General features: G+C 38.5%; 2 protein-coding genes and 2 long non-coding RNA genes across 23 annotated transcripts; 3 read left to right on the plus strand and 1 right to left on the minus strand.

Moving 5' to 3' along the window:
* Nucleotides 1-2270: 2270 nt before the first annotated feature.
* On the plus strand, nucleotides 2271-4071 carry LOC110933903. Its single transcript, XM_022177104.1, has 3 exons — nucleotides 2271-2767; nucleotides 2902-3925; nucleotides 4042-4071. Exons 1-3 carry the CDS (start codon nucleotides 2271-2273, stop codon nucleotides 4069-4071), a joined length of 1551 nt encoding a protein of 516 aa, XP_022032796.1.
* Nucleotides 4072-7641: 3570 nt separating this feature from the next.
* On the plus strand, nucleotides 7642-11304 carry LOC110937267. 6 transcript variants are annotated; one of them, XR_004890482.1, is made up of 10 exons: nucleotides 7642-8008; nucleotides 8080-8181; nucleotides 8295-8337; nucleotides 8858-8965; nucleotides 9111-9176; nucleotides 9292-9413; nucleotides 9799-9882; nucleotides 10351-10420; nucleotides 10532-10641; nucleotides 10746-11304. It is a non-coding gene; the product is annotated as an uncharacterized LOC110937267 (long non-coding RNA). The 6 variants fall into 6 exon arrangements; XR_004890478.1 differs by having other exon boundaries at nucleotides 7645-8008; nucleotides 9279-9413; XR_004890481.1 differs by lacking the exon at nucleotides 9799-9882 and having other exon boundaries at nucleotides 7645-8008.
* LOC118491130 lies at nucleotides 10354-36457 on the minus strand. 15 transcript variants are annotated; one of them, XR_004890493.1, is made up of 10 exons: nucleotides 36424-36457; nucleotides 36220-36275; nucleotides 34145-36068; nucleotides 33082-34034; nucleotides 32878-32933; nucleotides 30799-32726; nucleotides 29373-30688; nucleotides 29212-29310; nucleotides 26689-26692; nucleotides 10354-10364 (listed from the first exon to the last, which is right to left on the minus strand). It is a non-coding gene; the product is annotated as an uncharacterized LOC118491130 (long non-coding RNA). The 15 variants fall into 15 exon arrangements; XR_004890490.1 differs by lacking the exons at nucleotides 10354-10364; nucleotides 26689-26692 and adding exons at nucleotides 13139-13245; nucleotides 14502-14573; XR_004890489.1 differs by lacking the exons at nucleotides 10354-10364; nucleotides 26689-26692 and adding an exon at nucleotides 28340-29059 and having other exon boundaries at nucleotides 34145-35530; nucleotides 35973-36068.
* Nucleotides 36458-38924: 2467 nt separating this feature from the next.
* On the plus strand, nucleotides 38925-39430 carry LOC118491129 (ATP synthase subunit alpha, mitochondrial-like). The gene has a single exon (XM_035988600.1). The coding sequence runs from the start codon at nucleotides 38940-38942 to the stop codon at nucleotides 39387-39389; it is 450 nt and encodes a 149-aa protein (XP_035844493.1). The 5' UTR covers nucleotides 38925-38939; the 3' UTR covers nucleotides 39390-39430.
* Nucleotides 39431-72089: the final 32659 nt, after the last annotated feature.

A 72089-nucleotide genomic window follows, 5' to 3' on the forward strand; every position in this document is an offset into this window, starting at 1 on the left:
TTACAGCAGTAATCTTCTAGAAGGAATACGATCGTGCACCACTCAGACGGTTATAACCGTCTGGACACGTGTCATTATCACAAACGTCCTGAAATCACAACGATAGCATGTAATTGGAGAATGATCTCCATTTAAACTACTTTCCACGTGGCAATTCCCCAACCATAGATCAAGTCACGATCCGTGTGCATTCACATCAGGATCAAAGCAACTTAACAAGGATTAAAAGGACTTAACGGAAGGAAAAAATAACCGCTACGGCGTTAGCATCTTCCGTCATCTTTTCAATAACAGATTTTCCCTCCTAAACTCCCGGTTATAAATAGGAGAACTCTTCAGGTATAAACTCAGAACACATTTTCACTACTCAAATACTTATCTTCTCCGTTACCAATACTTATTCTCAAACCGGAGTCGGGTCAAGGAGAGAACCCTCTTCTCCCCTTGACGAGGCTAACGGTGCTCTGTTTTGCAGAATCACCGGAGAAGGAACTCGGCTGCAACTGAATCAATTGAGAGAGAACTAACCTTTTATGCGGATTCAAACCCCCTAGATATCTCGGTTCCGACCATTTATCTAGTGTTTCTTCATTGGCGCCCACCGTTTTCTCAGTTTTTCTAGTTTCTATCTCGCTTCGATTCAGTTTCATCTCATTTTTCTGTTTTTGCACATGGCAGAAAATTCATCTTCTCACCGACAGCCTGGTCCTCGACCAAACGTCGGAAATAATTTCCAAATAAAAGGATTCCCAGAACATGGTGTTAGCAGATGCCAAACTACTTTAAACGCAATCATGAGATCTGACTCCCAAAACATCAGATCTGGAGAAAGAATCAACACTACAGAATTGGACCTAGTAGCCCCACCTTGGGGAAACGTCCAATCCAGCCAGTACAAAGATAGCAGTCATCAGAAACAAATACACATGGTTCAAGGAGGACCGTCACGAAGATCAAATAACTGAAGCTATGATCAACACTGGAGAGAACAGCAAGTCGTGTTCCCTGTTGTTCCTGGGGGCCCTCAGGAAGAACGACCAGTGATTATCACTGGTATTTTTGGTCATTACCGAACGGACTATATGTTCATAGATCCAGGTAGCTCGATGGACATCATATATGAACAGTGCTTTAAGCAGCTTGATCCGGAAGATAAAGCACGTTTAGAACCGGTCGATTTTCCCCTCACCGGATTCTGTAATGAAGTTGTTTTCCCGTTAGGGCAAATCGTTTTCCCGGTGACCTTATCAGATGGCAAACACTCACGAACAGTTACAGTAAATTTCATGGTCATACCAGCAACATCACGACATGACATTTTACTCGGGAGAAGGTCACAAAGAGAATTCAGCATGATCACTTCCATTCCACACGCAGCTTGTGGATTTCCGACAGAAACCGGAGTCGCAATTCTCTATTCAAGCAAAGAAGTCATGTCCGTAGATGATGAACCACCAGCAAAGGCAGTCAAAACTTCAGCACCAAACGAACCAGAGAAATGGGTTCTGAATGACGAATACCCAGAGCAAACCATTCTGCTAGGACAAGCCATGTCACCAACAATACGAATACAGCTGAAAAGGTTGTTGTCTAACAACAAAGATATATTCGCCTGGTGTCCAGCAGACATGACAGGAGTTCCACGCGACATCGCGCAACATTGTTTAAACATCAAACCATCAGTCGACCCGGTTGTTCAGGGGAGGCGCAGCTTCAGTGAAGAAAAAGCAAAAGCGATGGACGAGCAAGTAACAGAGTTACTCAATGCGGGGATCTTGCGCAAAGTAAAATACCATACATGGGTTGCCAATCCAGACATGGTACAAAAACATAACGGCAGGTGGAGAATGTGTGTCGACTTCAAAGACCTCAACAAAGCATGCCCTAGAGACTGCTACGTGCTCCCAGAGATAGACAAGAAAGTAGATTCTTTAGCATCATTCAGATGGAAATGCTTTCTCGACTGTTATAAGGGTTATCACCAGGTCCAGATGAAAGAAGAGGACGAAGAAAAAACCGCATTCCGCACAGATAAAGGCATATACTGCTACATAAAAATGCCGTTTGGGTTGCGCAACGCAGGTGCAACGTATCAACGCCTAATGGACACAATTTTTAGCGAGGATATTGGCAAAACTGTCGAAGTATACATGGATGACCTCATCATCATGAGCCATGAGGAAGAGACAATGCTCAACAATATCCAGCGCACATTCGATTCCTTATGAAGCGTAAACTTAAAGTTAAACCCGACAAAATGCTCCTTCGGCATGGAAGAAGGAAAGTTTTTGGGTTTCATAGTTACAAAAGACGGTTTTAAGGTTAATCCAGAGAAGGTGCAGACCATTCAGCTAATGCCATCACCGGCAACAGTCAAGGAGATGCAAAGGCTCGCCGGGCGACTGGCAGCTCTGAATAGATTTTTGGCTAATCATGCGGCAAAATCTTATCCATTTATCAGTACGCTGCGAAACTGCGGAAAGAAAACTCCTTTTCAATGGACACCTGAAGCAGAAGCAGCATTCAAACAAATGAAAGAATATTTAATCCAGTTACTAACACTGACTGCGCCAAAAGAAAAAGAACCATTAATCTTATATCTGTCAGCCGCGGAGGTAGCAGTAGGCGCAGTATTAATGGTAGAGCGGGAAAATATCCAGACTCCAATCTACTACATCAGCAAAATGCTCACCGGCCCTGAAACTCGTTACTCAATGATAGAAAAACTGGTTCTAGCGCTAGTACACGCATCCAGACGTTTGCGCAGGTATTTTCAGGCCATGTCATCACAGTACTGACAAATTATCATTTGGGCCAAATCTTGTCAAAACCCGACGTAGCGGGGAGATTAGCTTAATGGGCCATCGAGCTAGGAGGCTACAACATTTTTTACAAACCAAGACCAGCAATCAAAGGGCAAGTCCTAGCAGACTTCGCCACTGAAGTTCCCGTTGATAAAGTACAAGAATGTGAGGCAATCCAGAACCCGACGCCTGTTTTTGACGACAGAGTCTGGACCTTACACACCGATGGTGCTTCCAATGACGACGGAGCAGGAGCAGGTCTCCGATTAGTCAGCCCGGATAATCACGAACTCACATATGCTATCCGTTTAGATTTCCAAAGTACCAACAATGAAGCAGAATACGAAGCATTTTTAGCAGGTCTTCGTCTAGCACTCAAGATGGGGGCAAAAAACCTTGAAGCCAACGTCGACTCAAAACTAGTAGCTGAACAAGTTAACCGTCGTTATGACGCAAAGGGCGAAGCTATGGCGTTGTACCTTGAACAAGCACGGATGTTAATCAATCAATTTCAGACATTCAAAGTCAATCACATAAACAGAAGCGAGAACAAACATGCTGACGCGCTAAGCAAGTTAGCTGCTACCAGCTTTAAACACTTAGCAAAGGAAGTGCGCATAGAGGTACTATCCAATCCTTCCATTCACCTGAAACAAGTAAGTGTCATAGAGATGGGAAATCCGTCCTGGATGTCTCCAATTATTTTGTACCTTCAACACGGAAAACTCCCGGAAGGAAAGGCAGAAGCCCGAAAAATACAACACAAGGCAATAAACTACGAGATGGCGGATGGCATCCTTTATCGGAAATCATTCATGGGTCCATTACTACGTTGTGTCGATAAAACGGACGCTCAATATCTGGTCAGAGAAATCCATGAGGGATTATGCGGGATACACGCAGGACCGCGCATGGTCGTGGCAAAAATAATGAGCGCCGGATACTACTGGCCAGGAATGCACATGGACGCAGTTGATCTATTACGAAGATGCGAGGCATGTCAACGCCATGCACCAAAGACACTTCGACCCAAAAATCCGCTAATTCCCGTTACTTCCGCATGGCCATTCCAACAGTGGGGCATCGATCTCGTTGGCCCATTTCCCGATGCGCCAGGTGCAGTAAAATTCATCATCGTTGCGGTGGATTACTTCACAAAATGGGTGGAAGCTAAAGCTTTGGCCTCAACAACAGCAATGGTAATCCGCAAATTTATATGGGAACATATCATTTGCAGATTCGGGTTACTATTGCGCATTATTTCTGACAATGGTACAAACTTTGCCGCGGAAGACCTTCAAAAATGGTTTAAAGAAATGAACATTGAGCACAGCTTCGCCTCCGTCACGCATCCTCAAGCAAATGGCCAGGTAGAAAGCATAAACAAACAAATCGTTGACGGTATAAAAGCGCGACTTGGGACAGCGCGCAGATGGTGGGTTGACGAACTTCCCAGCATCCTCTGGGCGCATCGAACAATGCCAAAGACTAGCACCGGAGAAACTCCGTTCAGTCTAGTCTATGGGTCAGAGGCCGTCATTCCAGCTGAAGTAGGCCTACCTTCACCACGCATGTTGGCTATGGAAAAACAGAACAATGAACAAGAACGAAGGCTTGATTTGGATCTTCTGGAAGAAAGGCGCGAGAACGCGGCCATAGCAGAAGCAAGGTACAAATCCAAGCTAGAGAAATATTACAACGCGCGTGTGCGTATTTGCACCTTTGTCCCAGGAGATTTTGTCTTGCGTGACAACGAGGCTTCAAACGCCGAAAAACCCGGGAAATTAGCGCCAAGGTGGGAAGGACCGTACGTCATTAACGAAGTCTTAGGCAAGGGGGCATATACCCTAAAAAGGGTCGATGGGACTCTAGTTCCCCGCACCTGGAACGCGCAACAGTTGCGCAGGTGTTACATGTGAACCAAGCCTACAAAGCAAAAAGAACATACAGGCAATGTATTTCCTTATCTTATCTTGTATCACGAGCCTTGCGCTCTTATCAATACAAATATCACTTTTGCTTACATCACTGTTTATTACAAATTGCATGAAATTTCTTCGGTTCGCGCGAAAACGATATGGTCAAACATTGTACACCTCATGAACAGTCTAAAAACAGACAAGCTGTTGACAAACGTTCACACATGAGCACAATACCATCCCTCATTCGCCTTACCTATTCAAAAGTAATTATACACATGCAACATATTGTAATCCACATATATACGAATCATAGAAATGATCTTCAAAAAAGTATATCATAATATACATTATCAAAAAAGTGTAACATGAACACTTAACAAGATCATAACAATGATCTTCAAAAATCCTGTCCAATACCCAAAAGCTTACAACAAAAAAAGCATTAACAAAGAACAGAGACAGGCCCTAGGCTTGAATATCTAATCAGCACCAGAACCAACAGTGGACACCTGCCTACTCCGACGAATCCTCTAACGTCGATACACCAACCGACATCCCCCTCTCTGAAGCATCGGAAACCGGGTCGTCAACCCATCAACATCCAATACAATATCAGCACCAGCAGTAACGTTAGTGTGACGAGGGACCTTGCAGTCGGAATCAGCAACTGCAGGGGAAGTAGGCTCGATCAGTTTCTTCACTGGTGCAATGATGAGAGGTGGTGAACGAGAAAGAAGAACGAGACCTTCGGCAGCATCGTACACTCTAAAAGCATCTAGCAGGAGACGAGTGTGGTAAGAACGTTTCATCTTCTTTGACAAAAATTAACTAAGAAGATCAAGTGTCTCAAACATACATATATATAAAGAAAGCTCAAACTTCGAGAAAGGAAAAATCCATCATTAACTGTCAGAATTGTCACATCCAAACGGCGCTACAGGAACTCGGGTCACTTCTTCATTAATGAAGCCTGACAAAGCGCCATTACAAATCTCAAGACCAATGAGGAAAATATCCACTTACTGACAGGTGACGTCATTACATGACAGGGCATGATTACAAATCACATTTTTTCTTTTCATATATACAAAAAAAAAGAGAAGAAAAATTTTTTTTTACAAAATTCAATCTTCTCACAGCAGATTTCTCATTTTTTCGCGCCCAAAAAAAACATTTCTCTCTCCTAAGTCCAGTGCTCCACTTATTCGCATAAGTACAACACTAGACTGGGGGGACTTGAAGGGGTAAGGTCCCAAAAACCTCATAAAAAGGATATGGGACCATACCACCAACTGGCCTTTCAACCCTTCAACCTTGCGCGGCCGCGCATTGGTCTTACAAAAAGAAGAAAGAGATCAACAAGCGATAGTCGCGCGCCTAAAGGAAAGCATAAAATCCTTGCGACGCTTTCCATTGGCAAAGGGTTAAAAACCCTAAGAACAATACTTCCGCCCAAATATCTAAAACTTGGATACCATTTTACCCAGACTTGGGATTTATGCAGCTGTATGCACACCGTAAAGGTGTCACACCAGATTACAGCAGTAATCTTCTAGAAGGAATACGATCGTGCACCACTCAGACGGTTATAACCGTCTGGACACGTGTCATTATCACAAACGTCCTGAAATCACAACGATAGCATGTAATTGGAGAATGATCTCCATTTAAACTACTTTCCACGTGGCAATTCCCCAACCATAGATCAAGTCACGATCCGTGTGCATTCACATCAGGATCAAAGCAACTTAACAAGGATTAAAAGGACTTAACGGAAGGAAAAAATAACCGCTACGGCGTTAGCATCTTCCGTCATCTTTTCAATAACAGATTTTCCCTCCTAAACTCCCGGTTATAAATAGGAGAACTCTTCAGGTATAAACTCAGAACACATTTTCACTACTCAAATACTTATCTTCTCCGTTACCAATACTTATTCTCAAACCGGAGTCGGGTCAAGGAGAGAACCCTCTTCTCCCCTTGACGAGGCTAACGGTGCTCTGTTTTGCAGAATCACCGGAGAAGGAACTCGGCTGCAACTGAATCAATTGAGAGAGAACTAACCTTTTATGCGGATTCAAACCCCCTAGATATCTCGGTTCCGACCATTTATCTAGTGTTTCTTCAGCAGGTAAAAAATGGGGGCGTAAAAAAAACGGCGTGTAAAACGGGTCGTAAAAACGACGCGTAAAAAACGGCGCGTAAAATGGGCTGTATAAACGGCGCGTAAAATGGGACATAAAAACGGGACGCTAAAACGGCGCGTAAAAACGGGACGTAAAAACGGCTTGTAAAAACGTGACGTAAAACACGGCGCGGCAAAAAACGGTGCGTAAAACCAGGCATAAAAAACGGCACTTAAAAACCCGGTCGCAAAAACGACGTGAAAAAACGGAACGTAAAACGGGTCGTAAAAAAATGCACGTAAAAATCGGGTCGTAAAAAAACACGCGTAAATTTTTTTTATCAAAAAATCTGATTTCAAAATGTGTAATAAAAAAAATCTGAATTAGAAAAAAAAAACAATTAATGCAATAGGACAAAAATGTAATAAAAAACAATAAAATTAATAAGACAAAAAAAAAACAAAATTACTTAAATAACCTTTTAGATTAAAATATTAAAGACATAATAAGACAAAAAGAATTTAATATTACTTTTAACTACTTTTAATCTCATCCATCCATTTTGAAGATCTAATGGCTAGAAAGTGGTTCCCGCGGTTCTTACAACTGGAGGTGGTTTTCATTTTAGCGGTCCCCTATATATATATATATATATATATATATATATCTATAATCTATAATCTATAATACTTTGAAAAGCATATCCGAAGGATAAGATTGATAATGGAAAATGTACTTAAAACATACTCAATGCATAATGCACAAGACTTAAAGCACCAAGAAACACAAAACTTTTACCCTTCACCCGGATCCATCATCAGCCGTCCATTTTCTTTCAATTCTTCACACGGATCGTGATCTGACGGATGATTTTGTTTTCACACGGATCCACCTTTCCCCTTCCTTCTCTCCCATCTCTCTCACAACTCACATCTCACCAGATCTTTTCATCAACCTTCTCTCTCTCTCTCTCTCTCTCTCTGTGGCGACTCAAGCACATGCCAACGATTAGGGTTTTTGTAAGAACCGCCACCATCATGACTCTGGCAGCGGCTGCTTGTGGTGTTTGATGTGTAAATTGGTGATTTGAACTTAACGGCGGAGGAAATGTGAAAAATTAGGGTTCCGCTAGAACCTCAGGCGACGACGACATAAGGTATTCTTCTAATTCTGTGTTGATATACATTTATCAGTGTTGAACGAATCTGTTTGTTCATACTTTCATAGCAACAACAAGCAATTGACTCCGATGATGAAGAATACCAAGACAATACGTCCACAAACAACCCCTGTCTGGTGAGATTCGGCCTTTTAAAATGTCTTCTCAAGGTCTATTCTTTCACTCTCTGATTGTGTTATGTTTATTTGTAATGTAATTAGGTGTGATTGTTACGAATAACGACTAATTGTTGTTATTCTTTTGATTAATTGTTTGTTCTTAGGTTTTGGAGCAATTGAGTGGCCATTCCCCTGTTTTTTCCAAGGGTAAGATCCATTTTACATTTAATTTTGTTCTTGTTTGTATATTAGAAATCATTCTTTGTGAAAATGTTAATGAATTCGGCCTCTAATATTCGATAATCTTTTATATAGTCTGCTGAGTTGAGAATTAAGTTTGGTTTTTTTGGGCGGCTGATAGTGTGTTTTTTGTTTAGATGAAGTGAAGTTTATATAATTTGTTCATTTACTAATGTTTCAATTTGGTCAATCATAAAATACTATCACAACCTTGTTGACCATCTCAATCTTGTGGTGGAGTACAACTTTTGGGAGGAAATGAAGGCGAGACCATATGCACATATCAAGTTTGAATGTTTGATTCATTATTCTACTCTGTTTTGTAAATTTGCTCTCCATTTTACAGTTCATAGACATTTATAAGCCTTTTTTGCTTCACATAATTTATAAAATTTGGAAATGAGGATCTCATGAACAACAATGTGCAACGTTTTATTCTGAGTTTCATGTGAAGTTAAGCTAACTATGTGTCTGTTATTGAAAACAGAAAAGTTAAGATGGTCGGTTCTTGGAATCGCGATACTTGCTGCGGTTGTCGGAAGCCAAGCTATCATCTTCGGTTTTCGTGACACCAAACATATAAGCAATGCAACAGGTACTTGACCCGTGACCCATTACCTGACCCTCCCTGTCTTTGTTTTGATGTTAGTCTGACTTTTGTACTGGTTTGGCGGTTATTACGGTTATGTTGGTCACGACCTGCTTAATGTCGCTTGTAATGGTTTTTATGCTGGCAAAAGAGTGTTTTTGTTTTTTGAGGATCCCACAAACCAGCAGGTGTTTTTATTTTTGGCTCGTATAGAAAGGTGACTCTTTTTTTTGTTTTCTCACTTTATTTTTTTACTTAAACCAAATGTTTCCTAGCAGAGAATCATATTTATCACTTGGTAATGAATCGTTAATTGAAGCCGAGAGAAATAGCTGGGTGCAGAAGGAGCTGTTTGCAACTTTGAGCATCATCTTGGTGACCGTAGTTTGTTCACTAGGGCTTCCAGTGATTATGCCATCGTTAGCAGTAAGAATCCTTATAATGGCACCACTAGGTATAAATTTCTTATTTTAAGCCGTAATTTTGATTTACATTTGTCATGTGATTAGATTTATATCTATTGATGTGCATTAACTGTAACTGGATGTAATTAGTATTCTTTTTTACACTTGACTTTATGGGTAAAATCTACTATGGGTCATTTAATACAATTGTTTTGTTTATAACAGCCCTCGCAAATACAATTGTCTTTTAAAATCCTTATAACGCCACGGGGTTTGGTCCTTTTAAATACAATTTTTTTTGTTTATGCTTATAGTTCACAGTATCATAATTTTACCTTATCAAAGATTGGTACAAGAAAACAGTTAGTTCGTTAATGTTCTGTCACTTCATTAAAACCGTGCTTCTTTAGACTAAATCTTGCTTTTCGGATGCAGACATGGATGTACTTGACCGTCCCACTTGCGCCATACACTTGTGAAAGATTAATAAGGGCTGATATACTCTGGCTTCTAACAACAGTAAATCTGCTAATTAATAGAAATATGATAGAATTTGAGCTTGAATTGTTCTTGAAATATCTATTGTTTGGATATTTTGTCTGTGATTGTTAGGGAGTTCATTAAAAATGTTTTTTAGTTGGATAAGTCCAAACTAGGGTTACTGGTTTAGTTGTGTAATGGTGATTTTTTCCTGTGAAAGTGAGATAGATTGATGAAAGGAACTTAAGTAGTTGTTGAGAAGACATGCATAAAAGATTTTGTGGTTAGGTTTAGAAAGGATTTAACTATTCTATGGTTGAAAGTAACTGGTAATTTATTATATGAATAGTGAACTTTGGATCAGGTTTATATGTGTATGAAGGATTGAATGTTTTCACTAATATAGTTCTGATTCATGATCAGAATGGTTTGATTGTTGTGATATTATATCATTTAATGTAAGTTGTTTTGTATTAATGAATTGTTATTCGTTTTATGTATTAGTAGGAGTTCCACACTATCTATTGGGTACAATTAGCCCCATGGTTTAGTTTACTGCAAAGGATTTGCGATTCCTGTGAGTTATTCTGCTCTGTGTATATACATAAGGCATGTATTTGTTAATTGATTATTAATTTTGTGGTTACATTGAGATTTTATAATTCTAATTGCTTGTATCTGATTTAAGATCTTTGAAGATGAGGAAAATCAACCTAGGCCCAGGACAGTGGAAACAACTGAACCGGAAAAAAGGCTAAATCTGCTTCATTTTTGAGAAATTAGTGCAGAGATACTAAGGTATGCAATTATATCAAATCCTTTTAAACCTTATTAAAAATGTGAAGTTTTCATTAGTTGTACCAATATTGCATGATTTTAATATTTCTAAGCAATCATAACAGGTGACATAAAGTCCCATTACCTAATTATATCATATTTGGCCCGAAGGTTTTACGGGACGCGAGAGCATGTTCAGGTGTGTTCTAAGAAATATTTTATAACATGGATCAGTTTGGTTTTCATATGGATTGTTACTTTACACATGTTTTATAGTTGTTTTTTCGTATTTTTAACCGGTTTGCATTCCCCATTGAAAGTGAATACAAAAAGCATCGGCCTATTTTAATATGAATGGGCGTTGGTGTTAGTTCGAGAGTTAAACGATGATGATCAGTAGCTGTTATGGAAGTTTCATAAAAAATTTCGGGTCGCAGTCAAACTGGTCAACTATGTCAACAGTGTCTGGTCAACATTTGAGTCTGGTCAACTGGGTCGACACGAGTCTGTTACGAGATCATGGGAATGTATAAGTGCGCCAATAAATTATTTAAAATTACGTATCTGTTTTGGGTTTGGGGCATTGGTGCTTCTTGTTGATATGGGTCATTTGATTGCTGCTGGATGATGATTAGATTTAGGACCTTAGATATGGAACGGTACCATGCTAGCAAATGGATATTGACTGGGTTATGTTATAATTATACTAATAAGAAATTAGAAAATGAAAGTTATGTTATAATTAATGAACTGGACATGAGTTTATTTATGATCAACTGAATTTTGATTTTATAATAAGATAATTTGGACTTCTAAAATAAATGCACCACACGGTAATTATATTTGGTATAATTTTTTTTAAATATTTCCCACCTTTTTTTTTTTACTTCTATCTGGAAAGCAGACATTTAATTATTAACTTGGTTCTACCCGATTAACTCGACGCCCAATATATTTTTCATTAAAAAAAGATTTGGTTAACCCAACCCCGTCCTAACTCGAATAAAAGGACTGTGTTTGTAATCTATATATAATATGCATGTTTGAAGGGTAAAATTGGTGTAATCTATTAAAAAAAATAGATGTAATCTATACATAATATGCATATATAAAAAAAGTTGGTTAACCTAACCCCGTCCTAACTCCCATAGTACTATATTTGTGTAATCTATTTTATAATCATAGACATACCAAAATGTAAGTTGATTACATCAAATGGTAAAAGTGAAAGCACTGAAAATACATTGTAAAAAATGATTAAACTTTAATCGTGTCGGGTTGGCGGGTTGGTGGGTTGAAACGAGTATCAAGAGATGATCAATAAACTAACAAAAAACGAGTACCGTATTGCGAAGTTTGACCCTTAGAATTACTAACAAGTGTTGTGTTTTCCGTTGCATTGCGAATTTGGTTTTGGTTACGGCTCAAAACCGAATCGCCCCGTACATAGCCCTAGACTCACCAACCTAAACCTAAGTGATATGTTTCCCGCCGCATCGCGCGGGTAAACGACTAGTGTGTGTATATATATATATATATGGAGGTTTATTTAAGAAGAAAAAGAACAAAGGGTACAATTGTAAAACATTAAATAGTTTTTCACTAATCTCATTTATTATTATACTAGGTTATCACCCGCGAACTTCGCGGGTAGGAAAATTTACTTTGTATTAATCGAACTATGTCAGAAAATTGTTTTATAATTGTTTTGAATTGAAAGTTGTAGTCATTAGGGTTGCGAGTAGGGGTCAGAAACTTTGGGCAATAACCGGAGGCAGAAAGTTGCTTTACTGAATGACCCACGACAAAAAAAAAAAAAAAAAACAACTTTTATTTATTATAATAGATTATTAGAACTTTATTAATGTTATGTCCGTTCTTTATTATAACACTTAACATGTACCAAAAACTAAAAAAACTATCATGAATTTTCCAAGGCTTTAACACCACCACCGTCACCAACTTTTGAAACACACAAACACGATATATTTTGATATGCACAATCACATTACATTGGATTTCAATATTGGCTTACGAATAACATAAAATATGAACTCCTAGTCTTCTATAAAACAGCTAACAAACATGATTTAAGCAACACCAATGATTTCCTCACTGCCTCCCTTGCTATTTCTCTGTGTGCCTATATTTCTCAAACGCGTAAAGCAAAAGAATTTAATAGAAATAAGGAACCACTTATATACATACATGTTTTGGAAGTTGGAACAAAAATGCAAAATAATTAACTGACCTGGCTTCCAACCTCGTTAACCATACTGTAATCGGCAAGAGGGTTCTCAAACAGGCCCATGGTAAATTTGACGCGTAAGATTCTGGTCACTGCATCATCAATACGGTCCATTGAGATAAACTTGTTGTTGACGAATGATGTAAGATCGTTAATGAACTCGATGTAATTATTCGGGGCCATAACCTGTTCAAGATTTTAAATTAAATATCAAATTAATGTAACATGATTACCATAGTTGTCAATAGTTGCCGCTATGGTCGCCCACTTCTAACCTTCGCAATCCCATATCTGCACTGTATTATTATAAATCAATGCATCGTCGTCTCTCCACTCTTCCTTTAAGGCAGATTCCCTCTTTTCTTCGGTGTTATTAGCTAATAAAAATTCAATGAAATTAAAATATTAAGTGAAATATATAATATATAAGAGCAGAGTGACAACAGTAATATAACATAATTACCCCTAAAGATAGCTTTCACATCCCAGAATCTTGCACCACACTGCAGTACCTTAACATGGCGTGTCTTTTTTATCACGTGTATTTTGTGAAGTACTACTTTTTATCACTGTTTGATTTTTGCATTAATCTAGTGCATACATTTGCCAAGCCCATGTCTCAATATGTGCAACACAAAAACATACTTCTTATCTCTTTTCTTTCTATTGATAGGCCTACTAAAAACCAACTTATCTAGAACTTATCTAGCTAACAATCTAGCTAACAGATTGCAAATTGCCAATCTTACCTTAAAGTTTTTCCTCATTGACCAACACCTCTATGAATTTACTAACGAATATTGAAGTTTACCCTTTTCTGAGTACTTAAAACGCATATTAGTAATATGTACATGTATACAACAAAAACAAAGACAAATACTGGTCATTTTTTAGCTAATTACATCCCAATTTTGATGCCTTTTCTGTTGACACCATCTATATCAATCCTAACAACATGAAATAAAACATATAACCTAATAAAGATGAACGAATTAATGATGTACTTAGTGGAAGGATTTCACCTTAATTATTGGATCATAAGCTTGAGTGTATCATTGAGGCATCTGATCAAACACTTATAGTGCTCGACTGAATATAAAAATTACCTGTTATTCTGCAATCGCTACCAAATCCAAAACGATAAACGTACAATAGAAACTATAAGACCTCAATTCCAAGCAACATTACTTATTGAAATCATCGAAAATAAGAGATCATAAACAATAATACACTCTTCTTCAATTTAAAGACTAAATCAATATCCAAAACCCTAATCAGATCATTTAATCTAATACTCAAAACTATAACACCTGGAAAGTTGAATAAGATTTACCTAAAAAATCCAATGTGTACGTGAATCATCTTATGCTCATTATTTAGCTATCCCCACAAAAAGACATCGTTATTTAACTGTCCCCTCAACAAAAAGGTATGATGATGCAAGAAATCTTCTAAACCATCGACCCACATGCACGTGATTCTTCCATAGTTATACTTCCCAACATTTGACCAAAAAGATGCGCTTTTTAATTCTTTCGGTGTTTATTACTTGAATTATCAACTAACAATCTAATATCATTGGAGTACTATGTTCTATGCATAATGTACAACTTGTAGGTGTTAATTTTCTTACAGGTTTATGATGGAATTTTTAGCTTAGCTCATGTGATGACTTCCAGCAGTTCTTCAAGAGTGTCATAACCACCTGAGAAAGTTCACCAACGGAATATAATAAATTTTTAAGATTATGATCGGAGTGTCGCGCTCCGGTCAAAGATAATATTTATATACCCTAATTACCCTTAACAAATAGCTAGTGGTAGCAAGGGGTCGAACCACGAAGAGTATGTGGTTTGTGTGCGGATTTGATTGAATTATGAAAAGTTGTCACTTTTATGAAGCTTGCTAACTTGTTTTTTTTGAATATTTTGGTTTGATTGAAAGATGTGAGTTGAAATTACTAAAACGATTAACTAAAATTAACTACTAATTGCAAGAAGTGAAAATGATTGTTTAAACAATAATAAGAAAACAAGGCTCACACCCGGTTTCAACAATTGCAAGACCTAGGGTTACTATGTATTTTAATTAGCTTTACTTGAATTAGTTCGTTAACGGGTCGCAATCACAAAGCTTAGGTGTCAATCGCTATCAACGTTGTAAACAACGGACCATGATACACTTCGTTACTTTGGACTAACAAATCCTACCAAAAGACAAAGCATAAATACGTGCATTCATTTCACAAAGTCAAATTTAATCATTCACTCGACAATTTGCAAATTCAATACCAACGTAGGACAATTGTCTAAGATTCAAACGCAATTCAAGTTGTCACAAAACAATCAACAAAACATAGTAAACCCTAAATCTTACAAAAGTCTACACCGGGGTGAAACCTCCAAGAAATTAGCCGCTCATGGTGTAAACGGTACAATCAACAGATGCACAAGACTTCAATTGAATCATCTTGGAGCTTGAGGGTGGATGGTGGAATGATTCGGGTTTAGGAATGGTTGGTGGTGATGGATGGATTGAATGTGGAAGGATGATTGTGATGGTGATGAGCTAGGGTTTTGATTCGGATCGTGATTTTTGTTGTTGAAAGGATGGAGTATGGATTGGAGATCAATTGGTAGTCAAGAGATCCTGAATAATGGCTCCAAAGATGTTTTTCAAACTCCAAAAATGTTGTAACTCCCGAATTGATGGCCAACAACCCCCTTTTGCTCGTTCCAAACCCCAAAACAAGAAAATTCGCGATCCAAAGATTGAAGAGCCGTCGCCGACGGCCTGAAGCCCCGTCGGCGACGGTGCCTGCATGTTTATTTTTGCCCTACGGCCTAACTTCCTGTCTACGGACATTTTCTGGCGACGGTGATGTATGAAGACCGTCGGCGACGGCCCAAATGGGCGTCGGCGACGGTGCCTGGATGTTGATTTTTCTGCTTTATCGCATTTCTTGCTTCCGCTTGACCCGTGTCGCTTCCCGATGGTTCCGTTTTCGCTCCGGTGACCCGTAAAGCTCCCGAAAAGCTCCTTAAACTCCCATAGACCTGTAGAACACAAATCTAATCAAGAGTAGGCAATTCGAAACTAAAACTTGCGTAAAAACATCAAATTAAACAATTACAATCACCGGCTTTCAACCACGTATCACATCCCCACACTTGTCTTTTGCTTGCCCTCAAGCAAATCTGTTTTTCACTTTCACGTGTGTCAAACAACGAACATACATCCCATTCCCGAGACCAAGGTTAAGGTCTAATGTCATACAAAAGTTCAAACTCTTCACAATATTCAAAGTATTTAACGGTGATGTATTTTAGATACACAAATGGTTACCCAAGATTAACCCGCCCGTAAAACTAACAAATCATGCATATCCCTCACAATGTGCTCTCCACTCGGCTTAAAGTTTGCTAATATGTGTAATGCGTTAGCTTTTCAACAGTTAATCGCTCAAAACCAAATAGAACACGTACCCGCATAGGCTTGCAACTCAATCATTTTCCACTATCGAACACAAATACTAAGCACAAGTCAAAAGGTCTTTGAGGGGTTGTAACGGGGCTAGGCGAAGGGTAGGAATAGGATATTTTTAAGTGGCTATGGTGATGAAAAATTCGAATTTTATTACAAAAGACTATCCTAACAAAAGCACACCATAAACATCCACAAAGGGCAAAAACTTTCGCCTTTTATTCAATAAACTACTAGCACATCTTTTTGTATTTTTCTCACTGCTTTTTCATTCTTTTTCGCAACATTTTCTGAGTGTTTTTTTTTTTTTTTTTTTTTTTTTTTTCGCAACAAATAAACCACAACTATACAAACAAATAATCCTAAAATCGAATTTTCATCACACGGGTTTAAAAAGAAAAAGGCTTATGGTTATGGGCTATAGGGTGGTCAAATGAAAGGTTTAGGCTCAAAGTAGGCGACTAGGGGATTTATTTGGGTAAAGGTAAGCAAATGGTGTAAAAGAAAAAGGTTTACCTAATGCCTTAATCATTCTCGTGCTTGTATTCGGTCTATAGTCTCGAATGTATCAAAAGTTGCAAGTTCTACAATACGCGACTAATGGCCCACTCAACAAAGAAACATGTAAATGTGAATCTATGATGTAGAAAGGCTCAAACCTCACGTATAAGGGTATGATATGTGATATGCATACATTGCTAGTTCCTTAAGCGAATTATTCTCAAATAACCACCCACTAAATACCCGATATGCTTATTAATTTGAACTTGACCATGACAAAAGACCAATTGGTTTGTGACATCCCTCGTTGACTTGGTTACTTGTGCTTTTGAGATTGCTTTGAAAACAAGACATTTTTGAAAAAATTTTTGAAATTTTCCCCCATCCCCACACTTGAGGTAAACATTGTCCTCAATGTGTAGAATTTAAATGAACGGGTCAAAATCGAAAATTTTTACTACTCCCCCATCCCCACACTTGAGGTACATATTGTCCTCAATATGTAAGAACTAGAGTTTGTAAAGCACAAGGGATGTGACACGGCTATCCTCCCCAAAATTATACCCCGGAAAATAGAATACAAAATACAATCCACTTATTTGCTAACTAAAAAAAATCAAAGGTAAAAAGAAACGTATGCACCTGGTTTTTCATTAGTTCCTCGTGTGCTCTTCATCTTTTCAATCAAGCGGTCGTCTCACGAACATAGCGTACCTACAAATCTTAACCCTCGTGTAGAAGCATGCTTCTCACAACCATCAAAACTTGTTAGTTACCTAGTTCTACCACTTTTATGAAATTATCACCAAGCCATACATTATTGTACCTTTAACTTTATGTGGAAAAATAATTTACAACAATAACAATCCTAACTCACTTTCGTAGGAATCACGGTTGCATTTAGCGTATGCAACAAGCCCTTTAAACCTCCCGATAGCTCGGGAGGACGAGTCGGTCTCGTGAGGGTTATATAGGGAACACACCCACAAAGTTCATTTAACTAGGCAATAATTTAAATAATCAAAAAAAAAATGAAACTAAACTAAAAATATACAACAACAACAACAAAAAACGTACCTTGCCTCTACCGCTGATATCTCTCATTGGGGTTCACGGGCGGGTTCGGCTGGTACGGATAACCAGTAAGGGCCTCAAGCATATCCCTATAGTTATCCAACGGGCTTGACTCTTGTTGGGGTGGCGGTTGGTATGGCATGGGAACAAAACTCGAGCCAACTGCTTCGGGCCAGTGAGGGATTGGATCGGCTGGCCCTCGCGGATGAGGAAGGTTGGGGTAATCAGTCCACCCCGAATGTTCAGCATATGGAAGCCCGGCTTGATAATCTCGTTGATGGCGTTCTTGGTCATGGAGTACCTTGAAATTGTTGATTGCCATCTGATTGGAGAAAGCCAACGCCCCCCATCGGCGTTGGTCCAACTCTGCCTGTGCATTCCGGCGTCTAGCATCCTCTTCCTCCCACGCTTGTCTGTGGGCCCTTTCCTCTTCTTGCAACTGTATCATGCGTTCCATTTGAGATTGTTGTAACGCATGTTGCAGTTGCTGTTCCTCCAACTGTTTTTCCACCCTCTCGCGGAAAGATGATTGAAAACCCCATTGTTGTTGAGAGTACGCCCCTTGCGCCTCTTCCCATTCTTTCCGACTAGCATGGTACTCTCTTGCTTCACCAATACATGCCGACACATTGTCGTAGATCCCTTGATCCGCACGGTTCCACAACCGATATGACGGTGTTTGTCTTTGATTCACAAAATCTGCCACATTGGCAGAGATTTCCCTATGCTTTTTTCGGTACCTACGCCTCGGTCCCCGTGGACCGGAAGGATCAATGTCCTCCTCAACATCGGGCATCTCCTCATCGCCCCCTTCTTCCTCACCTTCTTCATCAACCTCCTCGTCGTTGAACCGATAGCTATCCCCTTGGTCATCTTCAACCGTGTGCAAATGCCCAAAGGATTTCACGGTTATATTCCAATGTCGCCTCATAGAGGCAAAGTTGAATTGATCAATGGGTTTGGATACCCATAGTGAGTCTTGAGGTAATGCGTTTTGTTGGAGAATCATGGCGCTGATCAATCTTGGGTAAGGAATCATTTTGCGTTTAAATGATTCCCGTGTATCCCATGTGTTAATCATGACAATTTGACGCCACGAGAGCTTGGGCGTCCCATATAATAATGCACGCACCACCCGACAGTCGGGTGCCTTCACCGTCCCACGGTCTCCAAACCGTACCATGATGTTCTCCAACGAGATACCTTGCAATATTTTTCCCATCAGAGACAAATCTGCCCTTGCATTACCTGAACCCCCAGAGCCGGGTAATGTATCCTCCAAGAGAGTCACTGGGTCAGCATCATTCCTCTTGTTATCCAAAAACTGATCATACCCATAATAATCGTATGCATCGACCCCAAGCGAGTCAAACCTCGCTATAGCATTCATATGCTCGAAGGACATCACCATTTGATTTTTCCCAATGTTTCCAATCAACTTCCACATATGGGCTGGTCTATCGGAATGTTCAAAACGAAGAGTGGATAGCCACTCACAAACTGCCGCCAAGTATACCCGATTGGTAATGTCATCACACCAATCAATCACTCGCTCCCAACCGAGTTTCTCGAACCTCTGCACTATCCCAATCTTCCTAAACTCTTCGATATCCACCGTACGTTCACAAACCGCCCTGTCAGGTACGGGTTTCGAAATGCCCGTAACCATTTTCATCTTCCACATCTTGGCTTCCAGCTTCTTGTTCTTGTATCTAGAAAGAGCCTTTGTTTTCTCTTCCTTCCATTTCGAAGCCGACCCACTATTCTTCGCCTCTTCCCAAGCCCAATCTTGTCTTTCAAGTTGACCATCGCCTTCTTCTACATTACTAAGTTGTTCCCATTTCCTTTGGTAAACCCCAGAGCCTGAACCGGCTCCTGAAGATGACCCTTGACCAGAAGTTTTTGCCTTCTTGCTCCCACGTAACATGGCTACAATCATAAGACAAAGATAACAACAATTAGTATATTCTAACCTTCAACAATCTCAAACTTTGAACATGATATGTGATGTTGAACTTTAATCCAATTTGAGATGTAAAATCGCCTTTTTAAACTCTCAAAGTCGCTCATTTTATCATCCATATTGACTAACACGGTTATTCCTAAGATTTTTTTTTTCAATAGAGAATCATGGTTTAACAATGTTCAACATCACTATTATGTTCAATCATGCCAAAATCTTAGTGTAATCACATCACTAAAGCGAAGCATGCTCAAATCCCACCCAAATCAAATAAACACCCTTGAATTTATGCTTAAACATCCTACATTGTGATAAACAACCTACTCTTAAACAATAAGTCTAAAATTTCGGAAGAAATCACAGCAATATATGAAAATCATGCATAAATAGAGTGAAAGTTCATACCTTTAGTGAAGATTGACAAGAATAACCAAAGAAAAGTGTAAAGACAAGAACTTGGATGAACACTCTTCAAGAACCCTAACACACACGTCCAGAAATCTTACAATCAAGCAAGAATTGGTGGAATTGGTTATGGGAGTTTTGTTCTACGTCGAAAATCACTCAAGATGGACTCAAGAATCAAACGATTTGGTGGAGATTTGAGAGAGTTATGAAGAAAAGAAGATTTAGGGTTTTAGAGGAGATTTGGGGAAGAAGATGAAGCTAGAGGTAAAAGAATGGGAGATGAATGATGTGGGTCTGACTTGGGGGTGATTTAGGTTATTTTTGGGTCAAATGTGTGGTAAAAAATCGTCCCGGGTCGAGTTCAAATACCATTTATGAGTTTGGATCCGACTAGTAACCCCAAAGAACGAACCAGCGTCGGATGGAAATTGGCACACCGTCGGCGACGTTGGGTAAGCCCGTCGGCGACGGTCTCTCAAATTAGACCCTGAGCCGACGGCTTATCTTCCTGTCTACGGTGGAATTTGGGCGACGGATAACTTAGAGGAACCGTGGGCGACGACCAGTATCACCGTCGGCGACGGTACCTACTTTTTCATTTTTTTTTTTTTTTAGAGAATTTTATTTACTTTTATTAAAAAGGCTATGTACACTAGAAATTCCTAAAAATTGATAAAAATCTTTTTGTGACTTTTTATAAGTTTAAAATTTTAAACAAAATAACCGTTAACGATCCTTCCACCCCCCAAAAATTCGTGTATTGTCCCCAATGCACCAAATCAAGTCTAAAACATACCTTGTATCTTCACGACCCGTTTGGAATGCTCGAACTTCACACAATCAAGAAAGGTTAGTATGAACCGGAAACGATTCACATCCAATTACGTAAACAACTAAATAAATATACATAACTTTACAAAACGTGTTACCGATCCTTTTACTTCACCTCATATGTTGGTACGCTTCCCAAGAAGCATATCAACTCCACATTTGCATCCTTTTTCTCTTCATTACCATCAAGGAATGGTTTAAGGCGGTGACCGTTAACCGTTTGCTTCGACCCGTCCTTCGGGTCCTCGATTGTGACATCGCCAAGTTTCCCGACCCGTGTAATCACATACGGGCCCATCCACTTGCTCTTGAGCTTCCCGGGGAAGTACTTAATCCTCGAATTGTAGAGCCAAACCTTTTGACCCACTTCAAACTCTTTTGGCTTCAACTTCGCGTCATGTGCTCTCTTCATGTCGTCCTTGTACTTTGAAGCACACTCGCACGCTTCTTCCCTAAGCTCCTCCAACTCACAAAGCTTCAACTTCCGCTCCTTTCCTGCATCGTCATATTTCATGTTAACCTCTTTTATAGCCCACCAAGCACGATGCACAAGTTCAACTGGTAAATGGCAATTTCGCCCATAAACTAAGCGATAAGGAGTAGTTCCAATAGGTGTTTTATGAGCCGTTCTATAAGCCCATAAAGCATCATTCAACTTTGTTGACCAATCCTTTCGGTCGGGTCGAACAGTCTTTTGCAAAATTTCTTTTATTTGCCTATTGGAAACCTCAACTTGACCGCTTGTTTGTGGGTGGTAAGGAGTAGCAATCCGATGGTCAACACCATACCGTTTCAAGAGTTTGCCAAAATTAAAATTTTTGAAATGAGATCCCCCATCACTTATGATTACCCGGGGAACCCCAAATCGAGAAATTATATTCGTTTGAACAAAATTGCAAACAACGGTATGGTCATTCGTTTTGGTGGCAATCGCTTCGACCCATTTGGATACATAATCGACCGCCACCAAAATGTATAAGTTGCCATGTGAATTAGGGAATGGGCCCATGAAATCGATCCCCCATACATCAAAAATATCTACAATAAGGATCAGTTGCATGGGCATTTCATCCCTTTTAGAGATACTCCCCAACTTTTGACACTCAACACAGTTTTTAGCGAAATGAAAAGCATCCTTAAAAATAGTCGGCCAATAAAGGCCGCTATTTAGCACTTTGTGCCCTGTTTTGTGACCACTAAAATGGCCCCCACAAGCAAATGAATGCAAGTGCATCAAGACGCTAGGAATCTCCTCGTCGGGTATGCATCTTCGAACGACTTGATCCGGACAAATTTTGAATAAGTCCGGTTCTTCCAACGTGTAGTACTTGATTTGAGACAGGAAATGCAACCTCTTCCTTCTATCCCAATGAGCCGGCAAGTCACCTGTAACCAAATAGTTAACAATGTTAGCATACCATGGTAAGATGCCAATTTTTAAGATGTGCTCATCTGGAAAAGTCTCATTAATTTCTTCACGGGAAGAATCCTCTACACTCAACCGAGACAAATGGTCCGCGACCACATTCTCACTCCCTTTCTTATCTCGAATCTCCAAATCAAACTCTTGTAATAAGAGTACCCATCGAATCAACCGCGGCTTAGCATCCTTTTTCTCCATGAGGTACCTGACAGCACTGTGGTCAGAATAAATAATAACTTTGCTACCCCATATGTAAGCCCGGAATTTATCTAATGCATAAACTACCGTAAGTAGCTCTTTCTCAGTTGTTGTATAGTTAAGTTGTGCATCCGAAAGAGTCTTACTTGCGTAGTAAATGGCAACCGGCTTTTTGTCTACCCGTTGACCCAACACGGCCCCAACCGCATAGTCGCTTGCATCACACATAATTTCAAATGGTAATGACCAATTTGGTGATTGCAAGATTGGGGCTTCAACCAATTTCTGTTTCAACACATTAAAGGCATTTTCACACTGTTTGTCAAAATTAAAGTCTCGGTCTTTTAACAAAAGATTACATAGAGGTTTTGTAATATCACTAAACCCTTTTATAAACCTCCTATAAAATCCCGCATGACCTAAAAATGACCTAACACCTTTAACGGTCGTGGGATAAGGTAGAGTAGATATGACTTGTACCTTAGCACGATCAACCTCTATCCCACGACTTGACACTACGTGCCCCAACACAATTCCCTCTTGAACCATAAAATGGCTCTTTTCCCAACTTAGGACCAAACTAGTTTCAACACATCTTTTTAGCACTTTATCTAGTTGGTCCAAACAAGTCTCAAATGATGATCCAAAAATTGAGAAATCATCCATAAAGATTTCTAAAGACTCTCCCACCATATCGGAGAAGATACTCATCATGCACCTTTGAAAGGTAGCGGGAGCATTACATAATCCAAACGGCATCCGCCTAAATGCGAAAGTACCGTAAGGACATGTAAAAGTAGTCTTTGCTTGATCTTCCGGATGGATGGCAATTTGGTTATAACCGGAATAACCATCTAGGAAGCAATAAAATTTTTGCCCCGATAATTTCTCAACAATTTGATCAATAAACGGTAAAGGAAAATGATCTTTGGAAGTTGCGGTATTCAACTTCCTATAATCAATACAAATTCGCCACCCGGTTACCGGCCGGGTAGCTACCTCTTCACCTGCGTCATTTTTGACGACTTGTATGCCGGCTTTCTTGGGAACCGTTTGTGTTGGGCTTACCCATTGGCTATCCGAGATCGGGTAAATGATACCCGCATCAAGCCACTTCAACACCTCTTTCTTCACGACCTCCCTCATGTTCGGATTTAACCGTCTTTGCGCATCTCTAACGGGAGTCACATTCTCCTCCGTGATGATTTTGTGCATCACCACCGAGGGACTAATACCTTTTAAATCCGCGATGGTCCATCCAATCGCCGCCCGATTGGTGACCAACACCTCCATCAACTTTTTCTCTTGCTCTCCGGTTAAGTTGGATGCAATGATAACCGGGAGAGTATTGCCCTCTCCAACATAAGCATATTTGAGATGCTTTGGCAATGCTTTCAACTCAACTTCCGGAGGCTCCACTAAAGACGGCTTCAATTTAGTATCAATGCTCTCCGGTAAGCTCTCGACTTGATGCGTCCATATCGGTTTTCCTTCTCTAACCGCAAGCACCTCTAAACTCCTCACTTCCTCGTCCATGCTTCGTTCCACCTCCACCTGTGACCTGTCAAACACATAACAATCCTCCATTGTGTTTTCCCCATAAACGACTGTGTCGCAAAGAGGTATGCACGTGTCAACAATGTCTGCCATAAAGCATTCATCATCAACTGGAGGGTTCATAAGTCCGGAAAAAACATGTAACCTCAACCTCCGGTTTCCAAATGTCATGTCAACCGTCCCCGTTCTGCAATCAATTTGAGCATTTGCAGTCGCTAAGAACGGTCGACCCAAAATCACCGTAGGTTGCTTGGTTGGGTCCTTGGCCACATAGTCAAGTACAAGAAAGTCCACCGGATAGTAAAAATCCTCGATTTTCACTATCACATCCGAAACAACTCCACGGGGTAGCTTAGGTGTCAAATCGGCTAACACCACGGTGGTGTTTGACGATTGAAGTGGACCAAATTCATATTGGTCATATAAACTACCCGGTAGGATGCTTACACTAGCACCAAGATCTAGAAGTGCCCGGTTGATTTTAAAATCGCCCACTTGAATTGAAATGATAGGCGCACCCGGATCTTGGAGCTTAGGTGGAAGTGTACCCGAAAGGATCGAACTCACATTTTCGGTTAAATCTAATTTCTTTGGAAATTTGTGAGTGCGTTTTTGGGTACACAAATCTTTCAAATACTTAGCATAAGACGGTACTTGTTTGATTGCATCCAAAAGAGGTAAATTGATTTTTACTTGTTTGAAAATTTCCAACAACTCTTCTTGTTGTGGACCTCTTTTGTTTACAACCTTTTTCGTCGGTCCCTTCAATGCTTCGGGATAAGGGGCGGTATTAACCTCCACACCCGTTTCCTTAGCCTTGGGGACGGGGATGACCACAACGGGGGTAACATTATTCTTTTTCAAATCGTTTTTGTTTTGACCCGTTTGGCCATCTTCAAGCTCATCATCACTAGCATCTTCCACCACCCCTTCAACAAATTGGGGTGGTGGTGTTTTGACACCATTATCAACAACTCTACCACTACGTAAAGTAACTTTATTAATTGGTACCTCACGTGTGTTCCTTGAATTCGACCCTTGATGCTTAGGGTTTACGGTGGTGTCACTCGGAAGCTTTCCCGCGCCTCCCTTGATTTGGGCTACTTCTTCCGCTAGTTGGCCCACTTGCTTTGCTAATGCCTCATGTGCTTTGTCTCGAATCTCATTTTCCTTCTTAGATTCTTGCATCATCGAGAGCATCACATCCATCTTTGTATTCAAGTCATTGCCACCGGTTTGGTTGTTTGACCCACCTCCGTTACCGCCTTGGTTGTTGTAATTCTTTTGGTATCCACCTTGGTACCCTTGATTGTAATTTCGTTGGTAGCCTCCTTGGTTACCACCTTGGCGGTTTTGGTATGATGACCCGCTTCCCCCTTGATTACCCGCTTGGAAATTCGGGTTCATTTGATTTGAAGCATTACCATACCGAAAGTTGGGGTGATTTCTCAAACCCGGATGGTAAGTGTTGGAGTTCATGTCATATTGCTTCCTATCTCCATACACTTGATTGACTTCTTCGGGGTAACCACTCGAACCCATTGAACATTGCTCGGTCGCATGTCCAATATCACCACATTCCTCACATACTTCGAATTGAACCGCGTTCACCTCTTTTTTCTTTTTCAATTGAGCTATCTCCCTTTCTAAAGAGGAAATCCGATCCTTAGAATCGAGATCGGGGAGTGACCGGGAAACTGGATGCCTTTTCGCTCTATCGGCCGATTCTTTTTGTTTGGACCGTTTGCTCATTCTCTCCAAAAATTCCCAATCGTCATCCTCATGGTTGCTCAAAAGTGTGCCATTGCTTGTCGTCTCAAGCCGATTCCAAGTCGCATCATCTAAGCCCCGTACGAAACATTTCACCAATTCCCATTTTTCTATTTGGTGATGTGGGCATCTCCTCATTAGTTCCTTGAATCGGGTGAAGGCTTCATGTAAAGGCTCACTTGAAAGTTGACGAAATGACCGAATTTCATCTCTAGCATCATCGGTCTTGGCCATGGAATAGTACTCGTCCAAAAATGCTTGTTGCATTTGTTCCCAAGTTCGAATACTATTAGGCGGAAGTGTAAAGAACCACTGCTTTGCCTTATCCTTCAATGAGAATTGAAAAAGGCGAAGCTTCACTTCCTCCAATGCGAAGTTGTGTCCTCCAATAGTATCACAAATGGATGAGAACTCCGTTAAGTGGTTGTACGGCTCATCGTTAGACCTTCCGTTGAAATGAGGAAGGATGTTGATGTAATGTGGTTTACAATCAAACATCCTCCTTTCACATACTATTGGAGAATTGTTTTCGGTCACTATCGGTCGGAAACGGTCATTGACTCCCCGTGGAGGTTGTTGACGACGTTGTGGCCCGTTGACTTCTTGATCGACTTGTCTCCGATTATCCCGTCTTTCATCCCTTCGCTCCTCTCTTCGATTATCTCTCGGGTTACCACCTCCCACAAAACGAGGAATCCGGTTAGGGTTTACATTGTTGTTGTTATTGTTATTGTTGTAAAACCCTTCATTCCGGTTTCGTCGGTTGTTGTTTTGTGGTTGACGGTTGTTCCCATAACCCTCATTTCTTCCACCTCCGTAACCATATTCATCTTCCCCAACGTAATTGGCGTTTTGAGACCCAAACTCCTCATCATCATACCTTCGAGCATTATATACGTTTCCCCTATTCAAGTAACCCCAATCTTCATCATCATTGGCTCGATCATCATAATAACCCCCATCGTCCGAATTTTCCGTATGAATACTCACGTGTTCCGGCGATTGATAACCGGGAACACTATACGGTTCGTCATCGGGAATTGCATTCCGTAAATCGTCAATGTTGAAGAATGGGTCTTCGTTCACGGGATTGCCGTGATCACGGTTACCTCTTCGATCGGAGTTGACATTCCGATCATCAAGGTTAATAGGCAACGATGCTTGTCGGTGAATAGGTTGTTGCTGAGGTGTTCGTTGGGTGTTGTTGGTGTTTTGGTTTCGGAAAGGTGGAGTGGGTGGTCTTGCATTGGTGTTACCACCCGGTAGCTCTTGAGCGGGGAAAAAGGTTCCTCGGGTTTGGAATTGATTTGGGTGGAGGTTTTGGTTTGAGTTAAATTCTTGGTTGGAATTGTGGTTCGCCATTGAATCGGTTTCAATGGTCGGTGTAAGTGGTGGTGTTTGGTTGGTTTGATTAGAAGCGAGAGTTGCTTCTAACCGGCTTGCTAGGTTTCTTCTTGCAAGTCTTTCAATTTCCGGTTCGTAGACTAGCGGTGAAGTCCTCCCGGAATTTCGTGTACGCATGCACTACCTGTAACCTGCACAAGTAACACACCCCGCGTAACAAGGAAAAAGACAAGACAAAAAGAAAGCAAAACAATTTAAACAGTTAATCACACAAATTCAAACAATATCCAAACACAAAGCGCACGCACTCCCCGGCAACGGCGCCAAAATTTGATCGGAGTGTCGCGCTCCGGTCAAAGATAATATTTATATACCCTAATTACCCTTAACAAATAGCTAGTGGTAGCAAGGGGTCGAACCACGAAGAGTATGTGGTTTGTGTGCGGATTTGATTGAATTATGAAAAGTTGTCACTTTTATGAAGCTTGCTAACTTGTTTTTTTTGAATATTTTGGTTTGATTGAAAGATGTGAGTTGAAATTACTAAAACGATTAACTAAAATTAACTACTAATTGCAAGAAGTGAAAATGATTGTTTAAACAATAATAAGAAAACAAGGCTCACACCCGGTTTCAACAATTGCAATACCTAGGGTTACTATGTATTTTAATTAGCTTTACTTGAATTAGTTCGTTAACGGGTCGCAATCACAAAGCTTAGGTGTCAATCGCTATCAACGTTGTAAACAACGGACCATGATACACTTCGTTACTTTGGACTAACAAATCCTACCAAAAGACAAAGCATAAATACGTGCATTCATTTCACAAAGTCAAATTTAATCATTCACTCGACAATTTGCAAATTCAATACCAACGTAGGACAATTGTCTAAGATTCAAACGCAATTCAAGTTGTCACAAAACAATCAACAAAACATAGTAAACCCTAAATCTTACAAAAGTCTACACCGGGGTGAAACCTCCAAGAAATTAGCCGCTCATGGTGTAAACGGTACAATCAACAGATGCACAAGACTTCAATTGAATCATCTTGGAGCTTGAGGGTGGATGGTGGAATGATTCGGGTTTAGGAATGGTTGGTGGTGATGGATGGATTGAATGTGGAAGGATGATTGTGATGGTGATGAGCTAGGGTTTTGATTCGGATCGTGATTTTTGTTGTTGAAAGGATGGAGTATGGATTGGAGATCAATTGGTAGTCAAGAGATCCTGAATAATGGCTCCAAAGATGTTTTTCAAACTCCAAAAATGTTGTAACTCCCGAATTGATGGCCAACAACCCCCTTTTGCTCGTTCCAAACCCCAAAACAAGAAAATTCGCGATCCAAAGATTGAAGAGCCGTCGCCGACGGCCTGAAGCCCCGTCGGCGACGGTGCCTGCATGTTTATTTTTGCCCTACGGCCTAACTTCCTGTCTACGGACATTTTCTGGCGACGGTGATGTATGAAGACCGTCGGCGACGGCCCAAATGGGCGTCGGCGACGGTGCCTGGATGTTGATTTTTCTGCTTTATCGCATTTCTTGCTTCCGCTTGACCCGTGTCGCTTCCCGATGGTTCCGTTTTCGCTCCGGTGACCCGTAAAGCTCCCGAAAAGCTCCTTAAACTCCCATAGACCTGTAGAACACAAATCTAATCAAGAGTAGGCAATTCGAAACTAAAACTTGCGTAAAAACATCAAATTAAACAATTACAATCACCGGCTTTCAACCACGTATCAGATTATTTCAAGACTTGGAATCTTTATGAAACAGTAAAAAAATCTATACCCAAAAGAGCAATAAAGGCGTCAGCTTGGCGAGCCATCTCAGCTTTTCTATCGTGCATTCTGCCACTACTTTCTCTTTACCGACCGTTTCACCAGTTATCTATAAATCGCAAATCTTTTAAACTCGGTATATTACATATAAAAAACCAGTTATCTATACACCATCAAAGCCCTTCATGGAACCCTATAGTCGCTGGAGTTGACGGATGCTCCCACCGATATCAACACCACCGCCCATCCTTTGACCAAACCGACACCACCAAAGGCGTCATTGTTCTCCAATTTGCAACCTTAGATAGTTCACGCGTCGGAGTATGTAGCATCGTCGTAGCGTACAGTGGCTAACAACAAAAAGTGAAATAAAGGAAATCTGGATCATCATCAATAGACACACAGCAAACTGACAAAAATCGTTGTTCTAAAAAAATAATTTGAATATATATATTTTATTTTCATGTGGTAAAAAATATTTTTTAATGAAAAATGTGTTTGAATTTCCTAAATTACATTTAAATTAACGATTTCGTAGTACGTATAATCTTTACTCACCACCACCAACTGAAAACTTTTCTTCACAAAAGATGTTAACACAAAAGGTCTTCCACTTTTACTCAAAACGTGTTAGGTATATACATGTGAAAAGTTGTTATTTTTATAGTAAGGTCAGTTTATGGGGAATGATTAGAAGCGAACCTGGTTGGTTGTATTATTTTCTCCCTTTAAAACAAAGCTATCCATCAGTTTCAAACACATCACACTCAATGAAATCATATAACTTTTTATTTCAATATTTAGTAGCTACCTCCATTGTTCTCGTCAAGATTAAGACTCATCATTGTATCAAGCATCTCAGAGTTGTGCTTGTAACCGCATTATTTAACCTGGTGCTAACTTTCGTTAATATATTCACATCATTATAGTTACTAATAGGCTGCATAATTTCCCTAACACTCTTGTACAGATCAACATAACTAAACGAAGGAATTCTCCTTCAATGCCAACCTAAATATATGGTAAGTTTAGTACAAACGCTTAATTATAAGTTTTTTCTTATTTTACATGTATAACATATAGAAAAGCATGTGTATACAAATATACATACCTTATGCCCCCATTGGTTAAGAGTGATATCAAGAGTACCATTACTCATACCCTGTAGCATAATAGCTCGGATACCTGAAAACTTTTCCATATACGTTCCACAGTTCCAAACCATATATTATTTTGCATGGTTATTATTTTTTCTCCTTCATAATTATGCTCCCCGTTGTATGAACGACAGTGTTCAACATCTTAATGAGACCTGATTGTTGAACTAAAAATGCTTAATCATCAAAATGAGAGTACAAAACCTGATTGATCCTTCTAAGCTTTCGGTTTCACCGGGGCTATCCTTCGACGATTTTCACCGATATAGCCAATGTCGACGCTCCATAGTTTCCAATAACTTTCATTCAAACGCTCCAACATGCAGTATGCTAAACCTCCTCCAAAAAAAAATAAATTAATGTAAGAATCAACTATTAAGTCAAACGCTCAAGCATGCAGTATGATAAATTGAGTATCAGATGATGATTATAAAACTAACCTAAGCCATCACAACTTTATATGCCACTGCCCAACTCATGGATAATATATAATGACTTATCAGTGGCACCGACACCAGCACCAACACCAGCACGAGCAAAAATGCAATTACGGATAAAAATGATAGCTTTGTCAGAAGGAGCAAAGAAACCCGCTTGTGCCATAAGAATATTCACACCAATCGGTATAAAGGAACCCACTTGTGCCATAAAAATATTCCCTCATCCTTTTCGTTTAATATTATATATGTGTATATCTGATATAACTATTAGACAAATCTCACCAAATATGCCTAATTAAATGTGAGAGTACGCCACAATGACACATGACATTTGTGACTAAACATTAAATGATCTTCTACGCTAGCAACTTAAGAGTATCTGATATGCAAAGAAAGAAAGAAGAATAAGTAAAACAGTTGAATAGCCTCATGAGTCATACCTGAGCCACTTGGGACCATTAAAAGTACATTGCTTCTCTCTAAATCTAAATTGACATTGCTATCTTCTACGCTAGCTCTTTCCATTTGTATACCAGACCTAAAATTTAACAATGATAGAACATACTAAAAGTAGAGTCAGACTTCTAATTCTCATGTGTATGTATACTATATATAATAAGATATATATATATATATATATTTTATAGTTTATTATTTTAAATGAACCACTTAGAAGGCTAAGAGATAGAAAGTCACTTACTTAAGGCTTTATAACACATTGTATAAATCTTAGTCAAAGGCGGCAATTTCAGCATATTTATTTGTGAACGGGTCAACTTGGTTATGGTTTGTCTTAAAAGATCAAATTAACAAAAGATTAAGCTAAATGGGAAACTGGTCCAGTGGGTCGAACAGGTTAAAAGGACCCAAAAGCGTTTGGCACCTTTAATTTATCTCTAAGTTTTTCAAATCTGAATGAAAAAACAAATGCTCTTTCATCTACAATCCTAAAACCCAGTTTAAGGAACGAAAAAGTATCAGTTGGTTGATAAAAAAACCCCGATTGGCTATTTTTGCATTCAAGTGATACCAACCGAACATATTTGGTCACTCAACTAATCACTTACTTGTGCAAGAACGGCAGATGCTGACTATAGGCTTGTTTCTAAGGTCTTAGGCGCAACCTGGAACATTATTTAACTAAAAGTGAAAGGCATTATATACGGTGTGCAAGTAGTAAAGATAAGGCCAATAAGGGCTGCAAATGTTTTGGGTAAAAAAATATATATTGGTTCTTAAAAGGGAATGAAAGCCGAAGCTTACCAGCATGAAATCGAGAAATAGCAGGATGTTCAAGAATAAAATCACAAAGCTGCACTCGCCCAACATGTAAGCTCGTTTCTCATGCCAAAATGATAACAAACATATAGAACCCAATAATTACATTACTACAATAAACACAGAGCACGCGTTATGAATCCCTTGTTGCATAAAGTGAAGTATTAAACATAAATTGAAGTCATGGTTGGTGGCACTATCAGCAATCAAGAGACTTGTATTGATCCATCAAAAGAGAACATCATTCTCTACTAAAATTACAATTTCTCAAAAAAAAAAAAAAAAAAAAAACCTCGGCCCAGCCCCTTTGGAAGCTTAAAGTGTATTCTAAAATTGAGGCATTTTCAAGTTTTATAAGAATAATCCACAACCAAATTGATCATACATTAGTAAACCGGTTAAAAAAAACTTCAGATTTTGGTCACAACATCTAATTTTTTCTTTTCTCTTTTTTTTTTAATTTCATAGATGTTGTTATGGCATAAATTGATCAAAAATATCCATGAATTTGGAAGATTAAATTATAAAAATTGTATGAATCGATATATACTAACCCATGAATAGAACAAAGCGGCGATTTGGTGGACGAATCGGATGGTGGTCAGCAATGGCCATTTCTGAAGCGGCGAGCACCATTACCGTCCTCGTACCTGATACACATCATCCACTCCACCATGTGACATCTCTTTCACAGGTTATGTTTGTACAAAATTTCAACACAAATGAATTCCAACAACAAATAATAGAAAAATATGAGTTTAGAAACAAAATCAGGAGACTTGCAAAATGTTATCCTCTCACCAGACAAATTGAAAAGACTAACAACGCCAAAAAACTTCAAAGGAGAAAGCTTAAACCTACAAATCAGAAAACTGAGTTTGGTCATCATGTATGGTTCTCATTTTAGGGTTGCTGTGAAAAGGGGAAAGATGCGATAACAAAATGCAATGAAAGAATATCGTACAACAGTCTAAGAAAAGGATTAACAATAGCAAAATTACTTACTGATACTTGATGCATTCATAGATGGTTCAACCAGAAGGAACATGAATTTGATATTTAGGGTTTTTTTAGAAAAGAAGCGTGGTGATTGTTGGTGCGATTAGGGTTTGCTTTGATGAATGATTGATCTCTTCTTTGCGAAACAGAGTGAAATGGCCAAAACAATGGATATCAAAATTAGGGTTTCCAAGGTGCAAGAGAAGAAGCGTATTATATATGTGACCCGAATCTAAGGGATCAGTGGTGAGAAGGTTCATGAGAATCACCATTGTCGATTTGCTGAAGAAGATTTTTGGATTTGCTGAAGATGATGCGTAGCGGCGTTAGGGTTTTGAAGGTGACGATAGAGATGAAGAGAATGAAACTCGGATATAAAGAATCCATTTGGATCATTTGGTCGACCCAAATCCATTCGGATCCCGTGTGCATTTGTTTTAAAATCGTGAATGTAGATAGCAAAATGGGATTTCCCTCCTAAATCAGATTGCCACATCATCCTACATGGCCAAAGACAAATGCCACATTGCCCAAATCCATCTCATTTATATATATATATAGATGTGTATACAAATATACATACCTTATGCCCCCATTGGTTAAGAGTGATATCAAGAGTACCATTACTCATACCCTGTAGCATAATAGCTCGGATACCTGAAAACTTTTCCATATACGTTCCACAGTTCCAAACCATATATTATTTTGCATGGTTATTATTTTTTCTCCTTCATAATTATGCTCCCCGTTGTATGAACGACAGTGTTCAACATCTTAATGAGACCTGATTGTTGAACTAAAAATGCTTAATCATCAAAATGAGAGTACAAAACCTGATTGATCCTTCTAAGCTTTCGGTTTCACCGGGGCTATCCTTCGACGATTTTCACCGATATAGCCAATGTCGACGCTCCATAGTTTCCAATAACTTTCATTCAAACGCTCCAACATGCAGTATGCTAAACCTCCTCCAAAAAAAAATAAATTAATGTAAGAATCAACTATTAAGTCAAACGCTCAAACATGCAGTATGATAAATTGAGTATCAGATGATGATTATAAAACTAACCTAAGCCATCACAACTTTATATGCCACTGCCCAACTCATGGATAATATATAATAACTTATCAGTGGCACCGACACCAGCACCAACACCAGCACGAGCAAAAATGCAATTACGGATAAAAATGATAGCTTTGTCAGAAGGAGCAAAGAAACCCGCTTGTGCCATAAGAATATTCACACCAATCGGTATAAAGGAACCCACTTGTGCCATAAAAATATTCCCTCATCCTTTTCGTTTAATATTATATATGTGTATATCTGATATAATTATTAGACAAATCTCACCAAATATGCCTAATTAAATGTGAGAGTACGCCACAATGACACATGACATTTGTGACTAAACATTAAATGATCTTCTACGCTAGCAACTTAAGAGTATCTGATATGCAAAGAAAGAAAGAAGAATAAGTAAAACAGTTGAATAGCCTCATGAGTCATACCTGAGCCACTTGGGACCATTAAAAGTACATTGCTTCTCTCTAAATCTAAATTGACATTGCTATCTTCTACGCTAGCTCTTTCCATTTGTATACCAGACCTAAAATTTAACAATGATAGAACATACTAAAAGTAGAGTCAGACTTCTAATTCTCATGTGTATGTATACTATATATAATAAGATATATATATATATATATTTTATAGTTTATTATTTTAAATGAACCACTTAGAAGGCTAAGAGATAGAAAGTCACTTACTTAAGGCTTTATAACACATTGTATAAATCTTAGTCAAAGGCGGCAATTTCAGCATATTTATTTGTGAACGGGTCAACTTGGTTATGGTTTGTCTTAAAAGATCAAATTAACAAAAGATTAAGCTAAATGGGAAACTGGTCCAGTGGGTCGAACAGGTTAAAAGGACCCAAAAGCGTTTGGCACCTTTAATTTATCTCTAAGTTTTTCAAATCTGAATGAAAAAACAAATGCTCTTTCATCTACAATCCTAAAACCCAGTTTAAGGAACGAAAAAGTATCAGTTGGTTGATAAAAAAACCCCGATTGGCTATTTTTGCATTCAAGTGATACCAACCGAACATATTTGGTCACTCAACTAATCACTTACTTGCGCAAGAACGGCAGATGCTGACTATAGGCTTGTTTCTAAGGTCTTAGGCGCAACCTGGAACATTATTTAACTAAAAGTGAAAGGCATTATATACGGTGTGCAAGTAGTAAAGATAAGGCCAATAAGGGCTGCAAATGTTTTGGGTAAAAAAATATATATTGGTTCTTAAAAGGGAATGAAAGCCGAAGCTTACCAGCATGAAATCGAGAAATAGCAGGATGTTCAAGAATAAAATCACAAAGCTGCACTCGCCCAACATGTAAGCTCGTTTCTCATGCCAAAATGATAACAAACATATAGAACCCAATAATTACATTACTACAATAAACACAGAGCACGCGTTATGAATCCCTTGTTGCATAAAGTGAAGTATTAAACATAAATTGAAGTCATGGTTGGTGGCACTATCAGCAATCAAGAGACTTGTATTGATCCATCAAAAGAGAACATCATTCTCTACTAAAATTACAATTTCTCAAAAAAAAAAAAAAAAACCTCGGCCCAGCCCCTTTGGAAGCTTAAAGTGTATTCTAAAATTGAGGCATTTTCAAGTTTTATAAGAATAATCCACAACCAAATTGATCATACATTAGTAAACCGGTTAAAAAAAACTTCAGATTTTGGTCACAACATCTAATTTTTTCTTTTCTCTTTTTTTTTTTTTAATTTCATAGATGTTGTTATAGCATAAATTGATCAAAAATATCCATGAATTTGGAAGATTAAATTATAAAAATTGTATGAATCGATATATACTAACCCATGAATAGAACAAAGCGGCGATTTGGTGGACGAATCGGATGGTGGTCAGCGATGGCCATTTCTGAAGCGGCGAGCACCATTACCGTCCTCGTACCTGATACACATCATCCACTCCACCATGTGACATCTCTTTCACAGGTTATGTTTGTACAAAATTTCAACACAAATGAATTCCAACAACAAATAATAGAAAAATATGAGTTTAGAAACAAAATCAGGAGACTTGCAAAATGTTATCCTCTCACCAGACAAATTGAAAAGACTAACAACGCCAAAAAACTTCAAAGGAGAAAGCTTAAACCTACAAATCAGAAAACTGAGTTTGGTCATCATGTATGGTTCTCATTTTAGGGTTGCTGTGAAAAGGGGAAAGATGCGATAACAAAATGCAATGAAAGAATATCGTACAACAGTCTAAGAAAAGGATTAACAATAGCAAAATTACTTACTGATACTTGATGCATTCATAGATGGTTCAACCAGAAGGAACATGAATTTGATATTTAGGGTTTTTTAGAAAAGAAGCGTGGTGATTGTTGGTGCGATTAGGGTTTGCTTTGATGAATGATTGATCTCTTCTTTGCGAAACAGAGTGAAATGGCCAAAACAATGGATATCAAAATTAGGGTTTCCAAGGTGCAAGAGAAGAAGCGTATTATATATGTGACCCGAATCTAAGGGATCAGTGGTGAGAAGGTTCATGAGAATCACCATTGTCGATTTGCTGAAGAAGATTTTTGGATTTGCTGAAGATGATGCGTAGCGGCGTTAGGGTTTTGAAGGTGACGATAGAGATGAAGAGAATGAAACTGGGATATAAAGAATCCATTTGGATCATTTGGTCGACCCAAATCCATTCGGATCCCGCGTGCATTTGTTTTAAAATCGTGAATGTAGATAGCAAAATGGGATTTCCCTCCTAAATCAGATTGCCACATCATCCTACATGGCCAAAGACAAATGCCACATTGCCCAAATCCATCTCATTTATATATATATATAGATATAGATTTGACTAATTAGTCATAAAGACTATCATCCTCCACATTAAAATTATTTCTTACATATATCAAAATTTATCCTACATGTTTTGAAATTTATCTTACACATATTGAAATTTATCCTACACAGCTCGTAATTTATTCTACACACCTCATAATTTATCATACTCTTTAAATTAATTTTTTTCTTCTTTGAAAAATACATTTTTTGAAAACAAGTTACAAATTTAACGTATTTAGCTATTAAAAAGGAACAATACCAATTAACGATCTATCTAAGTTTACCATATACCGTTACACTATCATTAAATACAAACATTAAATCAAGTAAAATAAATTATTCTTATTGATTGATTTTTTTTTTCCTTTTTATTCTAAAAAAAGGAATATTGGAATTTTATAATCCAAATTATTTGTCATTAGCCGCCAACAGTCTCAACTTTAAAAATAACAACTAGCAGTCCCAACTATTGACATATTGGCAACCAATCGACCCTAACTAACAGAATCCTAACGCCGTTAGTCTCCGGTTGCCAAAAACCGTTTTTGGCCAGAAAAAGGTTTCTGAAGGTCCAATCTAAGGTTACAAAGAGGTTTGAGAAGAAAATATTGAGTTTTCCAGCCCAAAAGTTGAGTTTTCCGGCCAAAAAGAAGTTTTCCAGCGACTTCAATAATGGGGCTTTTTACTAAAAAAAAGGTTACTAAAGGTCTGTAATAAGGTTAGAAAGAGGTCCGACGACTAACGACGCTAGGGTTCTATTAGTCAGGGTCCATTGAAGACCAATATGTTAATAGTTGGGACTGCTAATAGTTATTTTTGAAGTTAAGACTCTTAATAGCCAACGCCGAATACTTTTACTAAAATGCAATATTCCTAAAAAGTTTTCTTTTCGTTTAATCCCCCACTATATGTATCAAGTAATGAAACGAAGTGTCGGTAGAAAGGGTTAATCACATCCACTAAAAACATCACTTTGGTTGGTGATTAGTAAAAGACAAAATCACCCCTCACATTTGTTTGACGACCATGCAAAAAGTAAGGGTTTTTCTTTTTCAAAGAAAAAGAAAAGAAACGGACATTTATTAATAGGGTTGGAAGTCATGGCATTATTGGTCTACGTAATAATGATAGAGAGCGACCCCATTGTAGGGTCCAACTTCAAATTTACGGTGCAAGACTACAAATCTTCACAACGTACTATTAGTTTAATGGTCTATTACTAATGAAAGCAATGGTCCAATGGAACGATTTAGGTTTGTTGAACTTGGATATGATATATTTATTTGTGTAAAAAATCATCAATACTAACTCAAACACACTGAAATTATGTAGCACGAACATGAATCATGTAATATGTTTATCTAAATGTGCCGAATGTGTTGACAAGTTAAAATGAGTGAACGAGTTGTAAATGGGTTCACGGGTAGTAAATGATATGTAAATGAAACGGGTGAAGAAGTTTATCAGTTATAATAATTTAATAAATGAGTCACCTTGATAGATGGGGAATGAATTAGACGAGTTGTCCACATGTTTGCAAGTTTCAATAAAGTTATAAACGATCTAGGTTGACGGATTGACCTTAAGGGTGACAATTGTTTCAGGTTGAATTGATGAACCCTAACATGATCCATATATTTATTCATGGCAATGACATCAACCCTAACAGGGGCGGATCTACTTCAATGTAAGGGGGAGCGCCCGCTACCGCTTGGCGCTTCGGCGGTAGTGTAAAATTAGTGTAAATAGCTAAGCTAAGAGAGTGCTCCGGAAGAGCTAATATTCAAAATTATTTCCCTTTCTTTCACCGAGGAGGCTAACTAGATAGATGGTTGGTCTAAGGAAGAGAAGAATATGAGCTATATTTTCATCCCTTTTCAGTGCAAGAAGTCTAACTAGAAAAGGATCTCCCTATTATTTTGAGAAGAGAATTGTTGGTTTGACCGACGAACTACGTGGGAAAATGGACCTTCTTTCTTTTCAGAAAGCATTTTTAAAAGTCAGTCGTGTTGGGTCTGCCGCTCAGTTGAAAACTATGAAACAAGTCTGCGGTAGTTCAAAACTGGAATTGGCACAATATCGCGAAGTGGCCGCCCTTGCTCAATTTGGGTCAGACCTGGATGCTGCGACTCAGGCATTACTCAATAGAGGTGCAAGGCTTACAGAAGTACCGAAACAACCACAATATGCACCACTTCCAATTGAAAAACAAATTTTAGTCATTTATGCAGCTGTCAATGGATTCTGTGATCGAATGCCACTAGACAGAATTTCTCAATATGAGAGAGCCATTTTAAAGAGTATAAAAACAGAATTACTACAATCCCTTTTAGAAAAAGGTGGCTTAACTAACGAAAGAAAAATGGAACCAGATACATTCTTAAAGGAATGCGCTTTGCCTTACACAATATAAAAAAGAAAAAGAGAATAAAAATAGAAAGATGAAGGAACAAACCACTTGCGGTTAATTCGTTGTCATTGGATAAGTTATTAGGAATATGACGGAACGGAAGACCAAGGAAAGAAAGAAGAATGCACCAAAATGCAGGTGCTGCACCAAACACTGGTGGTTCTTTCTTGTTGTAAGTGAATGCAACGAAATTTAAGATTTTCAATACCCATGTTTCCTGAAGCGACACTTTGTTTCACTCCTTTCATTTATACTTTAAGCGCGATTGCTATAATATATACTTCCTTGACCACTTTAAGACAGATCGATCTTAAGAAGATCATTGCTTACTCCTCAGTAGCTCATATGAATCTGGTGACTATTGGTATGTTTAGTCTGAACATACAGGGAATTGGAGGTAGCATTCTACTGATGTTAAGTCATGGACTGGTTTCTTCAACCCTTTTTCTATGTGTTGGTGTTCTATATGACCGACATAAGACTCGACTTGTTAGATATTACGGAGGTTTAGTGAGCGCCATGCCGAATTTCTCTACCGTTTTCTTCTTTTTCACTTTGGCCAATATGAGTTTACCTGGTACTAGCAGCTTTATCGGGGAATTTCTCATCTTAGTAGGAGCTTTCCAAAGAAATAGCTTAGGTCGAGAGAAAAAGGGGCTGGAAAATGTACTTTGATTGAGCTTCAAGGAGTCCCGACGGCCAAAAACAGGAAAAAAAAAACAAAAACAAAAGTCTCCACATTCTTACCGGGCTATCCAGGGATTTTCCTATGATTTTAGAAACTGAAATTTCGATATAGAAGGATCTCATTATTTCTGAATAGATTATAGGATCATTTTCTTTCAAAGATAGTTACATTTTTTGTTCAAATATACATATCTTTATACCTACTTTTCGACCCAAGACCTTACCTTAATCACCGGAAAACCCCTTTTTTTATTTCAAGCTCAGTGGTAGAGCGGTCGGCTGGTAACTGACTAGTCGGGCGTAGGTTCGAATCCTTTCTTTAGACGTCCATCAAAAAAATGTTCAAAGATGAGAGGCTACTACTCGACTCGGTATATTCATAATGTTCTGCCCAAGCTTTGAACTTACTGTATGTATTTTGATTGAACCATCCCAGGGGGTAGGAGACAACCCTCCCTGCCGACCCGTAAGGCCGATCTATGAGGGCAGGTGCTGTCTGGGGACATTTTAAGGGCTGGGCTTGCTTCTCATGAGATTGGGTAAGGGAATCGGAAATGGGCTCATAAACCGGGCTTTTGGGCACACGGAAAAGGGGAAGTGGATGGAGGGTGCTTCTCAGCTAGAGTTGGGGGTGGGGTCGCTATAGTGGCTAGGGTGAGTCTTCCTACACGGCTGGACGCCCGGCTCTAGACGAAGCTGAGGGGATCCTTCCCAGTAAAACGCGGCGTGTTCGAATTCTGATCGCTTTTACGCGAGAAAGGGGGACCACCCTCTAAGCCTAAGTATTCCTCAATGACCGATAGCGTACAAGTACCGTGAGGGAAAGGTGAAAAGAACCCTATTTAGGGAGTGCAATAGAGAACCTGAGATCCGATGCGAACAATCAGTCGAAGGAGCGGAGCTTAGAGCCTTGACTTTCTATATTAGTCAAGCGCACTCTCTGATAAGTTCGGCAGCAAGGAAGTCTATTCCCTTGGATTCTATTTGGATTCCTTACCACCGGGGATTCCCCTATCCTCACAGTAGGAACATACTGAGGCTAAAGTCTAAGTCTTTGTCTTTGAGTAAGTTGCTATTGAGCTCAGCCCCTGGTAACATGCTAAAGAATCATAAGAATCATATCCTGAGGACTAAAGAAAAGCTGCCTTGAAATCGAATCTGAAACTTCGAAATAAAGGCCTGTGAGTTTTGCTTTTCTTCTCTTGTTCTCTTTTCTTAGTTAGGCCCAAGAAAGTACAAGATATATTTGATATACTAAGATGATAGCTAGAGACTAGAGATGAGAGTGCAGGATCTAGATTTGTAATAAATATTCGACTTTGCTTATGCAAACTGTTATGTACCAAAATGATTCGATTGATGGGATTTGGTATGATACTTATGAGATCGATGATATCGATGAGATTGATATTCAAATATTTCTTCTTAGAGCGTATTGATTTGACCCCATAAGCGGGACCACCACCCAATAGCATGTTGCCACCTAGAGAATCTCCTAATTGTTTCACAATCCCTTTCTTTCCGTTGGTCAACAACCAACAAAACAAAATCGTTTAGTTCTTCACTACTCGTACAGGAAGGCCTCTCTTTCTGTATGGGGGGAATGTTTTATTCTCAATCAAGATGCCTCAACTGGATAAATTCACTTATTTCTTTCGCTTTACTATTTTGCCTATTTTCACAATGCTACTCGGACGTTTTCTAGGAACGGGCTGCCCCGGGATTTCCACCCTATTGACTTTATTTTTTTTAATAGTTACCCTCCTCCTGATTTATCGAATGAGAGTTTCGAAGAGAAAGAAGAGTTCTTTTCTTTTCTTCGTAATTCTCATTCTTGGAAAAATTTGACGTTTTTTCGATTTCGTTACCGCTTTTTTATAAAACGTTACCGCTTGACGGTTTTTCTAGATCCGCCAATGAATCCTAACCCAAAAAACACTTTAAATCATGTAACTTGAAGACGACTCGTGTAACCCATTTATCCAAATGAGTCAAACAGGTTGATAGGTTGTACATATTTGTAAACGGGTATAATAAATGGGTTTAACAGGTTGATGGATTTACGTACCTTACAATTTTTAGTTTATATTTTAACTTTAAGCGGTTTGACAACTCGACCTATTTAATTAAAGGAGTTAAGCATGCTAATATAATTTAGTTTGTATTTTAACTTTAAGCGATTTGAGAACTCGACCTATTTGATTAAAAGAGTTAAGCATGCTAATATAAACATGACTCGTTAAATATAACAAGTTAAACGTGTCAACTTGGAATGCTTATTAAATAAGTTAGACTTAATAATCAAAAACCTGTCGTGGTTTGATTTTAGATCGAGTCATCAACGACCCCTCCCGGGTGAACTTATACATTATATATTTTGTATACTTTTTATAATTTTCTTAATAGGTCAGATCAAGCTGTTTAGTTATAACCCATTATTGTATTTATGAATTTGCATGGATTATAAATAGTAATTTTATTATATATATTTAATTTTTCTTTAATAACTTGTATTCATTTAACTTTAAAAGACAACTGAATTCGCATGTGTATACATTTTTCATTTCCTTCTTTGAAATTATGGTTCATTCGGGGTATGAAAAAGGATATTGGTTATTAATAAAATATTAAAAAAAAAATCTTTAGATAAAATTAAGGATTCATACTTGTACATGTTTGATTTGATAAGTTAAATCATCTTTATATCCTGTTACTAAAAGTTGTGAAGCAGGCATGTCATAACATGAGCCTTTGCTTTGTCTGATCGATACTTATTTTCACAGCATAAACTTATTTAGAATATGTTGAGTCACGTTTAAGGTTTCTTAGGGCATGTTTGGCTAAATTTATTTAAGTTAAAAAAGACTTTTGGGAAAAGAATTTATTAACTTATAACTTTTTGAAAAAGAGTTTTTAAAAAAAGTGTTTGGATTAACTTATGTGGTGGAAAAAACCAATAAGTCAATAAGTTGTTTTTAAAAAGTGTTTGGCTTAGCTTATTGATGTAAAATGACTAAAAGCTAATAAATCAATAAGTTAGTTCAAAAAGTCACAACATTCTAACTTTTCAAAAATGACTTTTTATGACTTTTTCTCCTTCTCAAAAAGTCATTTTGAAAAGGACTTTTGCATTTGCCAAACACTAAAACTCCTTATTGGCTTTTTGATTAAGTCAATAAATCAATAAATTGGTTGGAAAAGCTTAGCTAAACATGCTCTTAATCATTTGTGTTGATCATCTATCTCAATTTATGTCATGTTAACTTTATTTATAACATTTTTTAAATTTTTGTTTCTTTTTCAAATAAATGCAGGCCTCTCCTTTCATCCCCTCTCACACAGTGGCGGATCTTGACCAAAAATTTCGAGGGGGCGGAAAATAATGGGACCCAATTTATATATTGTATAAATATTTAGGCAAAATAATTGGGGGGACAATCCTATATAATTTTAAAATTTTCGGTCGAAAAATAGAAAATTTTACACTTCTAACCGAAACATTCGGAGGGGCGAGTGCAACCCCCCCCCCCCACACACTTTACACTAAACTATTTAGGCATGGGACAGAAAGTCATGGGACCCAATTTATATATTGTATAAATATTTAGGCAAAATAATTGGGGGGACAATCCTATAAAATTTTAAATTTTTCGGACGAAAAATAGAAAATTTTACACTTCTAACCGAAACATTCGGAGGGGCGGATGCAACCCCCCCCCCCACTTTACACTAAGCTACGCCACTACTCTCACAGAGACTTCGACGTATATCTCCCCACCCTCCAAATCAGCGCCATATCACTCTACCCTCATCTACTAACCTAATCCATCACCCTATATGGTAATCCCCTGATTAACTGGAAGAAAGACATAGTTGTCATGAATTGAACCATACGAACCACCACCCCGATACCCATAGCTTTAGAGAAGGTCTAATAAATGGATAAATAGTATTGATTATTAATACTTTTTAATATTAGTGCAAGTGTATGCCGCTAATTAAATAGCATTGATTAACTTTGACCGAGTGGGGACAATGTTTTATGAAACTCCTGAATTGGAACGGCAAATTAAGATCATTAAAGTAAAAGTCTAACCGGCAAACTTATTGAAGTTAAGCTGTCGCTATTCTTAAGGTAAAGGATTTGAGCCATGCTGAATGAAGATTTGGTGTAATTTAAGCGTCCAAAAAAGTAACTCTAATAAGGCTAGTTTTAAAATTTACACTTAGACCATCCATAATGGTTAACGACTTCTAACGTGCATATTCGGCTACATTTGCATTATAATGCATTCAAAAAAATGTGTAATGGTTAACGCCCTTCATGTCTCTTCAATCATTACTTTCCAAATGTTTTCTTCTCATTTGGCGTTATATTAGAAATGCCCATTCGTTTTCATGCCCCCTATAATGCTCACAGGAACGGTGTTAAAGTCGTTATCAAACTCCTTCACGCCTCTATAATGCCCATTACACATGGTCTTATAATCAATCTCACTAATTTTGTTAAAATATAAAGACTCTTAAATGATTATAATATTTCATTCTACTTACTGAAATATTACCATATCTATAATTTTTATAAGAGTAAATTGCTAAAATCGTCTCTGAAGTTTAGGATTATTTGTCAGTTTCATCCAAAATTACTTTTTATGCAAAACAACCCTTCATCTTTGTTTTTTTTTTTGCCATTTTCATCCAAACCACTAACTTAGTTCACTTTTTATGTTAAGTTGGAGGATATTTGAATGCCACTGTCAAATATAAAACCTCAGGGATGATTTTGGCAATTTACTCAAACTCTTTTTAATTTCATTTATTTAATTAATTTTGTCACATATATATAAAACATAATTATACATGCAGTTTTCATAAAAAAAAAAAATTAATAGTTTTGTCACATAATTTTTGTAAATTTTCATTCAAACCACTAACTTGGTTTATTTTTCTGTTTATGAAAGGTCTATAATTCTTATTAAAAACATGAAAGTTTTAACCATGAAAAACGAAATGGGTCAAACATACAAACTTATAAAATTCGACCATAAATCTTGAAGTAAACAAAACAAGTTAACATTTCATAAAAGTTAACATCCAAAATCCGAAGATACAACATAAACATAGATGACAAGAGTTCTAAATCTTTTTTAAAGACAAGTATTTACAAAAAGGCTAAAACATAATAAGGAAGTTTCCGTCAAAAAGTTTTGACCCATTTAGTCCAATATCATAGCGGAAGCGTGCGAGTGGGGTGTGTCCATTCCAACATGGCGCGACCTATCAAGACGATTTACCTACATTCATAACACACAATTACTTATATAAAAACAATCAATCTTAGACTTCAAACCTTCATTCAAACTTGATGATGATCACTTCAAACATTCTTTCAACTACACCTTCTAACGGAATTCGTTGTCAAGTTCTTTCATTACTTTATGTACAATTTAACATCAATTCTCCAAATTTTGCATATAACATTTCTATTTGTTCGACTCACAATCATAACACGGACTTATCATAAACTCATTGGGCATATACAAGTTTCTAAATCTAGAGTGATAACATAACATAAGCATTACATATTACTAATATTCATAAGCATAAAAACTTATTTTGTCGTTGTTTATTGCGATCCGGTACGACTTGAGTTTTCTTCCTTAACTCCTACAATGTGACAACTAGCACCCAACCGGTAATTTCCGTACACTTTAATTATTATTTAATGATTGCAATTATGTGCTTAAATGTCAACATTGTCAGATTACATACCATACAAGTGAATTCATGTACGTTTTATACTACAAGAATTACTTTATGCATTAATGAACGGCGTTGCATCAGAAATACTAGTAAACTCACCGGTAGGACACATTGTGTCAGCAATTCTGCAGAAAGCAGTTAGACGATAGAATTGGAGCCTAGGTGTAGGTCCAACGACAAGAATACATTAAAACCCAAGAGTACATACAAGGGTTTATATATAGACTTTCCGGAAGCTAAAATACGCACTAAAAAGCACCCGAAATACACTTTAAAAGCTGAATTTTATCTAATTCAGCAAAATTCAGCATTATAACAAGATTGTACCATGCAAAAACATGATTAAATGATCCAGAATACTTCCCTAAGTGTCGGGAATTGAAAGTGTCACAAAAGAATACATAAAGGACACTAAACGGTGCAATTTAGCACTTTAACGAACCAGTATCTAACCGAACAACCGGACATTACCCGGAACACCAAAATTATGCTAGAAGCATTGTTTATTTATTTCTGAGCTAGTTATGGTCCCCGAACACCATAACACTCCTTATAACACAATAACACACTAAATCCCTAAACTTTATACTTAAAGACTAACTTAATTATGTAACTAGAGATTGGAATTTACATTTAACCCCCCCTCTAAATAAACGGTTATGGTGGTGGCCCCACCACCAAGATTTCCTTGATTTCATTTAGATCCTACTTAATCTTTCTTGATCCTACTTGAAATCCTAGTAGATCATGTTGGTACTTCCATGAACACATTACACTTTGGGTAATACAAATGTATGGTTATAAGAAGATCCTTCCTTCACACACTACACCACACCACAACACTCCTCCCTCCTTTCCCCCACTTCGGCCGAGGCTACTATCCATATGAGAAAGTGTACCGCGGATCAGCAAGTCACTTTTGCTACTGGGTTGTTTGTTGATGAAGCTCTGACTTGGTGGAATTTGCAAGTCCAAACTCTGGGTGATGATGCCGCATATGGCATGTCTTGGGATGAACTGAAGGAGAAAATGAGAGAGAAGTATTGCTCTCGTGCTGAACTCCAAAGATTGGAGACTGAATTCTGACATTTGACCTTGGAAGGTGCTGACATTACTGGGTATACTCGAAGGTTCCACGATTTGTCGAGAGTGATCCCCTACATGGTGACACCTGAATTCAAACGCGTCGAACGATACATCTGGGGATTGGCTCCAGAATTTCGCAGCTTGGTAACTTCGGCCAAACTCGCAACAATCACTGAGGCTGTAACTCTGGCTGTCAGCCTTACTGAAGATGCTATTCGAATGAAGAAGTTATCGTTGAACCCAACAGAAAAGACCGAGACGCATGCTGAGTCGTCTGGTGACAAGAAAAGGAAGCATGCGAACCTGAATCAAGCGACACGTAACAACAAGGGTTCCAACAAGAATCGTGACACTAACCCACCTCAGGAGGCGAAAACTCTTGCAACCATGAATGAAGCTCCTGCCAAAAGATACTTGGGCACTCTGCCCATCTGCAACAATTGCAAGCGTCATCACGAAGGGGTTTGTCGCATTCCAAAATGCGACAAGTGTGGAAAGCTGGGTCACCACACTGGAGACTGTTGGGGAAAAGGAAAGAACCGGAATGGAAATGGTACTAGTAACAGGAGTGGTAACGGAAAGGGGCAAAACCAAGGATGCTTCAGTTGTGGAAGCAAAGAGCATTTCATGAAAGACTACCCAAAGGGGAACAACGCTCAGGCTCGAGCATTTGTGATTGGGGCAAAGAACGCACGAGGACCCTAATGTGGTCACCGGTACGTTTCTCGTTAACAATCACTTTGCATCCATATTATTTGACACTGGTGCCGACTATAGTTTCATGTCTGTGGAATTTAAACGTATGCTTGGGATAGAGTCTAGTAGATTGGATATTCCTTATTCCATAGAACTAGCCAAAGGTAAACTTGTTGAATCGGGCGAAGTTGTTAGAGGCTGCACATTAGAACTTGGTGAACGAAGATTTAGCAGTGACCTCTTACCTATTAAATTGGGTAGCTTCGACGTGGTGGTCGGAATGGACTGGTTGTCCAAGAATAACGCTGAAGTTTTTTGTCATGAGAAAATCATTCGCATCCCTTTGGCGAATGATGAAACTCTCATCGTACATGGAGAAAAACGAGACGCGCCTCTGCGAATCATCAGTTGTATGAAGGCACAGAAGTGCTTAAGGAAAGGATGTGTTGCTTTCCAAGCGCACGTTGTAGATAAGAAGGCTGTGGAGCCGAAACTCGAAGACATTCCTGTGGTGAAGGAGTTCCCTGATGTTTTTCCCAAAGATCTGCCAGGACTACCTCCACAACGACAAGTCGAATTCCGTATAGACTTGGTTCCAGGAGCCGCTGCGGTAGCCAAGGCACCCTATCGGCTTGCACCATCCGAAATGCAAGAATTATCTACACAACTCCAGGAGTTGTTGGATAAAGGATTCATAAGGCCAAGCTTCTCGCCTTGGGGAGCTCCAGTACTGTTCGTGAAAAAGAAGGATGGAACACTACGGATGTGTATCGATTACAGAGAACTGAACAAGCTCACAATCAAGAATCGGTACCCGCTATCGAGGATTGATGACTTGTTTGATCAGTTGCAAGGATCAAGCTACTATTCCAAGATCGATCTTCGATCTGGATACCATCAGTTAAGGATACAAGAGGAAAGCGTACCAAAGACTGCATTTAGAACACGCTATGGGCATTACGAGTTTCTTGTGATGCCATTCAGATTGACAAACGCGCCAGCGGTATTTATGGATCTGATGAACCGCGTATGCAAACCATATCTCGATAAATTCATGATTGTATTTATCGATGATATCCTGATTTACTCTCGAAAGAGAGAAGAACACGAGCAACACCTCAGAACTATTTTGGAACTACTGAAGAAAGAGAAACTTTATGCGAAATTCTCCAAATGCGAATTCTGGATTCGCGAAGTACAGTTCCTTGGTCACGTTGTGAACGAGAAGGGCATTCATGTTGACCCATCCAAAATAGAAGCAATAAAGAATTGGGAAGCCCCCAAAACCCCAACCGAAGTTCGACAATTTTTGGGCTTAGTGGGATTACCGACGGTTTATTGAGAATTTCTCAAAGATAGCTCAACCGCTAACTACCCTTACGCAGAAAGACAAGAAGTACGACTGGGGTGTTAAGCAGGAAGAAGCCTTCCAACTACTCAAAAATAAGCTATGCGATGCACCGATAGTATCCTTACCCGAAGGCACTAAAGACTTCGTGGTATACTGCGACGCTTCACGACAAGGTTTGGGTTGCGTGCTCATGCAACGCCAGAAAGTCATTGCTTACGCTTCAAGACAATTGAAGGTACATGAAAGGAATTACACCACGCATGACTTGGAACTAGGCGCGGTGGTATTCGCCTTGAAGATCTGGTGATACTATTTATATGGTACTCGATGTACAATCTTCACAAATCACAAAAGTCTACAACACATATTCGATCAGAAGGAATTAAACATGCGTCAGCGTCGATGGGTCAAGCTACTAAACGATTATGACTGTGAGATTAAGTACCATCCTGGAAAGGCAAACGTTGTAGCAAACGCATTAAGCCGAAAAGAAAGGGGTAAGACCCTAAGGGTTCGAGCATTGGAAATGACGATTCAAACGAATCTCACTGCACGCATTCGTGACGCACAACAAGAAGCCCTTAAAGGAGAAAACCGTAAAGCTGAATACCTCCGGGGTATGTTGAAATATATGGTGCCAAATGAAGAGGGAACCTTATACTTTAAGAAGCGTATTTGGGTTCCGCTCTATGGTCGCATACGAGAAGTCATCCTTGATGAAGCGCACAAATCGAGATACTCGATCCATCCAGGATCGAACAAAATGTATCAAGACTTAAAGGAATATTATTGGTGGCCGAGACTTAAAAGCGATGTTGCTGTTTATGTTGGAAAATGCCTAACCTGTGCTAAGGTTAAGGCTGAATATCTGAAACCGTCTGGCCTACTACAACAACCAGAAATTCCCTTGTGGAAGTGGGAGCAAATCTCGATGGACTTCATAACAAAATTACCCAGGACCCCTAGAGGGCACGATATGATATTGGTGATAGTTGATCGATTGACGAAATCTGCGCATTTCCTACCAATCCGAGATAAGGATAGCACTGGAAAGCTTGCTGAGATATACTTAAAAGAAATTGTGGCACGTCATGGAGTGCCTATCTCAATTATTTCAGACAGAGATGGGCACTTTTTCTCAAGAATCTGGCAATCCTTTCAGGAAGCCTTTGGATCTCAGCTAGATCTAAGCACGGCCTTCCATCCACAAACAGACGGTCAGAGTGAACGGACCATACAAACATTAGAAGATATGTTTCGCGCATGTGTCATGGACCTAGGCGACAACTGGGATACTCATCTACCTTTAGTTCAGTTTTCCTACAATAACAGTTATCATACAAGCATAAAAGTCGCACCGTTCGAAGCTCTGTATGGCCGCAAGTGCCGATCGCCCTTATGTTGGGCAGACACTGGAGATAAACGTATGGTTGGTCCTGAATTAGTACAAGAGACAACCGATAAGATTATGCAGATCCGAGAGCGCATTAAGGCGGCTCGAGATCGACAAAAGAGCTATGCTGATCGAAGATGAAAACCATTAGAATTCGATGTGGGAGACAAAGTTTTGTTAAAGTCTCACCTTGGAAGGGCGTAGTAAGGTTTGGAAAATGTGGAAAGCTGAACCCACGATACATCGGACCATTCAAAATCTTGGAAAGAATTGGTACCGTGGCATACAAGTTGGAATTACCAGAAGAACTTAATGGAGTACATGATACGTTCCATGTATCCAACCTCAAGAAGAGTCCAACACAAGAAAACATGATCATCCCTGCGGATGAAGTGCATATTGATGACACCCTCTGATTTACAGGACAATCCGTAGAGGTTACAAACTGGAAAGTCAACAAGACCAGGAGGAGCACTGTCAAACTTGTCAAAGTACGTTGGAACTCTAAGCACGGTCCCGAGTACACGTGGGAACGTGAAGACCAGTTTAAAGAAAAGTACCCCCACCTGTTCAAGAAAACTCCTGCGAGAGATAGATCAGCCTGAATTTCGGGACGGAATTCTTTTAACGGGGGGAGACTGTGACAACTGCACCCAACCGGTAATTTCTGTACACTTTAATTATTATTTAATGACTACAATTATGTGCTTAAATGTCAACATTGTCAGATTACATACCATACAAGTGAATTCATGCACGTTTTATACTACAAGAATTAATTTATGCATTAATGAACGGCGTTGCGTCAGAAATACTAGTAAACTCACCGGTAGGACACACTGTGTCAGCAATTCTGCAGAAAGCAGTTAGACGATAGAATTGGAGCCTAGGTGTAGATCCAACGACAAGAATACTTTAAAACCCAAGAGTACATTCAAGGGTTTGTATATAGACTTTCCGGAAGCTAAAATACGCATTGAAAAGCACCCGAAATACACTTTAAAAGCTGAATTTTATATAATTCAGCAAAATTCAGTATTATAACAAGATTGTACCATGCAAAAATATGATTAAATGATCCAGAATACTTCCCTAAGTGTCAGAAATTGAAAGTGTCACAAAATAATACATAAAGGACACTAAACGGTGCAATTTAGCACTTTAACGAACCAGTATCTAACCGAACAACCGGACATTACCCGGAACACCAAAATTATGCTAGAAGCATTGTTTATTTATTTCTGAGCTAGTTATGGTCCCCGAACACCATAACACTCCTTATAACACAATAACACACTAAATCCTAAACTTTATACTTAAAGACTAACTTAATTATGTAACTAGAGATTGGAATTTACATTTAACCCCCCCTCTAAATAAACGGTTATGGTGGTGGCCCCACCACCAAGATCTACTTAATCTTTCTTGATCCTACTTGAAATCCTAGTAGATCATGTTGGTACTTCCATGAACACATTACACTTTGGGTAATACAAATGTATGGTTATAAGAAGATCCTTCCTTCACACACTACACCACACCACAACACTCCTCCCTCCTTTCCCCCACTTCGGCTGAGAACCCCCAAGGCACCACCACCATCTTCAACTCAAGTTCATCCAATTCCAAGCTTCCCTCAAGGTGCAAGGAGCCGTATTAGAAGGTTTGGTGAGCTCAGATCTTGAAGGACCTCCTTTACAAGCTTTTATCCACCACATTTTCAACCTTGTTCATCCCTAGCTTTAAGCTAGTTGTAAGATTCTTGAACACCCTTATTTACTTCACATTTTGGTGGTTAAAAGTTGTTGTTTGATGATTAACACAAGAACACTAAAGAACACACACTTGAATCTTGAAACATAAAGCTAACATAAGATGAAATCTTGATGATATGATGTTGTTTAGTGAATGTATGATGTTTGCTTGATGATTACTAGAAATATTGATGTTGATCATTACATGGAACTTGCTAATTTATGATTAAAAACATGGTTTAGCAAGATAAGGGATGATTATGTAACAACATGAAATAATCATCTCCTTGATTAAACATGAACTTGAAAGTAAATGATTTTTCTTGGAAAGTAATAAACCAAGTGAACTAGTAATTTTGTAAATCCAAGACTTGTGAATGATTCTTCTAAAAGAACCAAGTTCAAAATATGATTTTTGAAAATCATGGTTTTTACCTAAACCTACACTATTTTTAGTAGAAAAACAAGTGTATAAACACTTATGAAACAAGAAAAATACAAAAGAAATATTTTTAGAAAAATCATCCTACAAGTTGTAAGTGACTAACTCCTTCAAGAATGAGATTTACAAACAAACAACCATGTTTTTAAGGGTAACTAAACCTACTAAATAACATGTTAAGTTACTACAAGTTTTTACAAGAACTTCAAGTTCATGATGTAGTATGATTTACATGATCTAGGCTTATGGTAAGACTTGATTGTGTTGTTGATGCTTGATGATGATTTAAAAGAAAATAAACACATGTTTTGAAAACATGGGAAACCTCCATTTTTAGGGGAAACTATGCCAAAATTTCTATAGAATTTTGATTCTTAGAAAAATATAAGTTTTGAGAAACTTATTCCTTAAAAATGTATCCAAAAATATTTGCTAAAGGTTTCCCTAATTTTTGTGTTAAGAAATGATGATTTTTTCAAGATTAAAATTGATATTAAGTATGTATATTTTTGAGAAAAATATATATATTTACTGATCACCAAATCTTGTGCTAAGTGTATGTAGTATGTATTACATGTAATAGTGTATTAGGACTTGAAAATACACTAAATACTCCTAAGGAGTGGAAGTACAAAAATACACATACAACATGCTTAAACAAATACAAGAAAATATATTTATGAAAATATATTTCTTCATAGAATAAATAACTTGGACAAGTTATGAACATGAAATGAAGTTTTGAACAAAAATACATAATTCGGGTGAAAAATACAAGATACTTATATTTATTTTTGAGAAAATAATATAAGTAAGATACATAGTTAAAAATATAAATTATTTTTAACACAAGAACACATATACAAAAGATAGTGACTTGTACTTGTGCGATACAAGTCTAGTGACTAACGTTAATAAAACACGTTTAGGTCACGACGCTAGATAAGCAAAAACCGGTGAAGTTTATGGCGCAAGGAACACAAAGTTGTGAGTTCATGCTCCCCCTTTTCTTTTAACTGTTTTCAGTTTTATAACTTCGGGGGTGAAATACATATTACAAATGTTACAATGTTTATAAATGGTATGATGGATACAAAAACGAAAAGCACTCTTGGTGATAACTAGTACCAAGTATGATGCGTTTTAAGGAATGATACGAGAAATCGTGTCACGAATAGGGTACCATAAGCACCATTAATCGTGTACATACTAAGACCGCAGAACAAAAGGTTAGATCTAATGGGTTTTCGGGCAGCCACACTCTTGGTGAAAACTAGTACCGAGTAGTGCTTTTGTGTCTCAGTCGTGAATCGACAACTAAAAAATGCCTATGGTTTGGTCGCTTCCTATGTCGTGTCATATGTTAATGGCCTTGCAACCCATTAACAACCTAGATACATACAGAAATACTTGATTTATACAAGAATACTTGATTTATTTGATACATACCATGTTTTCATACAAAGTATACAAACGTTCAATACAGGAACTGCATGAATTCACACCAACATTATGTTGACGTTTTTCCAAAACTCACATGTATTTCAGGTAACTAAAGTGGATGTGCGCACGGTCCTAGTCTTGCTCGTGGATGTTGTTTATGTTTACTTTTGAATAAAGTTGTAAACTTTCAGACAATATGCTGTCTCGTGATGTAAACACTTAATCTATGTTTTCAGTAATGTAATATTTTGGGTATTTGAAGTTATTTTTACGAGCATGTAGTATGTTTACCTTTCGTATGAAATGAGAACCTTTCATGATCACACCTCGTGCTTCCGCCTAAGAAAGGGGTGTGACATACAATCCAAAATCACTTACTTTAATCTCATGTCATTCTTTACATTCCGTTCTTAACATAATCAAATTAGCAACTAATAATTTCCAATTCTAACCATTTAACATTGTAATAACATTTGATCATTTCATTCAAGCATTTTAACAAACACTTGGCATGCGTACTATTAAGCATAGTGTACAAGTATCATATGCATAGTTTAGCCAATTCATATCGATATCATCAAGAACATCAATTTCAATCAAAATTTCATACAACCTTCATCCTAAATCGATTTCATTTAACAACATCTCATTATGAACATCATCATACAAAATCATTATACTAATTTACACAAAATTTCACATTACACATCACAACACTCCTACTTCAAGTGGGTTTTCACTTTCACTTATCAATCTAGCCAATTTCAAGCTTAATTCATGTTATATGAGATGCTCTTAACCCATATTCATATTAATTTCATATAAGTTCATGGATTACTAGAAACCCATTTCATTCATGATCATCAAAACATGAAATTCTACTTACCTTGTGCTTTATCGTGCTTGAATGATCAAGAAATCAAGACATGCATGAACTTAAGATCCCAATTAAGGCTTTAATTTACTTATTTTGGGTTAACAAGGGTTTGCCCTAGCTTGTTCTTCTTTGGTTCTGGCGATACACACACACCTGATGTGTGTGTGTGTTTGTGTTTTATCTCCATTTTATCATTCTATCTTTCTTAATATGTCGCTTTTAGCCCCTTAAGTTTAGTGTTTCCACTTTATTACTAATTTCTTTCTTTTTTAATTATATCACTTACATACTAAGCAAGTTCATAATTAATAATTATCATCCTAATAATAATAATAATCATTTCTATACTTAATCTTATTTTTAACATGAACACACATATGTTATTATGTGTGTTATAACTTACTTGTAATGTATTATATTAACATAAAGATGTGTGAAATAAAAATTTGGGGCGTTACAGTTTAGGTGAATGATGTTTTAAATTTTATAAATTAGGACAAAAGTTAATATCCAGTTTTTTTATATAGATTAGTTTTATAAAGAAAAAACGATATATAAAATAAATATCAATGGTGTGCAACACATAACAATCGATTACAACTTTTAGTATTTAATCAAGTGTAGAGATAGAAAAAAATTGTAAAACATTACATAATTTTAAATGTGTTGAGCACCTAAGAAATATGTTGGCAAAAATAAAATATTTATCTAATTAAGATTATGAGGTAACTAACTAATATTTATTCCGAGTGGCTTGAGTAAAGAAACTTTTGGTTTATGGCATTATACTGACTATTTGGTGGGTAATTTTAAGGTTTGGTAAAGATACGTTGTTTGATAGGTGGAGTGGCTTCTGTTCTTCGTTAGAATCGGATTTAAATGAGTAGAAGATGAATTACGAACTTGGTACATATGATAAAATTTGTTTATTTGACATTTTTTGTCACGCCCCGATTTCCACGTGTATCACCGGTGGGCCCGGTGGGGGATTACCGTGACGTAGTTAGCAACAATATAGTCAAACCACACAATATTTAAATGCACAGCGGAAGCATAAAGATAAATACATTTCAACTATTGAATGTAATATCCAAGTATCACAATCGTCGAAATATAATCCACAGGGGATCAAAATAAGATAGAAAAATAATTGTTCAACAGATATTGGCATCCCAGGCTTGCGAGACTCTAACGGTGCTAAGGAGTGGCCAGCCTATTACGTGTAGAACCTGAATTAATCTTTTTGGGGAAAATACGTCAGTTTACACTGGTAAATACATTCAACCGACACTTTTGTAAAATGTTTAATAAAATTGATTTGAATGCACATGCCACAAACTCTTTATAACTTGGGATAATTTATAATCAAATCTTGTAAAAGAATTACATGTTTACAATGCGTTCGGTCGCCCGGGTCGTGCCGGGTTAAAGGTTAATAGATACGCCACAAAGCATAAAGCCATGGCGGGAAAACCAACGGTTGTACCTTTAATTAATATAGACATAATGCCGGGTGTACGCCTACACCCGCGTGTCAAGGTCGTGGCCATTTCGTAAAATGATGCCAAGGATATCCGGGACATGGTCATTAAGCTCCCAAAGGCGTAAAGCCAACAAGACCAATTTTTTAAACGGGTCACATTGAAATCACCCGACTACTAATGAGTTGGGGTCAATTTCCCGACCAAGCGGTATTTTAAATACCGTAACCCAAGCCCGTATAACGGAAAATAAGTTAAAAGTATTTACCTGAGCAAGTAATATCCTTAATAAACAAATGCAAGTTTCTTTTACTGGTCTCCTATTCTGGAACGAAGGTTTAAACAACCTATTAGAATTCTAACGGGTCTTTAATTTAGCCTTAGCTTAGACCGGTTAGTTTCAAAGGATATATATGGTTTAGTCGCGTGAAAGGCGAAAACCGGGAATGGAATGTGGTTTGGACCCAACAAGTTTGAAGACTTGTTTTATATGAGTATAACAACCACACTCTGGATTTTTGAAGTGAAAACGATAAGGTTTGACCCGTTTCGGCTAGTTTATGTAAACTAGTTACATAAACCGAACCGTGCGCGCAAAAGGCGTAACGGGTAACCGTAAGAGTCCTACACAGGTTTCCTAAGTTAATATGCTCTAAAGAGGCTGTGGTATCAGCAGGATACCTTCCATAATGCCCGTAACGAGTTTAAATCCATTATATGCCCCGTAAGGGTATTTTGGTCATTTTAAAGATTATAAAAGAGGTTTCTGAGTTCTCCAGGAAATCTGAGTTTTCCAAACAGTTTATAAAGTCCAAAATACTCTATTTATTAATTAAAATTAGTAGCAACTGGAATCGGGTCAAAATACCTTGTAGAACTCAAGTTATGTCCAAAAAGGGCATGTTCGGTATTTACCAAACCGATGCCATAACCGCAGGTTATGAGCAGGTTAAAAATAATTAAAAATCTTTAAAAATCTTTAAAAATCCCAAAATATTATTTTACATCAGTGTGTAAAAGGTTTGGATGTCGAAATTTGGGTTTAGATAGGCTTTATGCTAAATGCGCCGTTTAATTACTAAAGTTTCCGTAATTGCGCTATTTAGCATAACTCCTATTCTAGACCTCGGATTGACATGAAATTTTAGGGACATGCTTAGAAATCAGCAACTAAGGTTATTGTCCTTTCACATGTCTAAAATTCTAATTTTAAAGTAAAAAGGGCGTTACGGTCAACTTTTAAGCTTTTAACGGAAATGTGCTAAAGACTCGGACAACCCACGAACCGGTCACAGGGGGTTATACCATCATGTAACCTGGCCCTAAGAGAGTCCAAAGGCATATCTAACTCATACCTTAACGGGTCAGAACTGAAGTCAAAGCAAAAGTCAAAGTTTTGCGACTTTCGGTTCCGAACCGTGTCTAAACAGTAAATGGTTGGATCAAACAAGCTTAGACTAGTTAATATACTTATTATCATGTTATATGAGTGTTAAAACAGATTACACGCCATCTACATTACTGATTATGCATAAAATCGCAAAATAGCATTCTGTTGACTTTTTCTAAGCAAGTTTGACTCGACATTCGGATTAGTTAGAGTGGGAATCAGAGGATGCCCTTTCAGGGGTTTAAGGCCCACATGATTACCAACATATAACTACCTTTGATTTGACAAACCACTGGACCATTTGTGATTTATCGTAAAGTCAATCGTTAATTACGATGGATTGACTTTTAAGCTAAAACTATGTAAAAACTAAACCACAAAGGGTTAGGCATACTTACAGAAGATTGGTACACGACCAGAGATGTTAGAAGAGTGCTCCTGAGCTCCAGAGGTGATCAAGAAAGCAGGTTTGAGGTGTGTTTACTAAGTGCACAACTCATGGCCTTTTATAGTGAAAATGGAAGCACAAGATCATCACAACTAAGGCTACAAGGGTTCCTTGATCATCAACATGTGTCCCTGGGTGCTAGGAGTCGTTTAGGGGGCGCCCATGCTCTCATAATGGCATTCTAAGGCGGTTAAAATAGCAAACAGTGAACCTGTCCCCGTATTCTGCATCTGGCGGTCTGACGCGGCCCGCGTTAAGGATCAGGCTACCTTTACGCGGGTCGCCTGGATCCTATTGTCAGTAAACGAATCTACACATGGCTTGCGGCCCGCGTAAGATCACTCATATCTTTAACGCGGCCCGCTTGAGACTTGATTTCCAAGATTTTCAAATCTTTTGCCATTATTGGCCTGGCCTTTCGGTTTCGAAGGGATAACTTTGCGTTTTAGGGCCTTGTTTATTTACGAATAAGGGCCCCGGAACTTTTACCCAGCTTATTAACCCATGGTTAATTTATTATTACCCGAAAAGCCTTATCTTTCAAAGTTTGACGCTACTAACCCTTTTTAACGAATTCGATCATAACTTTCTCGTTTTAAAACGAAACTTCGCGAAATTGAAATCACGCATTCTAGTGAGTATGATTTACCATTACAAAGCCTCGGGTATGCGCAAAGGTCACTCAGAGGTATAATTTAAACATGTTGACACATTTGGCCCATGTAGTTTGTAATTCCTCACTTTCTTCCATAATTTGTTCCGTACGACCCATGATTTATTCGTTTGAAGGTACGAGCATCATTTAGGGTTACTATACAGTATATTTATCCCTCGTTGACATTTTTAACCCTTGAATTTACATACTTTCAATGTTTGTCAACTTTAGTCCTTTATTTAGCATTTAATACCACGTGTAAACCTAGGACATGTGTCAATACACTATTGGACCCAAAATTTCGAGGTGTTACATCCTCACCCCCTTAAAAGAAATCTCGACCTCGAAATTAATTGAAATAGATGAGGGTACCTCTCCTTCATCGTGGACTCTACTTCCCACGTGTACTCGGGACCTCTACGGGCATCCCATTTTACCTTTACTATTGGTATATACTTCCTGCGAAGCTTCTTAACCTGTCGATCCTCGATCGACACAGGTTTCTCAACGAATTTAAGCTCTCGTCGATGTGCACATCTGTATGCGGTATAACCAGTGATTCATCAGCGAAACACTTCTTCAGGTTACAGATGTGGAACACATTGTGGATACCACGGAGCTCCTCCGGTAAGTTTAACTTGTAGGCAACCAATCCGACACATTCGATTACCTCGAATGGTCCGATATATCTCAGGCTCAACTTGCCTTTCTTACCGAATCGCATCACCCCCTTCCAGGGTGATACTTTATGTAATACCTTGTCGCCTACTTCGAAATTGAAAGGCTTACGCTTCAAATCTGCGTAGCTTTTCTGCCTGTCTCGGGCAGCTTTCAATCGATCGCGAATTTGGACAATCTTGTCCGTTGTCTCAAATATTATATCAGGTCCTGTCATCTGGACATCTCCAACTTCTGCCCAACAAACGGGCGTTCTACATTTTCTACCATATAGGGCTTCAAAAGGTGCAGCCTTAATGCTCGTATGGTAGCTGTTGTTATAGGAGAACTCGACCAATGGTAGGTGGCTATCCCAACTACCACCTAAGTCGATCGCACATGCACGAAGCATGTCTTCCAATGTTTGGATTGTACGCTCACTCTGTCCATCTGTCTGAGGGTGGTAAGCCGTACTGAAGTTCAATCGTGTACCCAATGATTGCTGGAAGCTTTTCCAAAAGTGTGACGTGTATCTGGTATCTCTATCGGAGATGATAGACACAGGCACGCCATGAAGGGCTACAATCTTATCTACAAACAACTGGGCTAGTATATCGGAGCTATGAGTCTCCTTTATGGGTAGGAAATGTGCTGACTTAGTCAATCTATCGACTATTACCCATATTATATCGTTTCCCTTCTTTGTCTTTGGTAACTTGGTGATGAAATCCATCGTTACCATTTCCCATTTCCACTCGGTAAGTTCAGGCTGTTGTAGCAAGCCTGACGGCTTTTGATGCTCAGCTTTCACTTGCGCACAAGTCAAGCACTTTGCTACGTAGGTGGCTATAGACTTCTTCAAGCCTATCCACCAAAAGTTCGCCTTTAAATCCTGATACATTTTATCAGCACCAGGATGAACGGAATATCGGGAACTGTGGGCTTCCTAAAGGATAACGTCACGTAGACCTCCATAAACAGGAACCCATATCCTTCCATTTAATCTCAAAATTCCGTCTTTGCCATAAGATAACTGCTCTTCAGTTACCCCTAGCTTTTCGTTTGGATAGTTAGCTTCCAACACAGCTTCTTTCTGTGCAGCTAACAATCGTTCATTCAGACTGTTCTTGATTTCAATGCTCTTGGCATTGATCCTTATTGGTTTCACTCTTTCTTTTCTGCTCAAGGCATCTGCGACTACATTGGCCTTGCCTGGATGGTATCTTATTTCATAGTCATAGTCGTTCAGAGTTTCCATCCAACGTCGCTGCCTCATATTCAGATCTTTCTGATTTAACAGATGCTGAAGGCTTTTGTGATCAGAATAGATCACAAATTTAATGCCATAAAGGTAATGCCTCTAAAGCTTTAGTGCAAATACAACTGCACCCAACTCCAAGTCATGGGTGGTGTAGTTCTTTTCATGCACTTTCAATTGTCGTGAAGCATAGGCAATCACCTTGCCTCTCTGCATAAGCACACAACCCATTCCGGTGTGCGATGCATCGCAATATAAGTTCTTCCATTCCGTCCGGCAATGTCAACACTGGAGCATTGCTCAGCTTTTGTTTGAGGATATCAAAAGCTTCTTGCTGCTTAGGGCCCCAATTAAACTTTATACTCTTCCTAGTTAAAGAAGTTAGGGGTGCAGCAATTCTTGAGAAATTTTCGATGAAGCGTCTGTAGTATCCTGCTAGACCTAGGAAACCGCGAATCTCTGTAGGCGTCTTCGGCTCCTGCCAATTCATGACGGCTTCAACTTTAGCGGGATCCACCTGGATACCACGCTTGCTGACTACATGTCCAAGGAACTGGATTTCTCGTAGCCAAAATTCACATTTAGAGAATTTGGCATAAAGCTTTTCTTGATGAAGCAGTTTGAGAATACATCGAAGATGTTTCTCGTGGTCAGCTTGACTTTTTGAATAGATGAGGATGTCATCGATGAAGACAATGACAAATTTATCCAAATAAGGCTTACAAACGCGATTCATGAGATCCATGAATGCGGCAGGTGCATTGGTGAGCCCAAAAGGCATCACTAGGAACTCGAAATGACCATAACGAGTCCTAAATGCAGTTTTATGCACGTCTTCGTCCTTGACCTTCAATTGATGGTAGCCTGACCTTAGGTCAATCTTGGAGAAGTAGCTCGCTCCTTACAACTGATCGAACAAATCGTCGATCCTGGGCAAAGGATACCTATTCTTGATTGTAACTTTATTCAGCTCATGGTAATCGATGCATAGACGCATCGAACCATCTTTCTTTTTGACGAACAGGATTGGCGCTCCCCAAGGAGATGAACTTGGTCTAACAAAACCCTTGGCTAGCAGATCATCTAGCTGCGTCCTCAGTTCTTTCATTTCCGTGGGTGCCAATCTATAGGGCGCTCTTGCGATAGGCGCGGCTCCTGGGATGATGTCTATACTGAATTCCACTTGCCTATTTGGTGGCAAACCAGGCAGTTCTTCTAGGAACACTTCAGGATAGTCAGAGATGACTGGAATGTCTTCAATCTTGGGCTTCTCCTCCCCAATAGTCACCTGTGCCATATAAATGACACATCCTTTCTTCAAACATCTGGATGCCTTTAGCATAGATACTTGTGCAGGCAATCCATGTCGAGTATCTCCCTGAATGGTAAGTGGTTCTCCAGACGGAGTCTTGATTACCACTTGCTTCCGGTTGCACACGATTTGGGCTTGGTTATGCGATAACCAATCCATACCCAACACTACGTCGAAACCAGCGAGTTTAAAGAGCAACAGGGATAAAGGAAATGAATGATTCCTAATGGATATAACACATCCATCTAAAATAGTTGAAACTGTCCCCATAGTCCCATCAGCTAGTTCTACTTCATATTTCACATTCAAGGCTTTAACAGACAATCTTAACAATTCGCAGAACTTATCATCCACAAAGGATTTATCTGCTCCAGAATCAAACAACACTCTTGCGAATACATCATTAATAAGAAACGTACCGATTATGACGTTGTCGTTCTGGATAGCCTCTTTAACATCCATTTGAAAGACCCTCGCATTGTTCTTTTTCCCATCTTCGGCCTTCTTCACTATCTTCGGCAGTTAGTCTTGATGTGCCCTTTCTCGTTGCAACTATAGCAAGTTGCATCCTTGAGTTTCTTGCACTCAAGAGTCCTATGCTCAGAGGACTTGCATATCCCACAGGCCTTCGGCTGGGATTTCTTTTCAAATCTGCACCTTCCGAAGTGGTGCTTTTAACAAACCTTGCACAAGGGCTTATAGCCCGACTGTCGATCATTCTTCTTGTTCTCTGACCCCCTCTTGTGGTCATGATTTCCCCGGTGCTTCTTGTTGGATTTTCGTGAATCATCATCTTCACGCTTCCTCTTCTCACTGTCGGCATTTCTCAGAGATCTCTGTCTCACTGCATCTAGTGTGAGAGACAGAGATATATCTGCCACGGATCTGAAGGTAGCAGGCCTAGAAGCCTTCACGCTAGCTTTTATCTCTGGGGCCAAACCCCCAATGAAGCGCGCGATCCGTTAGGGTTCCGGTGTTACTAGATACGGAACCAATCTCGACAGAGTGTTGAAAGTCGTGAGATATGCCTGGCAATCCAGGTTCTTTATGACCAACGATAAGAAGTCAGATTCTATCTTCTCAACCTCGTGCTGAGGGCAGTAATTATCTTTGATGAGAGCAATAAATTCCTCCCATGTCATGCTATACAAAACAGCCTTCCCAGAGGCTTGAACCAGAGATCTCCACCATGCTAGGGCTTCACCTTTGAACGACTGTGAAACAAACTTCACCACGTCTCTCTCAGCACAAACACTGATGTCTACAACAGTGTCCATTTCGTCTAACCAGGTCATGCAATCCACAGCGCCCTTTTCTCCAGTAAAATCTCGGGGTTTGCAAGAAACGAAATACTTATACGTGCAACCCCTGGCGCGAGGTGCATCATCGACCACTTTCTTTTTAGGATGGACACTATTCTCATTGGATTAGTGCCTATCGTCGTCCTTCTTAGGCTTAGACGGAGCCGAGGGTGGTTTGCTGTGAGATTTAGAGTGGGTTTTTGGCTTTGAGTGTGGTGTAGATAGGGTTCTGCTTTGTGACTCGGTGTATTCTTCGTATTGTCGATCCAAGGCTGCCTTAACAGCGCCGTCTACTAGAGCTTTCAATTCCGCGCCCGTTATATGAATTTGGGCGTTATCATTGTCATCCTCCTTCGAATGACTATTAACTCCACTTGGGTCAGCCATTGCAACTTGAATTTGCTACAGAAGATAATGACAATGTTTTATTTAGGAGTTTATTATGGAATTGTCTTTTATGGCAATTCATTAACCATGGTAAACATAGACCATATTTGGTTAATTTGTTACTCACTTTTATTTAGGATTTGAATATAACTTATCCTAATTACAAATAATATAGTTAGTGGCACATAAGCCTAGTCACAAGGACGTTCTTATAATATAAGCCGAGATTTCAGAGATTTAAGGCATGAAGGTTTGAACCGTAGTCCTTTTACCTTTTCTGACAGGGAGTCATAGACTACAACTGCCTTTTGTCTTATATGACAATAAGTATGACCCGTAGGCACTACATCACCAATGGATGTTTGATAATTGGTCATCTTTATTGACGACTTAACCCTTGATTTACAAATCTTTTAATTTGGGTTTTGGAATCCTTTGAAGGATCCTGATATAAGAATGGCGCGTACGATTTTAACAAATCACATCTGCCAAGAACGTTAACATATTTACAGAGGTTAACAGGAATCTGAACCTTTTAATCGGGTCTTACCATCTTGGCCGGGCCTTATAATGAGACCAGGCTAGGTTTCACCATTAAGATTCTTCATTTAAGCAGATTAATTTAAAAGGAACGGTTTTTGATTTATTTCAAATAATGTATTAAAATGACAAAAATGAAATTTATAAACTTAACATTCCATTAATCATAGTAATGATTACACACTGCCCTAAACGGGGCTTTTTTTTAAATAGATAAATACCTACGCAGACGTTTACAGAAAACAAGTCCACGCAGGGACCAAATACATAGATAGATGTCCGCACAGGGACTAAAAGATAAGTCCACGCAGGGACCAAATACATAGATAGATGTCCGCACAGGGACTAAAAGATAAGTCCACGCAGGAACTAAAATGCAATTGTCTACGCAGAGACTAACACGGTAAATGTCCACACAGGGACAAAATACTCAAAACAAATGTCCTCGCAGGGACTTGATTGTAATAGTAAATACTATAGTACATAAAGAGACTAATGATCTCGTTTCTTCCTTCCTTTTAGTAGGTTTGCTAGGCCTTTGAGGAATCCACGATTACTTTTACGTTCTTGCTCAAAGTCTCGTTCCACTCGGTTTAGACGGTGGAGGATTTCTTCTTACTCCGGTGGAGAAAAACGTGGCTGCTGCGACGGCTGCTGAACCGGAGGTCTAGGAGGTGCTGGATACCCATGAGCTGAGTAATCTAGTCCTCAAAGGTTTCCATAAGGTCTGTCGGGATGGAGGGCATTGTAATTGGCCGCTACCACGTATGGGTCGGCATCATAATTATAGTTGTAGTGCGTGTGAGTCGGCTGCTCAAACGGGTTGTACGCGGTGGAACCGTCGTACGCTGGTATCGGGTTGTCATAGCCGAATGGTGGCGGAGGTGGTGCAACTGGTGCTGAATTCACCTCTGCAGGGTGACCCGAAAGTTCCCCTAACTGTGGTTCTTCAGGCACTGGCGGAAAGTGACTTTCACTCGAGTGGCGAGGGGTGCTAAAGTGGAATTCCCCTCCTCGGGTGGACATCCGCGCGCCTGATCTTCTTCGCCTTGGCGGATCAGGAGGTGCTGGTTGAACTGGTGGCGGAGGAGGCGGTGGCGTAACTGCCATGAAACGCGAGTCCTCGGAGGGATCCTGTTGCTGTTGCTCATGAGGCGAGAAGTGGTGAGAAGGTGTGAAGTACCAATCACACTGGTTAAACCTCGCCTGGTAACTGTCGGGACCTTGATAGGGTATTCCATGAAAAGATGACCCATCAGAGATCTCGATAGCATGGTTGGGAGTACCTCGTGCAGGTTCTATGGGATCCGTGTCCTCGTCCATATCTACCGCATTATCTTCGGAGAAATGGTCTTCTGGTCCTAAAGGGTTATAACCTATTGGTTCTTGGACATAATCAGCCGGATTAAATCGGCCTTGAAAGAAAGGAGTAGGGTCGCCATAGGAACGGTGCGAAGCAGATCCCTGGAGAGGTATAAACGAAGGTTGAGGGTTACTGGGATTGTTTTCCGAATCTGGTCCAAAAGAGTGACGGTATGAAGGTGTCGAACTGTGTGAGGTAGACCGTCTTGCTGGCTCAAAGAGGTTTCTTCTACGTCTTTGAGGTTCTTCGCTCCTCGTGCTGGAAGGAGCTCGCATGTTCGAAGGTCCGGCCTCGTGATCATTATGAGTAGTGATCGGCCCTTTGCCTCTTCCTCCTCTTCTAATTGCTGGTGGCATATTTCCTGCTTAACAGATCTTTAAATCACAATAAACAATAAAAGACAAACTGGAATAATAAATTCGAATTTGTCCTATGTTCTTGTCTAGACTCAAGTATGTGCAATTGTGTCATTGAGATTAAACATATCAGGATAGTGTTTAATTCACTCAACGTTGGCTCTGATACCAACCTGTCACACCCCGATTACCACGTGTATCACCGGTGGGCCCGGTGGGGGATTACCGTGACATAGTTGGCAACAATATAGTCAAACCACACAATATTTAAATGCACAGCGGAAGCATAAAGATAAATACATTTCAACTATTGAATGTAATATCCAAGTATCACAATCGTCGAAATATAATCCACAGGGGATCAAAATAAGATAGAAAAATAATTGTTCAACAGATATTGGCATCCCAGGCTTGCGAGACTCTAACGGTGCTAAGGAGTGGCCAGCCTATTACGTGTAGAACCTGCATTAATCTTTTTGGGGAAAATACGTCAGTTTACACTGGTAAATACATTCAACCGACACTTTTGTAAAATGTTTAATAAAATTGATTTGAATTCACATGGCACAAACTCTTTATAACTTGGATAATTTATAATCAAATCTTGTAAAAGAATTACATGTTTACAATGCGTTCGGTCGCCCGGGTCGTGCCGGATTAAAGGTTAATAGACACGCCACAAAGCATAAAGCCGTGGCGGGAAAACCAACAGTTGTACCTTTAATTAATATAGACACAATGCCGGGTGTACGCCTACACCCGCGTGTCAAGGTCGTGGCCATTTCGTAAAATGATGCCAAGGATATCCGGGACATGGTCATTAAGCTCCCAAAGGCGTAAAGCCAACAAGACCAATTTTTTAAACGGGTCACATTGAAATCACCCAACTACTAATGAGTTGGGGTCAATTGCCCGACCAAGCAGTATTTTAAATACCGTAACCCAAGCCCGTATAACGGAAAATAAGTTAAAAGTATTTACCTGAGCAAGTAATATCCTTAATAAACAAATGCAAGTTTCTTTTACTGGTCTCCTATTCTGGAACGAAGGTTTAAACAACCTATTAGAATTCTAACGGGTCTTTAATTTAGCCTTAGCTTAGACCGATCAGTTTCAAAGGATATATATGGTTTAGTCGCGTGAAAGGCGAAAACCGGGAATGGAATGTGGTTTGGACCCAACAAGTTTGAAGACTTGTTTTATATGAGTACAACAACCACACTCTGGATTTTTGAAGTGAAAACGATAAGGTTTGACCCGTTTCGGCTAGTTTATGTAAACTATTTACATAAACCGAACCGTGCGCGCAAAAGGCGTAACGGGTAACCGTAAGAGTCCTACACAGGTTTCCTAAGTTAATATGCTCTAAAGAGGTTGTGGTATCAGCAGGATACCTTCCATAATGCCCGTAACGAGTTTAAATCCATTATATGCCCCGTAGGGGTATTTTGGTCATTTTAAAGATTATAAAAGAGGTTTTTGAGTTCTCCAGGAAATATGAGTTTTCCAAACAGTTTATAAAGTCCAAAATACTCTATTTATTAATTAAAATTTGTAGCAACTGGAATCGGGTCAAAATACCTTGTAGAACTCAAGTTATGTCCAAAAAGGGCATGTTCGGTATTTACCGAACCGATGCCATAACCGCAGGTTATGAGTAGGTTAAAAATAATTAAAAATCTTTAAAAATCCCAAAATATTATTTTACATCAGTGTGTAAAAGGTTTGGATGTCGAAATTTGGGTTTAGATAGGCTTTATGCTAAATGCGCCGTTTAATTACTAAAGTTTCCGTAATTGCGCTATTTAGCATAACTCCTATTCTAGACCTCGGATTGACATGAAATTTTAGGGACATGCTTAGAAATCAGCAACTAAGGTTATTGTCCTTTCACATGTCTAAAATTCTCATTTTAAAGTAAAAAGGACATTACGGTCAACTTTTAAGCTTTTAACGGAAATGTGCTAAAGACTCGGACAACCCACGAACCGGTCACAGAGGGTTATACCATCATGTAACCTGGCCCTAAGAGAGTCCTAAGGCATATCTAACTCATACCTTAACGGGTCAGAACTGAAGTCAAAGCAAAAGTCAAAGTTTTGCGACTTTCGGTTCCGAACCGGGTCTAAACAGTTAATGGTCGGATCAAACAAGCTTAGACTAGTTAATATACTTATTATCATGTTATATGAGTGTTAAAACAGATTACACGCCATCTACATTACTGATTATGCATAAAATCGCAAAATAGCATTCTGTTGACTTTTTCTAAGCAAGTTTGACTCGACATTCGGATTAGTTAGACTGGGAATCAAAGGGTGCCCTTTCAGGGTTTTAAGGCCCAGATGATTACCAACATATAACTACCTTTGATTCGACAAACCACTGGACCATTTGTGATTTATCGTAAAGTCAATCGTTAATTATGACGGATTGACTTTTAAGCTAAAACTATGTAAAAACTAAACCACAAAGGGTTAGGCATACTTACAGAAGCTTGGTACACGACCAGAGAAGTTAGAAGAGTGCTCCTGAGCTCCAGAGGTGATCAAGAAAGCAGGTTTGAGGTGTGTTTACTAAGTGCACAACTCATGGCCTTTTATAGTGAAAATGGAAGCACAAGATCATCACAACTAAGGCTACAAGGGTTCCTTGATCATCAACATGTGTCCCTGGGTGCTAGGGGTCGTTTAGGGGGCGCCCATGCTCTCATAATGGCATTCTAAAGCGGTTAAAATAGCAAACAGTGAACCTGTCCCCGTATTCTGCATCTGGCGGTCTGACGCGGCCCGCGTTAAGGATCAGGCTACCTTTACGCGGGTCGCCTAGATCCTATTGTCAGTAAACGAATCTACACATGGCTCGCGGCCCGCGTAAGATCATTCATATCTTTAACGCGGCCCGCTTGAGACTTGATTTCCAAGATTTTCAAATCTTTTGCCATTATTGGCCTGGCCTTTTGGTTTCGAAGGGGTAACTTTGCGTTTTAGGGCCTCGTTTATTTACGAATAAGGGCCCCGGAACTTTTACCCAGCTTATTAACCCATGGTTAATTTATTATTACCCGAAAAGCCTTATCTTTCAAAGTTTGACGCTACTAACCCTTTTTAACGAATCCGATCATAACTTTCTCGTTTTAAAACGAAACTTCACGAAATTGAAATCACGCATTCTAGTGAGTATGATTTACCATTACAAAGCCTCGGGTATGCCCAAAGGTCACTCAGAGGTATAATTTAAATATGTTGACACATTTGGCCCCTGTAGTTTGTAATTCCTCACTTTCCTCCATAATTTGTTCCGTACGACCCATGATTTATTCGTTTGAAGGTATGAGCATCAGTTAGGGTTACTATACAGTATATTTATCCCTCGTTGACATTTTTAACCCTCGAATTTACATATTTTCAATGTTTGTCAACTTTAGTCCTTTATTTAGCATTTAATACCACGTGTAAACCTAGGACACGTGTCAATACACTATTGGACCCAAAATTTCGAGGTGTTACATTTTTCTATAAGGGTCACTAGCATTTTAGTTTTATAAAATTTACAGGTTGAAGTAGATTTTATTTTTATAAAACCGATGTGTATAAAAAAATTGGAAATTAATTTTTGTCTTACTTTATAAAATTTAAAAGATCCTTCACCTTAATAGAAAAAATAATTGCTAAAATCGTCCTTGAGGTTTTATATTTGCCAGTTTCATCCAAATATCCTTCAATTTAACAGAAAAAGTAAACTAAGTTAGTGGTTTGGATGAAAATAGCAAAAAAATCCAAAGGTGAAGGGCTATTTGGCACAAAAAAGTCATTTTAGATAAAGATGGCAAACATACCTAAACCTCAGGGACAATTGTGGCAATTTACTCTTTTTATAATTAGTAAACATGTTATTGAAACTTTCACCAATTACTACAGTTATTAATTTGTGTGAGCAGTGAATACTAATTTTAACATAAATACTAGCTTACTAATTTATGTATTAGATTGAATATCAAAAAAAAAAAAAATAACTTACGAATTTATATATAATCCTTACTAGTTTAAGTTCCCGTGTGTTACACAGGTTATACAAAGAAAATACTTCTTATAATTAGAATTACATTCCATGATTTTGAAGGACGGCGACCATGGGCCATGCAATATCATATGTCCACATAAGAGATGCGCCCGTCGAGTTAGCTTTTGACGAAACGTCCTTACGGAGCTTCGTGATAAAGACATACATTTTTGGCTTCGGTATGATCTTGTGGAAGATCTACCTTACCTTAAGAAGTCAAGATTCGGAATAGTTTACTTATGTTTTTTCCAATATTTTATATATAACAAACGACATATATTAACTCTTTAAGTAAAACAAAACAATAACATAGTTACACAAAATAATATAGTTACGTCGAATTATAATTTTTTAAATCAAGAAATAACTTTTTTATTTACAATAAATAATAACCTTAATTTACCGTAAATAACAAAACTATCTATAAAATATACATTTACCATATTAACAAAATTCACTCCCAATTTTTAGAAAATAATAAATGTAACCAAAATTAATGGAATTTGAAATTTGAATGTTAACAACTTTTTTTTTAATGCTAAGAAACGTTGACCACAATTATTTGAATACCAACAAACATGTAATTGGATTTAAGGTTTAAAAGAAGAAAGATTGAAAGGAAATGAATTAGTAATTTTGGAAACTCGAATTTGATTGAGAGAATAGATGATACGAGATTGTATCGCAAGAGAGGGAAAAAGTGTTGAACACCCTTGTTTTTTTACCGCTCAAATTCAGTCAATACCTCACAATACATTGTCACGTGACTGTAAAACAGTAATACTAAAAAATAAAATAATGATGATAAGACTCTTAGTGTTTTTTTAAAAGGATTTGTAAGTTATGAGGTAGTGACAAATGAATTGTAATTTAACTTTACTATGTATATTAGTAATATAATAAATTTTACTATGTAAGTCGGATGACACAATATACGACGTTGACACACGATATTCAATTTTGAATTGTTTATTAGAATATTGATTATTATTTTTAGTTCCAGTTTCTCCTCTTATACTTTAAATAATATATACATTAACACAACTACTTTTCATTTGGTTTGATCTTTTTCGTAATAAATTGCGTTCGTTAACTTTTTAAAAAAATTGAATAAAGATATTTTAAATTTTTTTCTCAACATTCCGACATAAATTTCGTTAAATTTGATATCGTAAACTATATCAACTCCGTTTCCGTACCAGTGTGCAGACCATCCCACTAATACATATTATAATTATTATAATTAATAAATATATTTTTGAAACTTTCACTAATAAATAGTGTATATATTATATATAATATTTTTGAAACTTTCACCAATACATTTTTTTAACGACAAGGAACAACGTGGCAACCATTGTGACACCGGTCGTTATGGCCAAGGTCAACTACTTGACCGCACCAGCCTCTTGGCTCTCCCAGATGCGCGGAAACCCGACCTCCACCTGCCTGAAGGCTCACAGTGGATTAATCGGTAAAACCTCGCCAAGACGAATCGGTGTCACCCATATTTGCCCTTCACCTGGATGCCGCAGAAATAATGAAGAGAGTAATAGTCAAACCTGGATCACAATAAACACCAAGTATTTCCCCAACCACTACACCACTACGTCATTGACACTTTCACCAATACATATTAGTATATTATCCTTGATCCTCTAAACCAGAGAAGAAAACGTAAACAGATTATCTGAAAATATGTTGGTAGAAACTATATTTTATATCTAAGAGGTTAACTGAAATATAAAAAAACAAACAATTAGTTTCATGTAGTGTCTAAAAAGTGTCGAACTTGTTAAATATGCTAAAGGTTATTAACAAATAAATTAAATTGTTATTTTTACAAACATTTAAAATAATTTATCTTGTGATAGATGACTTTGAATTTTCCTATATATTTGTAATTGGGTTATTTACTACTACTTTTTTTATATGTTACGTGTCATAAAAGAGTAAGATAGCAAAAGCAAATGCATGTCCAGGGTCTAGTCGATGAAACGG

Source organism: Helianthus annuus, chromosome 4, assembly GCF_002127325.2.
Source record: "Helianthus annuus cultivar XRQ/B chromosome 4, HanXRQr2.0-SUNRISE, whole genome shotgun sequence".
In the NCBI taxonomy this organism is placed as follows: domain Eukaryota; kingdom Viridiplantae; phylum Streptophyta; class Magnoliopsida; order Asterales; family Asteraceae; genus Helianthus; species Helianthus annuus.

Excerpts from the sequence above, each read along its gene's own strand:
- LOC118491129 (XM_035988600.1), top strand. The coding sequence starts at position 38,940 with ATGGACCTTCTTTCTTTTCAGAAAGCATTTTTAAAAGTCAGTCGTGTT.
- LOC110933903 (XM_022177104.1), top strand. The coding sequence starts at position 2,271 with ATGGAAGAAGGAAAGTTTTTGGGTTTCATAGTTACAAAAGACGGTTTT. Across the intron at positions 2,768-2,901 it reads GCATCCAGACGTTTGCGCAG|ACCAGCAATCAAAGGGCAAG; the intron begins GTATTTTCAGGC and ends TTACAAACCAAG. Across the intron at positions 3,926-4,041 it reads TTCCCGATGCGCCAGGTGCA|ATTCGGGTTACTATTGCGCA; the intron begins GTAAAATTCATC and ends TATCATTTGCAG.